Source organism: Phaseolus vulgaris, chromosome 2, assembly GCF_051622355.1.
Source record: "Phaseolus vulgaris cultivar YP4 chromosome 2, ASM5162235v1, whole genome shotgun sequence".
NCBI classification, from domain to species: Eukaryota; Viridiplantae; Streptophyta; class Magnoliopsida; order Fabales; family Fabaceae; genus Phaseolus; species Phaseolus vulgaris.
The window spans coordinates 324,279-392,837 of NC_143499.1; the positions used below are offsets into that span (position 1 = coordinate 324,279).

General features: G+C 33.3%; 9 protein-coding genes and 1 non-coding gene across 24 annotated transcripts; 7 read left to right on the forward strand and 3 right to left on the reverse strand.

Annotated features, from left to right (window-relative positions):
• The first annotated feature begins 11,874 nt into the window (after window positions 1–11,874).
• On the forward strand, window positions 11,875–14,592 carry LOC137809851 (cationic amino acid transporter 6, chloroplastic). Its single transcript, XM_090297997.1, has 5 exons — window positions 11,875–12,347; window positions 12,449–12,671; window positions 12,923–13,253; window positions 13,366–13,594; window positions 13,823–14,592. The coding sequence occupies exons 1-5, from the start codon at window positions 11,963–11,965 to the stop codon at window positions 14,386–14,388; spliced, it is 1,734 nt and encodes a 577-aa protein (XP_090154123.1). The 5' UTR covers window positions 11,875–11,962; the 3' UTR covers window positions 14,389–14,592.
• A 439-nt stretch (window positions 14,593–15,031) lies between these two features.
• On the reverse strand, window positions 15,032–20,932 carry UVH1 (Restriction endonuclease, type II-like superfamily protein). 12 transcript variants are annotated; one of them, XM_090297992.1, is made up of 9 exons: window positions 19,974–20,932; window positions 19,141–19,364; window positions 18,858–18,951; window positions 18,486–18,650; window positions 17,167–17,973; window positions 16,923–17,033; window positions 16,586–16,846; window positions 16,016–16,239; window positions 15,032–15,556 (listed from the first exon to the last, which is right to left on the reverse strand). In XM_090297992.1, the coding sequence occupies exons 4-9, from the start codon at window positions 18,606–18,608 to the stop codon at window positions 15,346–15,348; spliced, it is 1,737 nt and encodes a 578-aa protein (XP_090154118.1). In that variant the 5' UTR covers window positions 18,609–18,650; window positions 18,858–18,951; window positions 19,141–19,364; window positions 19,974–20,932; the 3' UTR covers window positions 15,032–15,345. The 12 variants fall into 12 exon arrangements, with proteins under 12 accessions (XP_090154118.1, XP_090154116.1, XP_068467118.1 ...); XM_090297990.1 differs by having other exon boundaries at window positions 18,804–18,954; XM_068611017.2 differs by having other exon boundaries at window positions 18,866–18,951; window positions 19,974–20,904.
• Window positions 20,933–22,774: 1,842 nt separating this feature from the next.
• Window positions 22,775–24,214, forward strand: LOC137809953 (protein TIFY 10b). Its single transcript, XM_068611020.1, has 4 exons — window positions 22,775–23,031; window positions 23,118–23,398; window positions 23,498–23,555; window positions 23,797–24,214. The coding sequence occupies exons 1-4, from the start codon at window positions 22,931–22,933 to the stop codon at window positions 23,942–23,944; spliced, it is 588 nt and encodes a 195-aa protein (XP_068467121.1). The 5' UTR covers window positions 22,775–22,930; the 3' UTR covers window positions 23,945–24,214.
• A 198-nt stretch (window positions 24,215–24,412) lies between these two features.
• On the reverse strand, window positions 24,413–29,119 carry LOC137809952 (peptidyl-prolyl cis-trans isomerase). Its single transcript, XM_068611019.2, has 5 exons — window positions 28,380–29,119; window positions 27,670–27,777; window positions 26,583–26,627; window positions 25,677–25,814; window positions 24,413–25,027 (listed from the first exon to the last, which is right to left on the reverse strand). The coding sequence occupies exons 1-5, from the start codon at window positions 28,755–28,757 to the stop codon at window positions 24,683–24,685; spliced, it is 1,014 nt and encodes a 337-aa protein (XP_068467120.2). The 5' UTR covers window positions 28,758–29,119; the 3' UTR covers window positions 24,413–24,682.
• Window positions 29,120–32,944: 3,825 nt separating this feature from the next.
• On the reverse strand, window positions 32,945–36,350 carry LOC137809951 (serine/threonine-protein kinase SRK2A). Of its 2 annotated transcripts, XM_068611018.2 has the most exons (11): window positions 36,235–36,350; window positions 36,060–36,130; window positions 35,667–35,827; window positions 35,119–35,193; window positions 34,624–34,725; window positions 34,485–34,538; window positions 34,310–34,402; window positions 34,086–34,178; window positions 33,869–33,973; window positions 33,679–33,777; window positions 32,945–33,362 (listed from the first exon to the last, which is right to left on the reverse strand). In XM_068611018.2, the coding sequence occupies exons 3-11, from the start codon at window positions 35,790–35,792 to the stop codon at window positions 33,093–33,095; spliced, it is 1,017 nt and encodes a 338-aa protein (XP_068467119.1). In that variant the 5' UTR covers window positions 35,793–35,827; window positions 36,060–36,130; window positions 36,235–36,350; the 3' UTR covers window positions 32,945–33,092. The 2 variants fall into 2 exon arrangements, with proteins under 2 accessions (XP_068467119.1, XP_090154124.1); XM_090297998.1 differs by lacking the exons at window positions 34,485–34,538; window positions 36,235–36,350 and having other exon boundaries at window positions 34,539–34,725; window positions 36,060–36,161.
• Window positions 36,351–38,406: 2,056 nt separating this feature from the next.
• LOC137809574 (calcineurin B-like protein 1) lies at window positions 38,407–42,853 on the forward strand. Its single transcript, XM_068610686.2, has 9 exons — window positions 38,407–38,609; window positions 39,296–39,446; window positions 39,790–39,872; window positions 40,555–40,614; window positions 40,938–41,046; window positions 41,136–41,188; window positions 41,676–41,756; window positions 41,885–41,997; window positions 42,103–42,853. Exons 2-9 carry the CDS (start codon window positions 39,374–39,376, stop codon window positions 42,167–42,169), a joined length of 639 nt encoding a protein of 212 aa, XP_068466787.1. The 5' UTR covers window positions 38,407–38,609; window positions 39,296–39,373; the 3' UTR covers window positions 42,170–42,853.
• Window positions 42,854–44,538: 1,685 nt separating this feature from the next.
• On the forward strand, window positions 44,539–49,047 carry LOC137809954 (glycine-rich protein). 2 transcript variants are annotated; one of them, XM_068611021.1, is made up of 13 exons: window positions 44,539–44,982; window positions 45,570–45,817; window positions 46,089–46,154; window positions 46,266–46,344; window positions 46,501–46,580; window positions 46,677–46,700; window positions 46,960–47,084; window positions 47,476–47,692; window positions 47,812–47,865; window positions 47,951–47,997; window positions 48,214–48,298; window positions 48,603–48,666; window positions 48,746–49,047. In XM_068611021.1, the coding sequence occupies exons 1-13, from the start codon at window positions 44,646–44,648 to the stop codon at window positions 48,847–48,849; spliced, it is 1,530 nt and encodes a 509-aa protein (XP_068467122.1). In that variant the 5' UTR covers window positions 44,539–44,645; the 3' UTR covers window positions 48,850–49,047. The 2 variants fall into 2 exon arrangements, with proteins under 2 accessions (XP_068467122.1, XP_090154125.1); XM_090297999.1 differs by having other exon boundaries at window positions 44,602–44,982; window positions 45,551–45,817; window positions 46,266–46,343; window positions 46,499–46,580.
• A 3,145-nt stretch (window positions 49,048–52,192) lies between these two features.
• Window positions 52,193–55,569, forward strand: LOC137809955 (casein kinase II subunit beta-1). Of its 2 annotated transcripts, XR_016518309.1 has the most exons (7): window positions 52,292–52,791; window positions 53,121–53,339; window positions 53,471–53,553; window positions 53,794–53,903; window positions 53,988–54,153; window positions 55,073–55,229; window positions 55,337–55,569. XR_016518309.1 is itself a non-coding variant. In XM_068611022.2 (6 exons), the coding sequence occupies exons 1-5, from the start codon at window positions 52,560–52,562 to the stop codon at window positions 55,201–55,203; spliced, it is 858 nt and encodes a 285-aa protein (XP_068467123.1). In that variant the 5' UTR covers window positions 52,193–52,559; the 3' UTR covers window positions 55,204–55,229; window positions 55,337–55,569. The 2 variants fall into 2 exon arrangements, 1 of the variants encoding a protein (XP_068467123.1); XM_068611022.2 differs by lacking the exon at window positions 53,471–53,553 and having other exon boundaries at window positions 52,193–52,791.
• Window positions 55,570–60,361: 4,792 nt separating this feature from the next.
• TRNAE-CUC (transfer RNA glutamic acid (anticodon CUC)) lies at window positions 60,362–60,434 on the forward strand. The gene has a single exon. It is a non-coding gene; the product is annotated as a tRNA-Glu (tRNA).
• A 1,984-nt stretch (window positions 60,435–62,418) lies between these two features.
• On the forward strand, window positions 62,419–65,894 carry LOC137809956 (Protein kinase superfamily protein). The gene is made up of 4 exons (XM_068611023.1): window positions 62,419–63,078; window positions 64,152–64,412; window positions 64,906–65,028; window positions 65,220–65,894. The coding sequence occupies exons 1-4, from the start codon at window positions 62,752–62,754 to the stop codon at window positions 65,634–65,636; spliced, it is 1,128 nt and encodes a 375-aa protein (XP_068467124.1). The 5' UTR covers window positions 62,419–62,751; the 3' UTR covers window positions 65,637–65,894.
• Window positions 65,895–68,559: the final 2,665 nt, after the last annotated feature.

Genomic DNA, 68,559 nt, shown 5'->3' on the forward strand with positions numbered 1-68,559 from the left:
ACCGAAACTTGTGAAATTCCGGCTTAATTTCTGCAATTTCATTCTGGGTCCGTATTGCGCTGAAAAAAAAAACACACAAGCACTTTCGTATGTTGTTTGCACCCAGGCAAGGAGGCACGTCCATAAACGAATCCCAAAAAGAAAAAAACGGGGAAGAAAAGTCAAGACTTTTGTTTTCAGAAAACCGATTTTGTTCACTCTCGGTCTGGGACTTACTACGCCTTACTCCTTGGGTATTTTGGTCTGAAATTTTTACCAGGCATTCTTTACTGTATCTATTGAGTTTTGGCTGAGGTTTAAGCCCCGGATTCGTCCCCCATGATTGGCAATAAATTTTTTATTCGTCACTGCCAGGGCTGAGAGGGAGGTTCGTTTGTGTGTGAAACTATTTCATTTTTTTTCGTGGGTGAATACTCATCCGTTTGACCTGAAATTTGTCGCTTTTTTTCCCAAATGAAGTAGAGATTCTTGGGTGGAATTTCAGGAAAAACCTATTCCGGGAGAATTTTTCAGAAATTTTGTGCAAAACCAAAGCTATCCTCTACCGAAACTTGTGAAATTCCGGCCTAATTTCTGCAATTTCATTCTGGGTCCGTATTGTGCTGAAAAAATAATTCACACGAGCACTTTCGTATGATGTTTTCACCCAGGCAAGGAGGCACGTCCATAAACGAATCCCAAAAGGAAGATACGGGGATGACAAGCCAGGACTTTTGTTTTCGGAAAACCGGTTTTGTTCACTCTCGGTGTGGGACTTACTACGCCTTACTCCTTGGGTATTTTGGTCTGAAATTTTTACCAGGCATTCGTCACTGTGTCTATTGAGTTTTTGCTAAGGTTTGAGCCCAATATTCGTCACACAGGATTGGCAATAAATTTTTTATTCGTCACTGCCAGGACTGAGAGGAAGGTTCGTTTGTGTGTGAAACTGTTTGATTTCTTTCGGGGGTGAATACTCATCCTTTTGACCTGAAATTTGTCGCGTTTTGTCCCAAATTCAGTGGAGATTCTTGGGTGGAATTTCAGGAAAAAACTATTTCGGGAGAATTTTTCAGAAATTTTGTGCAAAACAAAGGCTATCCTCTACCGAAACTTGTGAAATTCCTGCCTAATTTCTGCAATTTCATTCTTGGGGGGTCCGTATTGCGCTGTAAAAAAAATTTACACGAGCAGTTTCGTATGTTGTTTGCACCCAGGCAAGGAGGCACGTCCATAAACGAATCACAAAAGGAAGATACGGGGAAGAAAAGCTAGGACGTTTTGTTTTCGAAAAACCGGTTTTGTTCACTCTCGGTCTGGGACTTACTACGCCTTACTCCTTGGGTATTTTGGTCTGAAATTTTTACCAGGCATTCGTCACTGTGTCTATTGAGTTTTGGCTGAGGTTTGATCCCTAGATTTGTCCCACAGGATTGGCAATGAATTTTTTATTTGTCACTGCTAGGGCTGAGAGGAAGGTTCGTTTGTGTGTGAAACTGATTGATGTTTTTCGTGGATGAATACTCATCCGTTTGACCTGAAATTTTTCGCGTTTTGTCCCAAATTCAGTGAAGATTCTTGGGTTGAATTTCAGGAAAAAACTATTCCTGGAGAATTTTTCAAAAATTTTGTGCAAAACCAAAGCTATCCTCTACCGAAACTTTTTAAATTCCTGCTTAATTTCTGCAATTTCATTCTAGGTCCGTATTGCGCTGTAAAAAAAATTTACACGAGCACTTTCGTATGTTGTTTGCACCCAGGCAAGGAGGCACGTCCATAAACGAATCACAAAAGGAAGATACGGGGAAGAAAAGCCAGGACGTTTTGTTTTCGGAAAACCGATTGTGTTCACTCTCGGTCTGGGACTTACTACGCCTTACTCCTTGGGTATTTTGGTCTGAAATTTTTACCAGGCATTCGTCACTGTGTCTATTGAGTTTTGGCTAAGGTTTGAGCCCCAGATTCATTCCACAGGATTGGCAATAAATTTTTTATTCGTCACTGCCAGGGCTGAGAGGAAGGTTCGTTTGTGTGTGAAATTGTTTGATGTTTTTCGTGGGTGAATACTCATCCGTTTGACCTGAAATTTTTCGCGTTTTGTCCCAAATTCAGTGAAGATTCTTGGGTGGAATTTCAGGAAAAAACTATTCCGGGAAAATTTTTCAGAAATTTTATGCAAAACCAAGGCTATCCTCTACTAAACGAATCCCAAAAGGAAGATACGGGGAAGAAAAGCCAGGACTTTTGTTTTCGGAAAACCAGTTTTGTTCACTCTCGGTCTGGGACTTACTACGCCTTACTCCTTGGGTATTTTGGTCTAAAATTTTTACCAGGCATTCCTCAATGTGTCTATTGACTTTTGGCTGAGGTTTGAGCCCCAGATTCGTCCCACAAGATTGGCAATAAATTTTTTATTCGTCACTGCGAGGGCTGAGAGGAAGGTTCGTTTGTGTGTGAAACTGTTTGATGTTTTTCGTGGGTGAATACTCATCCGTTTGACCTGAAATTTTTCGCGTTTTGTCCCAAATTCAGTGAAGATTCTTGGGTGGAATTTCAGGAAAAAACTATTCCGGGAGAATTTTTCAGAAATTTTGTGCAAAACCAAGGCTCCTCTACCGAAACTTGTGAAATTCCGGCCTAATTTCTGCAATTTCATTCTGGCTCTGTATTGCGCTGAAAAAAAATTCACACGAGCACTTTCGTATGTTGTTTGCACCCAGGCAAGGAGGCACGTCCATAAACGAATCACAAAAGGAAGATACGGGGAAGAAAAGCCAGGACGTTTTGTTTTCGGAAAACCAGTTTTGTTCACTCTCGGTCTGGGACTTACTACGCCTTACTCCTTGGGTATTTTGGTCTGAAATTTTTACCAGGCATTCGTCACTGTGTCTATTGAGTTTTGGCTTAGGTTTGAGCCCCAGATTCGTCCCACAGAATTGGCAATAAATCTTTTATTCGTCACTGCCAGGGCTGAGAGGAACGTTCGTTTGTGTATGAAACTGTTTGATTTTTTCGTGGGTGAATACTCATCTCTTTGACCTGAAATTTGTCGCGTTTTGTCCTAAATTCAGTGGAGATTCTTGGGTGGAATTTCAGGAAAAAACTATTCCGGGAGAATTTTTCAGAAATTTTGTGCAAAACCAAAGCTATCCTCTACCGAAACTTGTGAAATTCCGGCCTAATTTCTGCAATTTCATTCTGGGTCCGTATTGCGCTGAAAAAAAATTCACACGAGCACTTTCGTATGTTGTTTGCACCCAGGCAAGGAGGCACGTCCATAAACGAATCACAAAAGGAAGATACGGGGAAGAAAAGCCAGGATGTTTTGTTTTCGGAAAACCGGTTTTGTTCACTCTCGGTCTGGGACTTACTACGCCTTACTCCTTGGGTATTTTGGTCTGAAATTTTTACCAGGCATTCGTCACTGTGTCTATTGAGTTTTGGCTTAGGTTTGAGCCCCAGATTCGTCCCACAGAATTGGCAATAAATCTTTTATTCGTCACTGCCAGGGCTGAGAGGAACGTTCGTTTGTGTATGAAACTGTTTGATTTTTTCGTGGGTGAATACTCATCTGTTTGACCTGAAATTTGTCGCGTTTTGTCCTAAATTCAGTGGAGATTCTTGGGTGGAATTTCAGGAAAAAACTATTCCGGGAGAATTTTTCAGAAATTTTGTGCAAAACCTCTACCGAAACTTGTGAAATTTCGGCCTAATTTATGCAATTTCATTCTGGGTCCGTATTGCGCTGAAAAAAAATTCACACGAGCACTTTCGTATGTTGTTTGCACCCAGGCAAGGAGGCACGTCCATAAACGAATCCCATAAGGAAGATACGAGGAAGAAAAGCCAGGACGTTTTGTTTTCGGAAAATCGGTTTTGTTCACTCTCGGTCAGGGACTCACTACGCCTTACTCGTTTGGTATTTTGGTAAGAAATTTTTACCAGACATTCGTCACTGTGTCTATTGAGTTTTGGCTGTGGTTTGAGCCCCAGATTCGTCCCACAAGATTGGCAATAAATCTATTATTCGTCACTGCAGGGGCTGAAAGGAAGGTTCGTTTGTGTGTGAAACTGTTTGATTTTTTTCGTGGGTTAATACTCATCTGTTTGACCTGAAATTTGTCACGTTTTGTCTCAAATTCAGTGGGTATTCTTGTGTGGTATTTCAGGAAAAAACTATTCTGGGAGAATTTTTCAGAAATTTTGTGCAAACCAAGGCTATCCTCTACCGCAACTTGTGAAATTTCGGCCTAGTTTCTGCAATTTCATTATGGGTCCGTATTACGCTAAAAAAAATTCACACAGGCACTTTCTTATGTTGTTTGCACCCAGGCAAGGAGGCACATCCATAAACGAATCACAAAAAGAAGATACGGGGAAGAAAAGCCAGGACGTTTTGTTTTCGGAAAACCGGTTTTGTTCAATCTCGGTGTGGGACTTACTACGCCTTACTCCTTGGGTATTTTCGTCTAAAAATTTTACCAGACATTCGTCACTGTGTCTATTGGGTTTTGGATGAGGTTTGAGCCTAAGATTCGTCCCACAAGATTGGCAATAAATCTTTTATTCGTCACTGCCATGGCTGAAAGGAAGGTTCGTTTGTGTGTGAAACTGTTTGATTTTTTTCGTGGGTGAATACTCATCCATTTAACCTGAAATTTGTCGCATTTTGTCCCATATTCAGTGGAGATTCTTGGTTGGAATTTCAGAAAAAAAAAAACTATTTGGGGAGAATTTTTCAGAAATTTTGTGCAAACCAAGGCTATCCTCTACAGAAACTTGTGAAATTCCGACCTAATTACTGCAATTTCATTCTGAGTGCATATTGCGCTGAAAAAAAATTCACAGAGGCACTTTCGTGTGCAATACGGACCCATAATGAAATTGCAGAAATTAGGCCAGAATTTCACAAGTTTCTGTAGAGGATAGCCTTGGTTTGCACAAAATTTCATAAAAATTCTCCAAAAATAGTTTTTTCCTGAAATTCCACCCAAGAGTCTCCACTGAATTTGGGACAAAAACGCGACAAATTTCAGGTCAAACGGATGAGTATTCACCCACGAAAAAAATCAAACAGTTTCACACACAAACGAACCTTCCTTTCAGCCCTGGCAGTGACGAATAAAAGATTTATTGCCAATTTTGTGGGACGAATCTGGGACTCAAACCTCAGCCAAAACTCAATAGACACAGTGACGAATGTCTAGTAAAAATTTCACACCAAAATACCCAAGGAGTAAGGCCCAGTAAGTCCCAGACCTAGAGTGAACAAAACCGGTTTTCCGAAAACAAAACTTCCTGGCTGTTGTGCCCCGTATCTTCTTTTTGTGATTCGTTTATGGACGTGCCTCCTTGCCTGGGTGCAAATGTCAGGTCAAACGGATGAGTATTCACCCACGAAAAAAATCAAACAGTTTCTCACACAAACGAACCTTCATTTCAACCCTGGCAGTGACAAATAAAAGATTTATCGCCGATCTTGTGGGATGAATCTGGGGCTCAAAGCTCAGCCAAAACTCAATAGACACATTGACGAATGTCTGGTAAAAATTTCAGACCAAAATACCCAAGGAGTAAGGCGTAGTAAGTCCCAGAACGAGTGTGAACAAAACTGTTTTTTCGAAAACCAAACGTCCTGGCTTTTCTTCCCCGTATCTTCTTTTTGTGATTCATTTATGGACGTGCCTCCTTGCCTGGTTGCAAACAACATACGAAAGTGCCTGTGTGAACTTTTTTCAGCGCAATACGGACCTAGGATGATATTGCAGAAACTAGGCCGGAATTTCACAAGTTGCGGTAGAGGATAACCTTGGTTTGCACAAAATTTCTGAAAAATTCTCCCGGAATAGTTTTTTCCTGAAATACCACCCAAGAATCCCCACTGAATTTGAGACAAAACGCGACAAATTTCAGGTCAAACGGATGAGTTTTCACCCACGAAAAAAATCAAACAGTTTCACACACAAACAAACCTTCCTTTCAGCCTTGGCAGTGACTAATAAAAGATTTATTGCCAATCTTGTGGGACGAATCTGGGGCTCAAACCACAGCCAAAACTCAATAGACACAATGACGAATGTCTGGTAAAAATTTCATACCAAAATACCCAACGAGTAAGGCGTAGTGAGTCTCAAACCGAGAGTGAACAAAACCGATTTTCCGAAAACAAAACGTCCTGGCTTTTCTTCCCCTATCTTCTTTAAAATGCTTAACTTCATCTGCTTTGAACTCTTTCTGCTCATGGTTAAAATTCAAAATCAGTTTTAACTGCTGCAGAAAAACAACTGATGGTTTCTTCGAAACAACCGATTGTTTTGAACTTGACAGCATTGTAAAGAAATCAATTTAATTTCTATTTTGAATTTTTATCCGTTGCAGATCAATTTAGAGAGAGAATCCTTGGTCAATGAACCTGTGTTGAAAGCTGATCACGTTCAGAGAGAAGTTACAACAGTCATAAAGGAATATATTCCAAAATCTTGGAAATTCAAGAGCCTTAATGACTAGTCAAAGATCACATGTGAAGACCATGTGATTTTTAGCTTTTTCTGACGTTTTCTGTGCAGGGCAGGGTCAAGTCCTCTCTCTCTGAAAATCTGGTACCCACTCATGTCATTGAATGCTTTTTAATTCTATTACTGCTATAAAATCTGTTGCAGCTGATCTCTTCCACAAGAACAACCAATTGCAACATCTCTTGCAAAATCTGTGACTGAGCTTTTCTCTGTTTTCTTCTCTGTCATCATGGACTCAACTCCTCCCACCTCAAAGAGAGTCAAAACCAGAGTTGTAAGGTCTGGAGGAAGGCTAGAAGGATGGTTTTCTGGAGACAATGATCTAACTGAGAGATATAGGTTTGAAACAAGCACCAAAGTTATAAACAACCCCAAGGTTGTGTGCTTTGATTGGCTGAAAAGCCAAAAGCTGGACAATGTAAGGAGGCTGCTCAAAGATCAATCTCTCTGAAAGTTCCTGGAGATGAAGGGAAACATCTACCCAGATTTAATAAGGGTGTTCTACACAAATCTCAAGTTTGAGGGAAACAACCTAGTTTCTCATGTAAAAGGTGTAGATATGGAGATAACCCATGAGGTATGGGCTGCTGTTGCTGGTCTAAAGTACTCAGGCCTCAGGATTAACAAGGGAAACCTTGGAGTAGTAGAGGATTTCAACAAAATCCAATACTACAAGAGTTGCTTGAAGAACCAACATGCTCAAGTTAGGACTTGCTCGGTTGGAGGCCTAAAGCTTGATGAAAGGTTGCTAGCCCTCATTGTGACTTGGATTCTAACTCCAAGGAGGAGCAATCATTCTGTTCTTACTGAGGAGGATCTGGTGTACATCTTCTGCATTATGAAGAAGATCAAAATCAATTGGATCCACATCATCAAAGAGCACATGCAAAAGGCAATGAGGTTAAGTGACTATCAATATCCATATGCTATTTTAGTATCTAAATTTCTACTCTATTTTGAAGTGAACCTAGAGGATGAAACATCTGAGTTGGTCAAGTCAACTCAAGAGTTGAACAATGGATCACTCAGCAAAATGGGTTTTACCAAAGTAGGTGGCAAATGGATTAACAAAGATGGTGACTTTGGTGCCTCATCTAGTGCTGCTGCTGATCATGAACAAGATGAACTTGCTAATATGGATTTTCAACATGAAGATCTACCTGAAGCACATCAAGATGTTGGACCTAGTGTTGGTGTTGGGAATCAAGAAGAAAGGATGCAAACCATGTCTCCTTTTGAGACACTCATGATGAATAGGCTTCATAGCTTTGAGGAGAATCAAAGGAATCTCCATGATCTCTGTGTCAGCAATTTCCAGAGGATTGATAACAGGTTTGACAGCATGGATGCACGCTTCATGACTCTAGATGAACAGATCGAGGCTGTACATAATCAAATCTTTGATCTTCAATATGCTGATGATGATGAATGAAGAAAAACAACCGGTTGATGTATCAAACAACATATTGTTTTTTTGTGGATGTATCAATTTTTCTTTTTGCTGCTTTTGCTATTTAATTCTGATGTATTCAAAACAATTATCTTGTTTTATCTCTTCTCTTTGTCTATTTGTGAAGACAAATAGGGAGAGATATATGCTGTGTTTGATTTCAGTTTTTATTTTTTTTCTGCAAAACAGTTTGGATGAGTGAAACCTTATAGGTTTTTGCTCCTATATTTTTTTGTTGATTACTCTTATATTATGCTCTGAATTTCTATACTTGTTTTTGTGCTAACCAAATATCAGAAGTTCTATGCTTTGCTTAAAATTGTGCTTTGCAGGAACTGCTTCAGATTCAATCAGGTACAACACAAGCATCAGGGATTTGTCTTCATCAAATAGGGGGAGATTGTTGAACCAAGTGGTGTTCAAGCTTTGAAGAGTCCAAACCCTTTGAAAGATGTTGAAGGCTTGGTTGTGCTTGTTGTTGCTGAGCTGTCTTAGATAGGATATGGGGTAGATTTTTTTGTAATCCACTCTTGATTAAATCCAAAGCATAGGCATTCTCAATCTTTTAAAAGAAAAGTGTTTTTCAAACTAAGTGAAAAACAACCAATTGTTTTGTCGAAACAACCGATTGTTTTATACTTAGATGTTTTTAGAAAAGATTGAAAACTGTTTTTCAAATGGTTGAGCTGTTAAAACCAAAACAATCGATTGATTTGAGGAAACAACCGATTGTTTATTTTGGTACCTGATATGATTCCAATAGCAAGATATAGGTGATTTTTTGACATTTTATGGAATCAACTTGAGCTGGAATATGATTAGGCACTTTTCTAGAATTGGATCAATGTTCTTTCATTCAAGAACTCACCAAAACTTAAGTAACCAAGCCAAAACTCATATGGAAGTCCATTTCTTGTCAATTGAACCGATTAAAATGCATAAGAATTCAAATGAACCGATTAAAATGCTTAGCAATTGAAATGCACCGAACAAAAACAAGAAAGAAGGAAGATGAACCGATTATATTCAGCAAAGAAGAAGATGAACCGAACAAAACATGAAATAAAGCTAAATCACCTAATAGAATTGCAAGAAAGAACCTAAGACATGATTTAAGAGTTCATATGGACATGGAGATGAAAGAAATAGGTGGAAAAGAGAGAAGACTTATGTGGTTGAAGAACTTGGTTGATGAACACGCCACTTGAAGTGTGAAAGCTCCAAGATAAGTGTGAATTGCCGCCACTTGAGGAACCAAGGCACTCAAGATGAGACTAGGAAGAGGAGAAGGCAAAGTCTCACTCACTCAATCACCAATTTGGGAGAGTTTCATTACTTCAAAAATCAATTCTATTATTTGAAGGACCTAAGCCCTCCTTTTATAAGGGCAAGGACCGGTCATGAAGCTTTACAAAGCTTGCACCACAAGCTAACTAAAAGTCCCTTTCATGCTACTCACTTCTAACGCCTGTAGTGAGGCATGAAGAGTCACCTTCTAGAAAATTCTAAACTAATGCCTAAAGATGCTTTACAAAAGAGGTATCTAATGTTTCCCTCTAAGCACCTTCCTAAAAACTATATATTTAAACATTCTACTTTTTATACAAAAGATACTATAAAAAGAGAAAACATTCTACCACTACTTCCTAATTCTTTAAACTTGCTCCTTGTAAGCCTTTGAGGTAAGCTAATGTCTTCTTGAGCCTCTTCAACTTCGGCCTCTACCTCTTCTTGATCTTGATCTTCGGCCTCTACCTCTTCTTGATCTTGATCTCCATCATACTCCCCGAGTTGGAGAGAATTCGACCACGAATTCTGGAGACCTACAGAAAAAGGAGTTAGATCACTGATATTAAATGTATGACTACCAAGGTCTGTATCAGGCATATCTAACTCATAAGCATTATCATTAATCCTCTTTAGGACTTGGAAAGGTCCATCACCACGAGGCATTAGTTTGGACTTCCTTTGAGTAGGAAAAAGATGCCAACCTTCTTCTCAATTCTTAACTTGATGTCTTTATGCAAATTTTTAATAAAAGAAGTTTTGTCATTACCATCTTTGCACAAGACATTATCAAGTATGGGAATAGGAAGAAGATCAAGAGGTGTTAAGGGATTAAACTCATAGACAACCTCAAAAGGAGAATGTGAAGTGGTAGAATTTACTACACGATTATAAGCAAATTCAACATGTGGTAGTAAATTCTCCCAAACTTTAGGATTCCCAAAAATAAAGCATCTCAACATTTGTCCCAAAGTTCTATTTACCACTTCGGTTTGACCATCGGTTTGTGGGTGACAAGTGGTAGAAAATAAAAGTTTAGTACCAAGCTTTCCCCACAAGGTCTTCCAAAAGTGACTCAAGAACTTGAAATCTCTATCGGACACAATAGTTCTAGGAATACCATGCAAACGAACCACTTCTTGAAAGAAGAGGTTTGCAATATGACATGCATCGTCCACTTTGTGGCAAGGAATAAAGTGAGCCATCTTTGAAAAACGATCAACTACCACAAAAATGGAATCCTTCCCCTTAGATGTCTTGGGTAATCCTAAGATGAAATCCATAGAAATGTCAACCCAAGGCATTTAAATAACCTGAGAAGTAATGATTTTACAAAACACGAAATGATAAGAAGAGATTAATTAGAACTAAACAAATTAGTAAGATTCATTACAAGATATAAAATAAAAATATAAAAGATTAATTATGACGTGGCAGAAGTCGTGTCAAGTTGGCACGACTGGCAGAAGTCGTGTCTAATTGGAACAATTTGTGCATATGAAGTCGTGCCGAATTGACACGACTTGCTTAAATTTGTAATTTTTTTAAAACGGACCCATTTTAGTAAAAAAAAAAAAAATAACCTCGTAATGGTCAAAAACTCTCCAAATTGCTAATTGGAGTGTTCATAGGATGTGATAGTTCTGGTTTATCTTGTTCTACAGCATCCAAAACTTGACCTTGTGACACTGATAATGATGCCAATTTGAGCCAATCTTTTCAATGATTAAATAAGCACTAATAAAATGAAGGACAGTGCCAGAATCAAGAATCAAGAACTTCAAGACAACGTCAAAAGCTTTTGGTAAAGTTCCTTAGGTCGTCTTCACTAAACTTTTTAACCAGAATCAAGAATTTCGTATAGTGTAAGTAACTAATAGAAGCACACATAATAGAATTTGAATTTCATAACTTTTTTTTTTGTTTTAGTTCATTTCAGTACTTTTTTCTATAATTAGTTTTCTAATAGATTTAATTATGCTAGTACCAACTTACAAATATGCAGTGGTAACAGCAGAAAGTGATTTTTGTGTGTAGAGAATCAAGTCAAATTATTCTCGAGTTCTTTAAGAAACAATTTTTTGTTTTGTGGATAGTAAAAATTTCAGGAGACTGGGTCAAAGATTAATTCTCGTAGTGATATTCCTCTTCGAAGTCATCTTTTTTATGCTACTTGTGCCATTTTCATATCATTGGTCATTTTAGTTATTCTGTTATTTCCCAATGCATATTTTCATCTATATAAAAGTTCAATCCAGGTTTTGGGTTCTTCAATGTGCCTAGGCATGATGAGGATGAGATCTAAGAGTAAAGGGATTTGATTGTCAATATTCAAAATACTAAATTTAATTTGGGTTGCTTAAGATTGGAGATCATAAATTAAAGGTTGTATAATGTTATTATGTATTTGATCAAATTCACTCCATTTATTAAGTACTCGAAATTTATCACAAAATTATATTTTATTTTGTACAATAGCATAAGGAAGCCTTTATCCTATTTCATTTTCATTATAAAATATAAAGTATCTAATCTTATTTCATCCATTTGATTTATCATTAAATTTCCAAAAAGTCAAGAGGATAAGTATGTACTTTCAAGAAATGCTAAGTACATATAGGAGATTGGATAGGCCTCTTATCAACTAAAGAAAGAAATCAAGTCCCAAATGCATAGTTAAAACCTTCAACCCACCTGCTGAAGCATAGAAACTAGGGGCTAATACATAACAATGGCTAACACTGCAACCAACAACAAGACAACTTTGTCAGGTTATTTCCATTCCCTTTCTCAAACTCCTCAAAGACTGAAAAAGAGAATGCTAGCCACTGGGACCCCTGACCAGGAACTCAACCAAGTGAGGCAAAGGTCTGGAGCAGACATGAAAAGGAGTCTCAAGTGGTATGATCTGGTAGCCCTTGGACTAGGTGGAATGCTAGGTGTTGGTGTGTTTGTTACAACTGGTTCTGTAGCCCATCATCAATCTGGTCCTTCAGTTTTCATATCCTATATTATAGCTGGACTATCAGCTCTTCTCTCCTCTTTATGTTACACTGAATTTGCTGTTCAAGTTCCAGTAGCAGGAGGAGCTTTCAGCTATTTAAGACTAACCTTTGGTACAAACAACCTTTCTACTGTTTTTTTTTTCACTTTGACTCTCTTCTCAGTCATCGCTTGTTTCTTATATCTAACTAAGTCTTTTATGTGGATGGTGCAGGAGAATTTGTGGGGTATTTTGCTGGGGCAAATATACTAATGGAGTATGTGTTTTCTAATGCTGCTGTATCAAGGAGTTTCACAGAGTATTTGAGCTTTACATTTGGCGAAAATGATCCAAACGTGTGGAGAGTGAAACTGCATGGATTGCCAAAGAACTATAACATGTTGGATCTCCCTGCTGTTTCTCTTATTCTTATTCTCACTCTCTGCTTGTGCTATAGGTGATTTTTCTCACTTTTTTCCTCCCCGAGATGTGCCATTCTTTTGTCCCTTTTGTTAGCTTGGTGATCAAGTTTTCCTTGGATAAACTATTTAATATTTTAACATGTTATCCTGTCATGTGAAACAGATTAATCAAAATTAACTTATACTGTTTATTTTTATCTTGTTATTAGAAATTTGTCCAAAGAATATGATTATAAAAGGAGGTAGGTATTTTTAGTCATGTATATAATATTTTGGTTGATTGCAGTACCAAGGAAAGTTCGATATTGAACCTCACCATGACAGTCTTCCATGTGATATTCTTCGGATTTATCATTGTGAGTGGTTATAGCACTGGAAGTGTAAAAAACTTGGTGAGTCCAAAAGGGCTAGCACCTTTTGGTATGAGAGGTGTTGTTAATGGAGCAGCTAAAGTCTACTTCAGCTACATAGGGTATGACTCGGCTTCAACATTGGCAGAGGAAATCAAAGATCCTTCTAAGAGTCTACCTATTGGAATTGTTGGTTCAGTTCTGATAACCACAGTGCTCTATTGCCTTATGTCTCTATCTTTGTGCATGATGGCTCCTTATAACAAGGTCAGTATATGAATGTTACATTACATACATATACAAATACATATACAAATACAAGTATAAATGTTGGTTTTTGATAAGTGATAAGGCGATTATTGGTGTTACACTTTAACAGATATCAGATAAATCATCATTTGCATTTGCTTTTGCTAAGATTGGAGGGATGTGGGAGAGCAACCTTGTTGGGGCAGGTGCAAGTTTGGGAATAGTGGCTTCTCTCTTGGTTGCCATGTTAGGCCAAGCTAGATACCTTTGTGTTATAGGAAGGGCCCGACTGGTGCCATCTTGGTTGGCTAAAGTTCATCCTTCTACAGCCACCCCACTGAATGCCACACTCTTTTTGGGTAAGCTTGCTTTTAATATAAGGAATTAGTGGTTCAGTTTACACGTCCTGATTTTTCAAGCAAATGAAGATAAAAAGTGATGAGAACTGGTTTGATATGGGAATTAAAAACTTGAGATAACGGTAGAAGAAAATGTAGTTTATATAAAAAGCAGAGGAATGGTTAAAAAAGAAATATGAAGGAAGGCATGATCTTGATTTATTTAGTTATATATTTTGGTTGATGTAGGAGTTTGCACAGCATGTGTTGCTCTTTTCACTGATCTTGACATTATAATCGAGTTGATCAACATGGGGACACTGGTGGTGTTCTACTTGGTGGCCAATGCTCTCATATACCGCCGATACGTAATCACTAGCCATACCCCTCCTTTCTACACTCTCCTTTTCCTCCTTCTCTTTTCACTTAGTGCTCTGGGCTTCTCCCTTTCGTGGAAATTCAATCTGCTACGCTGGGGTCTTCCACTCTTTGGTGGGCTCATGATCACTATCACAGCTTTTTACCACCACCAGGTGCCTCACACCCATTCCCAACTTCCTCATACTCATTGGTGTGTGCCATTCATGCCCTGGCCACCTGTCCTTTCCATCTTTCTCAATCTTTTCCTCATCACCACTCTAAATCTCCTTGCTTTCCAAAGGTTTGCTATGTGGGCATGCTTCATTACCCTCTTCTATCTACTCTATGGTGTTCACTCCACTTACCAAGCAGAAGAGATTGAGATTGGTGCTAATCAAGTCAATTCAACCTCAACCAACGCACAAACCAATAAGGTAGAACTTCAAGTGCTCTAGTTACGAAAGCTTAGTTCGTGTGCCATTTAATTTTAATTTAACTCTTCTTCCTTTCCTGTCCTCCAAACAACACTCATATCAGTTCAATTTGTTCAAAAATTGTAGTTAAAAAAAGCATGGGATTAATGTTCTGTATATATGTAGCTTGTGTGACAAACAATTTTCTAAAGAAATGTTGCATATGCCTCTTCCTGATTTTGATGATATTTATGATATAAGACAAGCTCTTGGAAAAATTAACAATAGATTTCTTAAGTGGGAATCAAATCCGAAAAGGATGGGAATGACCAATGGTGGGGGCAATATTGTGAGGAGTGCTGAAACAGTTCTTTCATTGTATCTTTTCGGCGGCACCAATGTATCTGGGTAAGACAATTTGGATATGCCAATGCTCAATGTACACATCAGCTCCTATGATGCCAAATTGGTCATGCACCGTGGCTAATGAACACTCAACTGTCGCTCTCCCATTTAATATTTTATCCTTTAAATCTAACATATTGTTCTTAAATAACTTAAAAAATAAAAATTGAAAGATTGGAGATTAGACTGGTTTAGTGCGACTAAATATTAATCTAGGCCAGGTTAGGCTGAAATTTCTACCGGAATTCTTTTAAAATGTGTCGCACTTTAACAAATGATATCAGAAAGAATTGAAATAGAATGCTTAAAAAGGTAATGTAAAATTAGTGTCATGTACATACTTCCGAGTAAAATATGAGTGGACGATCTCACCCGGTGTGAAGTAATACAGTATTGAAATATTACAACAGAAAGAGCCAGCCACGAGAAAAGGGATATTTTTTTTTATCATAAAAATGACAACAGACTTAACCACGGGAGGGAAATATTAAATAACTGAATGGCCTACTATGGGTTGCCCTCGTAGAATAATGGAGGACTACTTTGAATAAATTGTGAGTAACTTTTGGTACAAATGAATGATTCTAATTAGCCTCACAACAAAGTTGGGTATTTGGCATCTAGAAAGTCTCTAAGAGTCCGAGCAGCTTTATGACCACCCATTAATTCCGCAAGCCTCTCCTCAGGAAGAAGTGCAAGTTCTGCCATGCTCTTACACCCATCCATTATGGCCCTGTAGTTTGAGTCTGTAACACCTGGAAGTCGTCTTAGAAACTCCACAGCCGATGTATTGTAATTTTCAGCTCTGTGACGGCAATAAAACATATATTGTGAGGAACAAGTTAATAACTGCATAAAATCTCATTAATAATGACACAAAATTTGATACCAAAGACTCTGAATATGAGCTCTTTCGCTCTCAAATTAATAATACAGAGTCCGCGCATATTTATAGGCAAATAAAGGAACAATTTGATTGAGCCCTGACAGTGCTTAGTAGTTAAGAGAAATTCTAATTGAAGTCAAAATGTGTTAACATGCCCACGAATCTGCCATTAACAATGTCATAGATCCATATCATTTTAAATTTTAGACTTGAAGACTGGAGGTGCGCCTGCAAGCCTTTAAAACCATAGAAGAAAACAACTCTTTAAAGTTTTGTACAGTTACAGCCCCGAGGGATCCACTACCTAAGAACACTTGTTTTCACTTCATCGTTGGAAGCACAAATTATTCAAGTTTAAACTATGAAAAAACAACCTACCTCACATCATTTTCCACAATGCCTTCTTCTGAAGGAACACCCACTCTGATTGCTTTTGTTTCATCTGGCTCGTCTTGATTTGCCTTCAGTGAAGCAAATATTTCAGCAGTAGCATGCAAACTTCGAGACCAGATTATCCGTAGCCTGGGGAAATGTAAAGCAAGCAGAGACAACTTTGATATAATGCTATTCGGTGTCACATCATCACCAATATCACTAGCAGACTGCAAAAGACATCCATCAGAGGTTTAATGCCATTCACAATTTCACAAAAATATTTTATATTTGAATAATCACTTCAATCAAATCCGAAAAAAATACTTTTTAACAGCACGGCCACGCGGTATTAAATGTGAAGCCCAGGAATTAATATACATGTTTAGACAGAAATATTAATGGCAATCCTTCTCAGAAATGCGATGCCAGTCAAAACAAACTCCCATCCTCATCTAGACATGCCAGTGCGATTAAATAATACTAACAGTACGGGTAGTTTCTCAGACATGCCACTGCAGGGAGGAGGAGAGGGAGAAGATAAGAGAGGTAGTACAAGTATTGCGGTAAACAAACCTGAAATGAAAAGCTCTTATCCTGTGAAAACTCAATCAAGAGTACAGGTATTCTGTAATACCGTACCATTGTCTCGACCTGGTGGTATAGACGACCTGATGTGAAGCTCATAAAGAGATCTTGAATACTTTTTCTTTCCACGCAAATAAACGGTGATAGGATATAGTCACCAACTTCTAGGGTCACCGGAATGATGCGCATTCCCTTCTGATGAAGAACATTTGGAAGGCTGCTCATGAACTCCCGCATGTCCACAATAACCTGAAATGTTGAAATTCCCATATTATAAATTCCGTCTCAGGTATATGATTAGCATGCATAAAAAATTATCACAAACCTGCATTTCCTTATCAGCCTCCTTTCTCCCACCTGCTTTTCTGGTTACTGAGTTTTGAAGAGTATTTAAATCTGATTCATAAGCATAATTCGATCCTAAACAGTGCTCACTCTGATTAACAGCAGAATAAATGCACCAGAATAAGAATAAAACGGAAAATGGAATCAGCAAAATAATGGACACAATAAGCAACCAACAGCATAAAAGAGAAACAAGAGGTAAGGATGAAAATGATCAAACAAACCTGGTCAACTGGAATCATCATCATAGATTTTTGCCTGATCAAAGATTCAAATGCTCCATTCTCTCTACGTATACTTGCCTCAAACTTCTGAGCCTCGGTTGAATCTTCATAGAAAAGAAAATACACTTTCAACCTTTTTGAGGAATTCTCAGCTTTGTAGACTTCGATTTCCCTAACAAAGGCCATGTCTGGATGGTAAACAATTACTATTGAGGGCTTTAATATATCCAGTATAGGCTGATCACTTTCTAGGGCATAAAAGTGCACTGGTGGTAGTGGCTTTCCAGTTTTTTCTGCAACATCAGGATTAGTATGCTTCCGAAGAACAATGTTTTCCACAGATGTCCCTTCCTCCATGATTTCAGAAAATCTACCGGCACTGACATGATTAATCTCATCTTCATTGACTTCATTTTTTGAATCAGACATTCCAATTTTATTACCCACTGATTCCTCTTTATCATTGTTCTGAACTCCCAGGCCATCAAGAACAATTGGGACCTTTCTAATCCCCACTTTTCTCTTTCTTTTACCGCTTCCCTGTCCACCAATATCAGGCTGTGGGGTATCCTTAACATGGTCATTTTCAGAAACATTTCTTAGTTTTGAGGCAGCTGCCAAAAGCGCATCATGTTCCTGCTTACTAATGCTGGTGGTTTCTGCACTCTGAGCGGGTGCTATGGGAGTAACTCCATCAAGAATTCCAAAACCTTTGGGTTTGAAATCCTTAGGCTTCTTTTTCTTATTCACTATGTCACGCAGCTGTACTTTGTTTAGTAAGTACTTCTTCCATTCTTCACGCATGACCTTCAAAATAACAAACAATAAAGAGGATACAAAAAGTCAGTTTCTTCAAATCTTGTTCACTTTCAACCAACTGAAGCAATAAAAAAGAAAATCTAAGCCAGCAAACCCCTATCATAATTACAAAAATAATGTTTAAAGCTACATACAACATAGACGTAGCATGCATGATAAGTAACTTCTAATTGCAATCTATTACAAGAATAACTAAAATCATCAAAACCAACACGAAATCACACCAATGATAAATATACAAGGGTGGCTGCTTCATTGGTCTTAGCTATATATTAAAGTCAATACAAGAAGCACAAAGTTGAGTATCATCACAGTGGAAAATCGTGTAGTAACTTAGTTCTGGTTCTGGCTATGTTTGGTAGTGTGCAGTGAATCTAATGAGCAAGCAACCATATAAATTGTATTACTACTAACACCATGTGAAGAACAAAGTCCACATAGTGACATTCAGATTATACTTTATAAGATAACCTATCACAGGACAAGTGGGGAGCAAAGACCTCTTTTGGACTGCTGGTGATGCATTCTTCAAGTTGCAAGCATGACCTTTCATCTTTACATGCCACTAGTACAATGCCATTGTTGGTGTCTTCACCTTCAGGGAATAATTCTTCCCTCAACATACCTTCCTTTTGTCTTTCCTCTTCTACTTCCTCCAGAACCTCCTATAAAGGTATAAGCAAATCACGCCTCAGTCTATAATATCCAACATTCATGATCAAATTCAACTCTCTTCAGGGCACTATATGTTGAAGCAACAGATAGGCTTTAAACATATGAATTGAAACAAATGCCAAATTAATGGTTTTCAGTCTCACATCAAATCTCATAAATTGAACATGGCCCAAAGACTTTCTAGAATTGGAACTCACTAACTCACACGTAAGACCTTCCACTTTGGTGATTCTTCCAAGACTTCCTCCAAAACTAAGCCAGCATTCAAAGTAGAGGATGAAGTACCATCAACTGCTACACAAGCATATTCGAAATAAAATTAACCTGACAAAACTGGCATGCCTACACGTAGCATGGCATATCTCATTTACTCTCTCCCTCTATTGTTTACATTAATAATATATAGAATTAATCAACACAATAGATCAAGATATATGCCAGAATAAGAACGCCAAACAAATCATGGTGATAATATCTTACCTTCTTCAATGACTTTGTCATCAACCTTACTTTTTCTCTTCTTTTTTTTTACACCCTTACTCAACTCATTAAATTTCGTACCATCTGACCTCGCAAGATGGAAAACACGCTTCTTTGCATAATCAAATATCTTATAGCTTGCCTCTGCAAATATCCAAACGGACCGAAAACTCTCTGAGACTCTCAATGTATCCAAATATTTCAAGTAAGTTACAGCGTCATACCTGTCAAGAGGAAGTCACACAATCAGTTCCTATTACAATAAAAACACTACATTTTTAGATGAACATTTTAAAGCTAAATCCAACAAACTACCTAGGCTACCCAATCTAGAAAATCAATAAAGATATTAAAATTTGCAATTAAAATCTCACATGTATATACCGAAATATCAAGACATTTTATCCTCACAACTCACCATTTGAAAAGCAAACTTAATATGAAAAACTATAAACATACACCTACTTTTTCTTGCATCTCCTTTCAACCATATTTTCTTCCTATCACTCTCTTCTTTCTCGTCACATCACTTGTTGCATCTGCCACCCTCCCCTTTTCTTTTCTTTTTAATTCTTTCCATTTCTCACTTCCTTTTACATTTAAGCAACCCCAAAATGAGATGCAAATACTAGTCTATGCACTGATTTATAATCTGTCATCCAGTTATAATTTGTCATGTATAAGAAGTTTCGTGAATTTTAGAAAAACTAGTTTATAAATCATATCATCCATTATTTCTGATTAACTGAACGTGTAAATTATACTGACGATGCATAGAAATTAAACTCTTATCATAACACTCTTATTATAGCTTATTAAAGTTAACGTAAGACCTGACTAGATAATCCAACAGTTTCCTCAAAGTCTTAAGGTCTGAGACAAGCTGCTTGGTCTTCTTCCCTAAAGTGTGCCAAATTGGATCCAACTGTCGCCTCACAATCTCATCAAAAGATTTAAACAACCCATTCTCGACCGTCAAATCCTCCACGTCGACCTTGTTCGTCTTCCTCATCTCTTTCAAACAAGCATCCATGACCTCAATAATGGCCTTCTGAATCCCCACCATGTACTTGCTCATCGGCACCCTTATATCCACCACCTCTGGCGGGTCCCTCTCCAGCTCCTGCGACACGTAAACCTGAAACCGCGGCCACAGGTGAAGCTTCCGCACGTGCAGACACTTCATCGTCCGCTCCGCCTTCGCGAACCCCGACACCATCGCGTGCGGCTTGTCGGAGAACGCGCGCACATACGCGCTGCGGTTAAGCGAACGGAAAATCCGAACAATGAACGCTTCGGTGGACGTCTCGGAGAGCGAGTGCGCGTTGAGGACGAGGATACCGGCAATTTTGGAGGTCGGTAACTTGTTGGTCAAGAGGTCGACGATTAGGATGCGCGGCGTGATGAAGAATGCATTGCCGGAGGTGTAGAGCGCGTGACGGTGGTGCGCGGGGAGGTCGGCTGTGATTTCGGCAGGGATTTGGTTGAATTGGGGGTTTAGGGTTTTGAGGTGGAAGATGATGTTGGATTTGAGTGAAGTGGAGGAAGGAGAGAGAAGAAGGAGCGTTCCCTCAGATGAGGAGCGTAGAAGAAGGAGAGACGATACGAGTTTAGAGAGAGAGAGACCTGATGAGAGAACCACGAGACCGCCATTGGAATTTTCTAGAAGCTCCGTGATTATGTGTTCGTGAAATTGAACCATCGATTGCAGGGAAAGGCTTTGCGCGCGAGGAAACTTCAACTCTCAACTGTCTCTTCTCTCACCAATCAACTGCCTACAAGTAACGACACTGAGAATGTTAATTTGGGCTGACCTGGCCCATTAATTAAGCTAAATTGATTCCTGCACCCCTCAAATAAATTAATCGGGGTGCAGGAAGTAATTTATTTTAGGCCTGTCATCATTCTATTTCGGCTTCTTCTTCCTGCACCCCTATGTTTTTCTTCCTGTACCCCCAGAATTTTCTAAATCCCGAAACTAGCCTTGATCTTTTATTTGAAAAAGGACACCGTGTTTACTGGAAATAGGGATCTGAGAGTGAGCTACGGATTCATCAATCTGGAACTGAATCATTTTTTTTCTGGATGAGGGGGTGTTTTGGAAGCAAATTTTGCATAAATTATTGATTTTCGGATTGTTGAATCTGAAATCCTAATTCTATTATGGATTGGTGGATCTGGAATTTTTTTTTTTAATTATGAATTTCTTAATCCAGAATGCATATTTCTGTTACGGATTGTTAAATTTTTTAATGTGAAATGCATATTTTGAATTACAGATTAGTGGATCCAAAATTTTACTGGAAGTGTCAATCCAAAAAATTTCCGGATTCCATAATCCATAATGCAAAAAAGAAATACAGTTCAAGTGCATTTTAGGGTTTTTAAAAAATAATAGGGACAGTTTGGTCTTTACATAACATTATGGAGATGCAGGAAGAAAAATGTGGGGGTGCAGGAAGAAACTGCCTTCTATTTCGGTTGATTCTCCCTGCACCAGATCATTTATGATCTGCACCCAACAAACTCACATAAAATGTCCATTTTGTCCTTAATGATTTTAAATTTTTGTCTTCCGGATATTCATATCCGTAAGTCAAATTACAAAGTTTCTGATATACAAATCCATAACTAATATGTCATTTCCGAATTTCACCATCCGAAAGCTTATTTGTACAGCATAAATGACCTTCTAGATGTCAAGATCCGTAAGCAAGCATAAATGAGTTCTGAATCTCAATCCTCAGCACCATCTATAACACATAATTCCAAATATGAAAATCTGGAACTCGTTATTCACTTCCGAATATAACCATCCAGAATCTTAAATGAAATATGAAAATGACCTTCCAAATTTCGAAATTCAGAATGTATAAAAATGACTTCCGGATATTGAAATCCGTAAATAAATATGTGAAAAAAATGGAGTTTTTAATTTTTTGTTGGATGCGAGTCAAAATTGATTGGGTGCAGAAAGAGAAAAAATTTCTGAGGTTGCATTCTGGGAGAAGAAATTTAAAGAGTATATGTGGAGTGAAAAGAAATGTGTTTAATTTTGGGATTAGAAAGAGAGAAAAAGATTAATTGATCATAAGATCCAAAATATGAATAAGTATTAGCCGCAAATTATGATTTTTAAGATAAAAGCTGAAAATTTCATAACTATTTATTATATGAGCAAAGAAAGTCTCTTCCTTCACTAAATTGCTGCTGGATCACGAATGGATGAGCATGTAGTATATTATATATTTGCAATAACTAGAAAGGATTATATAGGTGTATGTAATTAAACATTTGGTGTGGTTTTTAAAACTAATTTGTGTATAAAAAAAATTTCTTTGCAAAGTTTTTAATGTTGACGTTTGACCTAATTTATAAGATATTATTTGGTTAGGTTAAGTGGTTAAGCAACGTGGGAGGAGATAAAAAGCACGTGAAAAACAGCAGCATTACGATTTGGTGTTTCCAAGGGAAGCAAAAAACACGTTGTGGAATTTTCAAAGGAAACATACATCAAATAATGAAGAACCAACTACGTACGACGCAAGTTGACCTGACAACAACAAATGACCTGTCCCTCTTGGCTCAGATGCATGCAGCTGTCCTTCAAAAGTTAAACCACAAAAATAAACCTAAAATTACACACATGTATTCCTCGTGCCTAAATTCCACCAACCCTTTATAAATAATAGAATGAAGATAAGGTTCAATCTCATCACATCCACTACTCCAGCTTCACCCTCTCAGACCCATCCTTTGGTCAGAGAAGATTTAATACCAGCATCTCAACATGGATCCATGGAACCTTTGCACTTCCAAGTTTCTCTCTGAACAGGTTGCTTACCCTTCTCATCTCCACGCAGAAAAGGTTCCCAACATGGGAAATTCCAGGTACCATTCTTTTGCCTCTTCAATTCATGACTCTATGGCTGCTTTTAATTAAGTGATTAATGTATGATTTTCCATCATGTGTGCAGTGGTGTGACCAAGGAGCTCAGAGGTTCGCAGATGACAATCTTTTATGATGGCCAAGTTGTTGTCTTTGACGATATGCAAGCTGAGAAAGCCAAGGATATCATCATGTCTTTTGCCAACACAGGAATGTCTCAAAACCAGAACGGCTATGCTTACTCATACCCTGCTGCAATTTCTGCTACTTCCAGTAGACCGTTTCCTTTTCTTATGAATATCATCCCTACCACTACAAACAATTCGGTTCAGGAGCACCCTCAAGCACCATCTAAATCTGTTATATGTGGTAACTTTTTTTTTTAATCTCTATTTTTTTCAGAGATGGGTGATTTTTGTGTCGGTTCATGTGTTTCTGATCCTTTGCTTTGTGCTTCTTTTTATTCAGATCTACCTTTGGCTAGAAAAGCTTCACTTCATCGGTTCTTGGAGAAAAGAAAAGATAGGTAAGTGGGGCTGAGTCACAGAAATTAATGCATCAACAAAATATAGCCTTCAATTTTGTTTGAAATTGGTTATACTTTTTACATTTTAAAACAGGGATATCGATCTTTTTAATGGTGATTTATAACTACTGCAAATTTTGATCAAATCTTGGGGCGAAAAATAGATTTTACCTCTTTTTTTAAATGAACAAAACTACGAAGTTTTCGATCAGTTGATTTATATATCATTAATGTTTTGCAGAATTGCTGCCAGAGCACCATATCAAACAAGCAATCACAAGGCAACCCTTAATAAGGCAGGTGAATCCATGCCATGGCTCACCTTGGCACCTAAATCGCCACAAGACGAATCTGATTCTGATAGCAGCTCCAGCTTTGTGTTACTTTAGCTACTTTTCTTGAACAAGGTGAAGAAGATTGTACTATCATAGGACATGGATACGGGCTTCGTGAAAAAGAGGACTTCGTGGATTCTTTATAAGCTTAATCAACAATTTACGGGCTTCTCTCTAGCTCTATGCTGATTTTTGGGGGGCATATGATCAGTGTGGTTGCTCGTGGCTACTATGATCATTATTAAGAGTATCATTTTGGACAAGTACTCTAAATGTAATTGGGTTAGCATAGTTTTGGTATAATATTAAAATCAATTCTTCTCAGTTCTCACTACCACATATATTTTATCTAAAATTTATGGTTAAGGATTATCTCTTTATGAGCATGGTCACTTTGTTATAGTTCAATTGGTTTCCTACTAGTATGTAAGATACATGTAATCACATCTCAAATTATCTTAGTAAATTATCTTAGTCCCTGCCATGCAGCTGCAATATGAATAACAGTCGAAAAAATTAAAATGTGAAAAAGTATGTGTGCAATTATCATTTAACATAGTTACAAAAATGTATTGTTCTTCCTAAGATTTCTTCCAGCAACATAAAAGCTTTGTATTCCCTCTTTAATAGCCTTTCTCAAGTAAAATTTCATCAGCTGAAATTACAGCGAACAATGATCCAAAACAGTAGTAACAATGATAAGATAACGTGAAGAAAAAGTTTAGACAAAACAAAAGTAAAGAAGTTTTGGAACAAAAAAGAATTGCCATCTACATGGATGCACAGCTTGTTTCAAATTTCATCTACGTGACTTTTGCGGATTCTGCGGACCAACAGGGGAACAGGTTTTTCCAAAACCGTCACGTTGACATTGTTCCACACATCAGGTATTGTGGGGAGTTTAGAGATTTTCTCAGCAATATGCATGTCTTCTGGAAGAACAGAACCATATACAGTGTATTCATGTTTCCACTCTGAATGGTCTCCAAGGCTAATGAAGAATTCAGGACCAGAACCAATCCAAGCAACAGAACCCCTTCTAAGGGTTGGACAATCTTCCACGGGAGGTTTATTGAAAGCTGTGCCTTGTGCTTCTAGTGTCCCTTGAATTAATGCATAAGGGGGTCCAAAACCAGCCTGCAAATGAGGACCATAACCATTTATTGTTACTGCAATCCAACCTTAAACATTATTACTTGAACTTAGAACGCTGCTCAGAATATGCAAAAGAAATTATTTTTTTTCCTTTGGGAATAATAAGTGAATGGCCTCATCTTGGCACGACAATCTTTCCTAACCTCATATTTTTGTTTGGAAAAAAAAATAAAAAACAAGTCTTTCAATATGAATTGAAAAGGTTACATATAGTTTTGGCCTTTGAAAATGTCATGTATTTTAATTTAGTCCTTAAAAATTGTAAATGAAACATGAGCAATAGGAACTCGCATATGATGGGATATCAAAGCTTCACTTCAAGAAGTATGAGTTTCTCTGTGGCTGCCAAGTTGCTTATTCTCCATTATGGGTAGTCTAGCTTTTAATGGAGGGTTTCTCACGTAATGAATGTGGTTTTAAGATTCTAGAAAGTGGCGAGGGGATCAAAAGACACAATTTGTTATTTGTAGAAACTAAAAAAAACAAATTTAAGAAACTAAAAATTGTGAATGCTTGAGAATGAGATTTTAATGCAGAAATTCATAACATAATTTGCAGATAACTGCATAGTGAAATAGAAGTATAAGCGTGTGTTCATCCAATCATCCATCAGATAGAAAATCAGTCTTACATTTTCTATATGGTTTCCTTCTGAATCCCATGATTGACCTCGACCCTCTGCACGGTAAAATTGGCAGCCAGCACAATGGTTCAAAGACAACAACTCCAGAATGTAGGCAACAGAGTGTGGTGCGCAGTCAGGTAAAAGCTGCAGTGAATAGAGAATCTCCAGAGTTAAACATATTCCTCACTCGTGACTAGGCAATTTCGAAATACAATGCAACAGTTCTTAGAGTAAGCAGAAACAAGATCCAGTCCAGATACATGAGGCATTAACAGAAGAATAAGTTGCAGTAAGCAGAATTAACATCAAGAATTGACAGAATGTTGAGAAACACGAGCATCCTTTTTCATAGTCAATGAACTCTGTATTTATATCAGCAAAGACAGACAATGTTCCTACTTTACTAGGAATACTCCATCTTGTTTATCATCAATTAAAATTGTGAGCTTCTCCATAATTAACCAGCAAAGGTTCAACTGATCTATCATATTTGTTAAAACAACACAGGAAATTGGAGTCCAGGCACAGGCCCGCAAAAGCCACATAAAGAATTACAATAACCAACAAAATTACAACATCGATATATACCCTTAGAGCATATTTCTCATGAAGATTTTGTATTCAAATAATATTTTAATGATCTGCTATTTAAATTACAGACATACAATTATTTAGTGGTTCCCAAGGACATCAAACAAATAAACATAGAAAGTACACAGACGCAGTTAGCACCATGACCAAGCACAAGATACAGGTGCTTCCATTTGCCACTAGAACTCTTTTTTCTTCAAGTGTACCCATGTGTTTCTATATATAATATACAAATACCTAACTTTACACAAACATGTCAATAGTGCAACTGCAACATCAAAGCATTTGTATTTTAGAGGTCTTGAGAGAAGGAGCACTTACTTTAATATGAAGAGTTCCATGTTCAGTTTCCAGTCCAATAATACCCTGAAAATAGATGAATTAGAAAGAACACGGGTAAATAAGATAACCCCTCAGAAGTAGATAAAGTTCCAACTACAAGACACATCATGAAAGAGGTGGGAGAGATATAACTACCAACGCCATGAGAAGACATAATTTTACTGCATAGATAATTAACCAATGATCCAACTAATCACATAACAGTTGCAAAAGTTAGTTCTCTCCACTTATATACTCTTCTGTCTTGGTGCTCTACTTATATACTATCTCTATCTCATTTTATTTATAATTTAAGTCAGTGTTCTACTTATATACTCCCTCCATCTCGTATTACTTGTCATTTAAGTTGATGCTTTACTTATATACTCTCTCTGTCAAACTTGGGTTTCAGGTTATGTATCTCATGATTTGTCTCCCTCATGTGATTGTGCAAAATAACTTATTTCCTAATCATAGAATTTTATATTTAAAACCATATTATGTTTTCATTGGGTGCTATCATGAATTCACAATAAAATTAAATCACAACCCCCCCAGCTTGATGCTTAGACATTTCTACAAAAGGTGAGTGTGTGCCAAGTCAAAGTACACTAACATAAATAGTAATAGCTCATGAGAGCCACATGCAGGTGGCTACTACTGTATCTCCTCATTCCTAGTGAAACCCCCCATTCCTAGTTTCCAATGTACTACCATATCTATGCCCATTTCCTGAACCTGTCTCTGAGTCATCCTTCCCTAACTGCTTCAATCAGATCCATATAGTACACATCACAGTACAGAATCGACTAAATTGTTGAAGTAGAAAAGAATGGGGAAAAAAACTTACTACAAACAACAGAAAAACAAGCATTTTGGAGAAAATTAGCACATTGAAAAAAAGCACTAGACAATTTTGTTTCAGGTTCAGGATGAATTTCTAAGCCATCAGAACAAGAATATTATCACACACTAGTTCAAGGCAAACACTTCTCCAACACAATGTTCATCAAATTAAATTTTCAGCTAAACTGACGAGCAACATTTTAATGAAGATCAAAATGGAAAAACCAAACTTCTCTCTTACCTCTCCTTTCCCAAAGATAAGACCAGAAGTCCATCCAACCACTTCCCCTGGAGGCACTCCGTCTTGCCGTTCAGGTGCCAAGCTGTCCTTCTGTTTCTTCAACCAACACTGAACCAACAAAATCGAATGCTATTACGCTATAACTTCCAAGTTCCATGTCAAAATTTTGATTAAGAGAATAATAATTTTATTAGAAGTCCTCCTTTTTTTATGCTTATGAAAGCTATGCACTCCTAACTCTTATGAAAGCTATGCACTCCTAACTCTTATGAAAGCTATGCACTCTAGGTGACAAGGACATTTAAACTTATAGAAAAGTTCAATGCATTTTACTTATTATTTTCTTCTCCTGCGAATGCTTAATAAAGAAGTTTGCCCAAATAGAACCCAAAGTTCCAAGTCAACTCTGAATAGAAAGAATGAATCCGAAAAGATCAACCCAAATGGGAGATCTTCATTTAAGGCAGTTTCAAAAATTAGCAAACGTAATCTATCTAACTAAGATTCTCCATAAGTAATTTTAGGATAAGTAAATAGTAAATAAATTTCTTCATAACTAAAAATTAACTTATATCTAAGATAAAAAAAAAAACATTTTCTAGAAAAGTTAATACACAATAACTTCTGCAAACGAATTTGTACATCATATTACCAGAAAAAACACATTCTTTACTGTTTTTTTTTATCTAATCTCACACTAATTAACTTACCTCGCCGAACTTGGATCCACAGGCCTTACGATTCCCACAAAAGACCCAAGTATCACAGAGACAAGGCCCATCTTTCCCCGAACACATTGATTTGCACGCGTTGCAGCATCCTTCAGAATTGTTGAACTTAAACTCAGAACCCCACTTCACGGCTGCACCCCAAAGCTCCAAATTTTCAATCCCCCTACAGCACCCTCCCTCATTCTCCACCGCCATGCCCTCTCCAACAAACCTCCCATAGTCTGAAACTCTGCTTCTGCCGATTGCGAGCACCGCAGAGAGAAGCCCGTAGACCAAACCGCCCGAGGCGAGACACACAAGGAGGAGTATCAAACGGTGAGAGAGAACAGAGTTTAGTTCATCGTTCCTCCGACCCATTGGAGAGTTTAGCAGGAAAAGGATAAACTTGTAAAAAATTGAGTCAGGAAAATATAAAGACAAAGACCGTTGACCTTGAAATGAAAGTGGGAAACAACAGTGACAGTGCAAATGAAATGGAAGAGAGAACGATCATGTCATGTCGTGGCGATTCAAAAGCATAGAATGGAAGAATTGGTGAAAAAGAGTTCTGAATTGGGTGCTCTGTGTTCAGAGTTCAGAGTTCAGATCGTTTGCATTTTGTCCATTTTTTGGTCCCAAATGAGTCTTTCACAATGTTACAAGAACGTGTTCTTTTGTTTCTGTTTTCGATTAGATACTGACACCAAACGTTAAAGAAAAATAGAAAGTGGTGAAATAATTGAGCTCCATTATTAGAAATTTAAGTTATATTATAATATAATTAAATTGCAAAAAAATGAATAATATAATTCAAATAATAATGAACCATTAATATTTTGTGATTATTTCAACAGTAGCCTAACATGTTTGGTAAATAATTATTTTTTGTTTTTCTTTTAAAGCTCTCAATTCTTTATACAACACATCCTTTTATTAATTAGTAGCTGATCTGTTAAGAAGAGTAAATTCAACCATTGAACATTTTTTTTATTAAAGAGATAATATTATATTGTTCATATGTTCAATTTAATAAATAATGAAAAATAAAAAATACAGAAAAATGAATCAAGTCATTTGGTTCATTGCAAATATTAGTTGAAAGTAAAAAGTCAATCCATTGTATAATGTTGGGTTAAAATTGTTTCGTGCATATTTGATTTTACTTATTTTTGGAAAAAGACTCATTTAAAGTGTCTATTTTATTATTATTTAAGATAAATCAAACCAATTTTAATATATTTTAACTTCGTTTTCAAGATTGCCACTTAACAAAGTTAAGATTTATCTCGTATTAACAGTATATCCAATATTATAAAAAAGTTTATTAAAACATTATAAATATAATTGAATTTTCAATTGTCCTCTCCAATAATGAAGATGTTAAAGAGATAATATTGTGTGATCAATTTAGTAGATTGTATTTTTATCCACTTTTTTTAAATGTGATAATGTTAATAGAGATATATGTTAAAAAAATTATAAAATTTGTTATTAAGAAAGTATTTATTGTATTAAATATTATAAAATATCTAAAATCTATCATTTTAAGAGATTAATAAAAAGTCGTTGCTTGCATATAATGTAACTTTTTTCCTCTTCTAACATTCCTCTTCAATAAAATTATATATTTTATATATTTGCATGTTATTAAATAAATAACCCACGTGTCAAGATATTTCTTATCGTATTAGGTCATATCAAATTGTTATAATGAAGTAATAAATTGGAGATTAGAGTCTGTGTATTAAATTTTATTAAAATATCTCGAATGCAAATAGGTATACAAGTTCCTAAAATGCAAAGTCTTAATATAATATAAATCAAGAAGATGGATTGTGATAACTATTTAAATTGATATTTAAGTAGAATAAAAGAGTTTTGAACAACTTCACTATTTTTTATATTTTTTCAGCTTAGTGTATGTTCAAGCTTAGTAAAACAAATGTTTATGTTTATAGTAGAGTTTTGTATTACAATTCTTGAAATAATGTCATATATGACTAACCATTTATTCCAAAATGATAAGATCCTTTAAATGATTGTGTTTTGTTTCTTAAAAGTTATCTTAAATGATTGTGTTTTGTTTCTTAAAAGTTGTCTTAAATTATGTCACTTAGTGAGTAAGTCTCTTTAATAAAAATAAATAAATCTAAATAGAATAAAGTATGATGAAAAACTTACAAATCTCAATCATCAAAATCAATTCAAAATAAAATTTGATGATAAAACTTAAGATTTGAACTTTGTATGAATAGTTGAATTCAATATCCAAATTGTTTATAAGGTATAAAATAGACATAAAAGTTAAGTTTTGGAATCAAAATTTTGTGAATAGCTCAGTATGAATGTGAAACATCTGACTTTGATAATGTGTTGATAAACTAAGTTTGAATATTATTAAAAAATAAAGTTTGATATTACAAACATAAAATTACATGTAAATCATGAAATAAAAATCAATTTTAGAGATTAAAAATAATTAGTTGTTATAGTGACTAAATTAGAGATCATTTTAGGAACTAAATAAATTTTTGATTTCTAAATTAGTTTCTATTATGCTTAAATGGTTTCTAAATTGGTATCTAATTAGCAACTAAGGTTTTTGCTACCAAATTTAGAATCTAAATAATTGGTAGTTAAAACCTTAGTTGCTAATTAGATACCAATTTAAAAACTATCTAACAATAATAGAAACTAATTTAGAAACCAATTTTTTTTTTTAGTTTCTAAAATGGTCTCTGATTTAGTTACTATTGCAACTAATTATTTTAGTATCTAAATATTGATTTCTTTTTTATGATTTTCTTGTAATGTTAGTAAGTTGATTTGTTAATCGAGCTCGTTGTAATTAATAAGAATATAAGGTAATCCTTGAATTATGTTATGTTAAGTATGTTTACATTAGACATTCTATGAAATTGAATGTTTATGCTCGGGATAACTTGATGTCCAAATTAAAATGAAGTTGAATACTATTATATAATTTTTTGAGTTTTATCTTTTAGTTAATTTATGTAATATATTTTATCATATAAAATTGTTGCTATTAAGCAATATATTAGAAATAAGAAATTATATTTTAGGATGATTATCTAACTATAAGGATATATTAAAGATAATAGGTTAGGTTGTTTATAAGGATTTAGAAAATAATTATTAAGTATAAGTGGTATATTTTAAATGACATTAATATTTTATTATTAAAATAAAAAATGTAGTTATTCAGGCTTCATTTTAAAACGATCATTATCACTATATAAGTTTCCTTTATTGCTTTCTTTACCTTTTCTCTAACTTTTTGAATTCATTGTCATTAGATTAACAATTAGAGTCTACCATTGGACTTCTAACAATGATTACTACAAGACTGTTTGATCAAAAATTCAGTTTGAATAAGTTCAATTTTTCTTATATTTCCTTTGAGTCAGATTTTAATCTTTAGGTTGTCTGGTTGGTATGTTGCATGTGACGTTTAAAGCTTCAAGATTAGTCAATGTTAATTTAGAGTCATAGTAATATAGTTAGATTTTTTTATAAAAGTTTTCATGTTATGCATCAATATGCAACTTGACATCTCAGCTAGGCTGACACCTCAAGCAACAACAATCATTTGTCATCACATGAAAAAATATTATTAAAAAAATAAAAAAGAAAGAAAACACAAAAATATGGGGGACTAGACCAAAACTCATATTCTAACAAAAATGATACATAGACTATACCTATTCATAAAAATTTTAAGAACATACTAGATGGAAGGCTATTATACCAATGAAATGATTTTTTATGAATATATGATCCTTACTTTACTGATATCTTGGAATCATATAGATAAAGAGTATTAGGTAATGACAGTTGAAAGAGGTTCATATGACGGAGTATGACATTTGAAAGAACTGATCAATGCATATCTCATAGATTTACCCTATCATATGAGGTGATTTGATATTGAGATGATTATGCGTGTGGATTCACAGTGGGTAATATGACATATGTTGGTCTCTGAGTGTTAATTTCAATACACGAGTCTTCCAAAAGTAAAGTCAAGTGCTATGTATTGGTGTGAATGAATTTCTAGTATGAATGGTGTGGAATATGAAATAAATTTATAAACACTTAACTATTTGTGAATCATATAATGATTGATACGTTTGTGAATAAAATTTGTTTTATTTAAAACTTTACTAAAAAAATTAAAATTTCTATTGTGTTGTATGTTTTCTTTATATATGATGATTTTATATTTACACGAGAACCGATGATGTTTCAGGTGATAGAACTTCACTCCTTAGTGAGGAGATGATGTTTTATTTTGAATGTTGTTTTAATTTTATGCAAATAGGGATATATTTTGAAATAATGTGAGAAAGAAATGCATATATGTAAATATTTAATTTGATACATATTATAGTTTTTATATGTGGTAAAACTAGGGATATTACACGGTTAAATTTTATTTAATTTAATAAAATCACTAATTATTTAAATATATAAAGTAATAATTAATTTATAAGATAATTAAATAAACATTTAATCATATTAGTGAAAAAAATAACAATGGTAAATACACAAAACTTGTTTTTCATATTGGTGTTTTATAAAAAAAACTTCCATTGGAAGTGGTGCAAATTGTTACAAACCCAACCTCATGAAGAAGGCATAGTAAATTTGGTAAACAAAAATATATAGAATCTGCTGAACCATAAATTTAAATTACTGAAGGGCTACATATTTGGTAAAGTGGTCATTGAGTTCCTCATTAGCCTCATCACCATGCACAACATTTGAGGATCCTGTGGAAGTTTGCTCACTAGTGTGGATTTTTGTCCTTGCTTCATCTATGATTTTCATTACTTCTTCCACACTTTGGCTTGGTTGTTCCTTTTGTGTTTCCTCGTAACCCCTTCTTTCACCCTCAATTATCTCCCTTGCCAAGTTCTTCCTAAACCAAAGGTGTTGTTTTATCTCCGACATCGTGATCCTCTTTTAACAAGGATCAAAACAAATACACATGAATAGATTAGTCATAAACAAAATGTTTAAATGTTTTATATCAACAACATATTCATAACATTTAATCATGACAACTACAAAGTAAAGTATCAATTTAGTTAGGTGCACAGTAAAGTGTTAGAAACTTAAGACAAACTCTTCCCTACCAAGTTAAAATTTAAGGTGAATCTCATTACATACAAATTGAAACCAATAAAATTATTTGGTTTTCAATAAATTTCAATGCAAATTGCATCTAAATGAATGTGTTAAACACCAGAAAGGAATGGTTTTCACTAATACTTACCTTTGCAGGATTGGCAACAAAAATACAAGAGATAAGATGTCTGCACTCCTTGGAAACACGTACATAGTCGGGTATGGCGTATTGAACACTCATAATTCTCTGCCAACGAGAGAATCAGAGTTTAAACTTGCTGCTATAGATCAAAGGTATTAATCATAAAGGATCTCTTTTAAGTTAAGTAAGAGTTCACCCCAATACTCTTTCTGAAATTCTTAGGATCTTCTGGATCTTCAAATGGGTATGCTCCAACTAACATCACATAAAGAGTCACACCACACGACCAAACATCTGCAATCTACATAATTGCCAATTTGTAAGCGAAATTGAGCATGTTTTTGACAATGTCATGAACTGTTTACTTTATGTGATACTGTGAGTTTCACTCTGCAAAACTATGTACACAATACCTTTCCATCATATTCCTTTCGTGACAAAACTTCTGGAGCAATGTATGCAGGAGTTCCAACTGTTGACTTAGGCTGAGAGTGCAGCAAAGCAGACTACATTCCAATATTAAATTCATTAGGGAAGTCAACAAACAGATATATGAAAGAACTGATCCATAAAGGTTCACTTTGGTGAGACGTTACTACTAAAAACAAAATCACAAATTTTAAGTCTAGGAGCTAACCTTGGAGAAACCAAAGTCACATATTTTAAGTCTAGGAGCTGGATTTTCATCAAGTAGAGTGTTTTCCAATTTCAGATCTCTATGACATATTTGCTGCAGTAGGATAGGATACATAAGATGATATTGCACGGGTCTTAAAATGAACAACAACAAAATTTTGTGAATGCCTAGATACCATGGAATGACAATAGCTAACTCCAGATACTAGTTGCTGGAAGAAAAATCTTGCCTGCGATAAAGGGAATTCATCAAAACCATCACTTGATAATTTATACTCATAGAGGATATTACACACACACAACCAAGTGATCAACCTCATCTTCACTCAATCGACCAGCATTGCATATCCTCTCGAAGAGTTCACCTCCAGCAGCATACTCCAGGACAATTGCTAAATGAGTATGGGTCAGAAATACCTGTTGAAAATAATTTGAATTCCAGAATGAGCTCTTAATAGAACACATCGTATCTGTTTAATCTTAGCTCACACAAAAGAACTGACACACTCATCACAACATGAAAATGCATGGAACCCAAATGGTGTGTACTTTTCCCACTAACAAAAAATGTCACAAGCAAGATAGCAGGATGCAGCTACACACCCTATTATGAGTTACACCTACATTTCTTTATGAGCCAATAACATCAATGAACTGCACAGTTTTGTTTTGTCTATATTCTTAAATCAAGTCTGAAGCAGAAGCAGTGTTTGTATGATAGCTGTAAGAGAAAAAAACGCATACAACTATCACATAACTTCAAAAAAATCCTACTCAAGGAACAGCTTGAGTACAGAAACAAACTTTTACCTCTTTGAACCTAATAATATTCGGATGCCTTAGAGATCGGTGGTTTACTATCTCCCTTTGGACATTTGCATCAATCTGAAACGGCAAACATAAGTTACTCAGAGGAATGTAAGATGAGAACGAATTTGGGAAAAAATAATTAGAAAACAAAAATGTGAGGTTGATCTAAGGATAAGGAGGATCAGGTGACATGAGCTAATTATGTTTAATATATTCCAAACGATAGAGCTGCATCTGGGGATCTAAGCTAATTAAGCTTGATAATAAAGAACACAGTTTGATTTTTATCATCACAAACATGAAATCCATCACGTATCAGCTTTAGGTAATGAACAAAATTGATAGATATCTTTCCAACACAATGAGATCAGCAAAGGGTCAAGGCACTAGATTGTATCTGGAAATTGAGGTGAATAGAGTTTTCACTAATGACACACAAATCAAATTCAGAATGCAAAGCAGAAGAGAAATCTGGATGAGTTAAACTCAGATTTCTCAAGGAAAAACTGAATCATCAAATGCTTCATAAAATTTCATGCATACTGAACCTTTTTTCCCCTTTCTATGTATTTGATAGCAACAAGTTCCCCTGTCTTCTTGTCTTTGGCCAACCTCGCCACTCCAAAGTTCCCCGAACCAAGCTCCTTCAGAGTCTCGTACCGTTCTTCCTCCATATCCACTCTCACCAAAGCCTCAAATCAGACCAAGCCTTTTCACAATAGAAGACCCAAATAAGGAAATGAATATGGCTTTATCTACTCACTATCACCTTACATTAAAAGTCCAATGAGGCCAAATATAACAAACAGTTACGCAAGTGAAACAAAGAAGACTTCAAATTAAATTAAAATAAAAACGAAAGCCAAGAGGGAAGGAAGCATGTGCAGTTGTCATCAATGGGGGAAGCGGAAAAGAGTTAAAACTCAATAAACTGAACTCACCCTCTACCTTAGTTGTTCTTCAACTGTAAAAGCAATTTATGTTCATTATTTTTGTGGTATAAATCCTTGGTCTGAGTACAAAGTACGATGATGAGGTTCGATAAAAAAAAAAAAAAAAAAAAAACAGTGTAAAAGACAAGGACATTATTCAAGAGGAAAAAGTAAAGTTTACTACAAAGAAATTAGTCGCTACTAGCTAGCTAACTGTCCATTACAACATCCTTGTTCACACCAAACATAAAGGAGTGGCATTTATGTGTGCTTGTTGCATAAATTGATGTATCATTACATGCCAAAAATTTTTTAATGATTGGTAACTCATAATCATGATTACTCCAATCCAACCAACACATGTCTTCAGAAATAAACAAAAAAAATAATATATTTAACTGCATCATGGTAATATGAGCCATACCCAAAAGAAAAATGAGAATGGCCAATACTGTTGTCTTATGAAAATATACCCACAAGAGAATTCTAGATTAGATGTGAAATATAAAATAAAGAAAAAGAAAAAGAAAACATTTTAAGCGTGCGTAGTCTGAAACTGAAGGCGTGATAAGGTTGCTTCCGCTTTGAGCTTTGGAGAATAACGTACGCGCAGCACTGGGTCCCACCGATTAAGCTTTCCTATTATTATTTTTTATAACATTAATTATATCCAGTGATTTGAAACTAATATAAATCCTTAGCTTTATACCATTCAATGTATTTAAAATATATAAATAATATATATTTTGTAATATAATATAAGCATATGTCATTATAGAGTCCTCGTATATTCCTAAAGTAAATATTGTTCTTTTATCCTAAAATAAATATTAAACAATAAAAATAATGTTAAAAAATTGGAAGAATAAAAAATTTACAAAAACTAAACCAAGAGTAATTAATTTTAAGAAGCTAAAAATATATCTAAATTACTTTTTATTTTATTATTATAAACAATTGTCTATTAACATTATTTTATAAATCAACAAGTTACTTCAAACTTCATCTCCGCCGTTAACTTCCTTCCAACCGTGTTATCTGAACGGCCCACAAAACAGCTCCAGTTAAAACCATTGTTCTTTTTCATATTCCTTAGGAATAAAAAGAGTAAAAATATTAAACGAAAATATATCTATATATTTGCATTATAGTATCATGTAAGAAAAGTCATATTTTGAATAATTATTTAACTTTCATTTAAAACGCCAAAAAAATATCTCTGGAATCATTTAAGTTTTATTATTTTACAACATTTAAAATGAAAATTCTTTTTTAATCCATGTTGTGTAAGAAAACATATTAAATTAATTATTATTATTATTATTATAATACTTCAAAAGATATTAATATATAAAAAACGACTAGGCTTCACCTCACCGGTGGGTGGGTGAGCCATCAAATTAGAATTTTGAAAAAAAATAAAGAAACAGTCTTTATCTAACTCAACGCATAGCTAACGGTGTTACGTTTTCATCTTTTTTTTTTAATCTGTTAACTAGGTCAGAATTTTGTTCTCTTACCATTATTTAAGGTTTTAGTAATTTTTTAGTTATTTATAATTTTGGATACTTATATTTTTAAATTATTGTTCTATTTCTATTTTTTTTTAAATATGAATGTGCTGAAAAGAAAAAAAAAACGTTACTTCCGTTTTTTTTTCACATATAAATAAAACTATATCTTATAGTAAATCAATCTTTTATATTTAAATAAAAATACTCTTAAAAGTTAAAAGAAAGATCGCACGCATACTTTACATATTCGGAAATTGAAAACACCATTTTGTCAAACAATTATTACTTTCATAAATTATTTCAAGAAATTAATGAAAAAGTAATAATATATATTTATCAACACTTTACCATACCATAATACAGAAATAGATTATATATATATATATATATATATATATATATATATATATATCAACGTTAACATGTGTGTTATCAATTTTAGAATGTAGATAAGAGTTATTAGAGTTTTTTTTTTCAAAAATAACTGATTTTTTTAAGTGCATCAAAACATGAAAATAAATTATAGAAGTGTGAATTTTTTTTGCATAAAATTACAACGTGAAAGCTATAAATATAAAATAGTTTTATCTATGTAGGATATGGGATGTAGTTAAAAAAATAGAGTTATGATTTAAAAATTTGTAATTTGAGAAGTGAGTCTAACATTTTCAATAATGAAAATATGAATTCTAATTATAAATTATGTGGAAGAATTTTTTTAATTATTTACTAAAATACTTTTGTTGTTGAAGTTTATAATATGTGGAGTTATTGTATAGCTGTCTAGTTTCTTTTAAGAGTACGTAATTGGTTAAATGACTTGTCGAAAGCGGTTTTTTGTTGGCCATTTCCAACCTTACTTCGGTTGAGGATCCCATGGTTTAGGGCACCAACACCCCTTCAATTTCAAACCCCACTCTTAGATTTCACTTTCATCTCTCAACAATTTTTTAACCCTTTTCCTTATATTTACATACATCTTATTCAACCAATGGACAAATATATAGTTAAAACATCAAAATCCAAACACCAAATTTTCAAATTGGTGAGTCTTCTTCCCCACGTCATTCATGCACGACACTGTGTTCCCGCATTCATGTTTTTTCATGATACATGAAATGTTTTATCTTTTGTTTCATTTAGGGTTTCTCGTTGATTGCCATAAGGTTTGAGTGCATGCATGCATGCATGCACGAAGAGGGGAACGTAGTTTCAATGTCTCAAAATTTAACGGATTTCGTTTTACAATTGTATCGTTTGTTTACCAGATTCTACATAATTAGCACGCGTTGTCTTGTTTGATGTGTGCGTTAACGATACAACGTTGGTGATGGAATCCTTAATTTATACAACAATTGATCAAATAATGTTCGAAATTGTGGCTTTGGTAGGTTTGATTCTGTGAGTTTGTTGCATACGAACCCTTTTTCCCAGAAAGAGAAATCTAACATCTATTTTTAATCAATTAATCGATCATACTTTTCTCGTCAATATCCATGTTGTCTTGATGATCAAAATTATCTCTTTTTCTGCAATATTTTTTTTAAACAAACGATGAATTTAAGAGTTGGTCTTCCAGAAAGTCTCGTTTTGCGATCACGATCAAATATATATCATGTGATGGTTAATTTAGTTTCATTTGCTCCTTTTACAATGCTAATTAATGTAATTTGCAGTGATGATAATGATTTATTATTGACTATTTCTTCCTTTTCAATTGGCAATTTTAAGATGTTTTAGCGATATATTTGACTGAAGCTCGAACACTACTACTCCAGTACGTGTTGCGTTGCTTATATTTCCTTCATAATGGGTTGTTTCCACTCCAAAGTACGTGAATTTCCCATGGAAGATCCCTTTGCTCTTGCATCTGAGACAGCTTGTAAGTATTTTTTTTTCTGATGAATAATGCAAAATTATGATTCTTGCAGAGTTGTTACCTTGTTATTTGAGATGCTTGTTGTTTACACATTGTACAACCTTTGTAACATTTTGAAAAATGGTGTTTCCTTGAGGAAAAAAGCTTTTTGTGATGTTTTTATCAAGACAAAACCAACCTTATTTTTGGAAGAAAAATTTATAGTAATATATTCACTTGAGTCATGTTGCTTGTTATATAATATTGTTTTAAGAAAAATAACCTTTGTTGTACAGTTTTCTGAACCTTTCTTTCACGTAATAGACTCTTGTAGTTTTAACTTATTTGTTAATTTTTGGTTTGCCAGTTAGCGTCAGTGATGTTGAAGCACTATATGAGCTTTTTAAGAATATTAGCAGGTCCGTCATCGATGATGGTCTCATAAGTAAGGTAACAAACAGAACCTCCATTAATGATTTCTACCCTCTCTCTTTCTTCTGCATTATCATGCATTATCAGAAGGAAAAAAAATTTCTTTTTTACACCAGTACACAGTAAAAATATATACTTTACACCACGTTATAATAATATAATAATATTAAAAATAAAAAATAAATTAAATATAATCAAGATATTATTTTATTGCTGTGTAAAGTGAATGTTTTTTTATTGTTCTAAGAGATTGTTCATATGATATATCTTGTTTGAATATTAGGTTAGTAATCACTATAATTTTCAAACTAATTATTTCTAATTATTAAAGTGAATAATGAGGATATTTGATTCTATCTTTCTTAAATGACACTTTAATCTAAGTGAATTATGTGATGTATTGAATTTTTAAGTTAGAGTTTTATTTAAGTCATCTCATTCAGACTGATTAGTATGTATATAGATTCTTTAGATGGTACTTGTTTGGTTCTAATGAGTTCTGGTATAGAGATATCTATTTTATTTTTTTTATGTATAGGGTCAGAACATTTTTTAATTATTCCATTTTATTTAATGTGTTAGTTTAGATAAAAAATAAGTTGTTTTATTTTTGCTTATTTAATCATATTTATGTTTTTAATATTTTGTGTTCTTTTATATTACCTAAATGTGAAGACTGATAACAAGTGTTGTTTTGCAGGAAGAATTTCAACTGGCAATTTTTAATAATAAGAAGAAGGAAAATCTCTTTACGAGTCGGGTACTTACAATTTTTTTTTCTTTTTTAAATAGTTGTTGCAGAAATGCATTTTTTAGCACTTTAAATAATGCATTGTAATGCAAGTAATATACAAAAATTTCCAGAAAATCTTGTGTGCTATAATTGAGAACTTATAACTAATCATTCTAATTAATTGGATTCATTTAAAAATGGCTAACTTTTCTTAAGAAAGGCCCTTTTATACTCACTGTTCTTGATATCAGATCCTAATTATATATGGCATATGATTAAATAATATAGTATATATCATTTTCTATTGTTTGAAAGTACTCAGTTAAAATTAGATTTCTTTTTACATGCAGATCTTTGATCTATTTGATGTGAAGAAGAAAGGAGTGATTGACTTTGGTGATTTCGTTAGAGCACTCAATGTTTTTCACCCATCTGCACCAATAGAAGTCAAAATAGATTGTGAGTTAAAACATAATTCATCTTAATCTTTTGGTTTATCCTTATTAATCCATAATTGAACTGATATAATTGCTTCAATTTTCCTACAGTTTCGTTTAAGCTGTACGATTTAGATAATACAGGATTCATAGAGCGTCACGAGGTAATTAAGATACTAACTATTTTTTTATAAAAAAATTTTATGTTAGACATCAATATGCTACTTGACATCTCAGTTAGGCTGACACCTCAAATAACAAGAATTATTTGTCGTCATTGAAAAAAGTATTATTAAAAAAAAATATGGAGGGACTAGACCAAAACTCGTATGTTAACAAAAACGATATATAGGTAAACTATACCTATTGATAAAGAATTTTAAGAACAGACTAGATGGAAGTCTATTATACCAATGAAAGTATTATCTATGAATAAATCATAAATTAGTCAACTTATCAACACACATTCTCTTAACGAAAAATATGAATAACCTTAAACCTGATTTTTCTACGGTAATTAAGACAAGTATTTCATACGAAGCAAATGCTAACCATTTTCTTGCATGTATTTTTTTTATATATAAATGAAATTTCAATCTAAATGTTCATATATTCGTAATTTATCTATGAATATGTTATGATTTTTTACAGGTGAAGCAAATGATAAATGCCCTTCTATGTGAAGCAGAAATTAAGTTATCAGATGACATGATAGAAACAATTATTAATAAGGTGAGTTATGTTTGTTAAAAACGATTAAAGCTTTCATTTTACTTTTATTAATTAATTTCCTCTTTATCTTTCATTAGTTATCTAAAAAAAGGATTATTATTGTGTTGACATTTTATTTTTACGAGTAGACTTTCATGGATGCTGACCCTAATCAAGATGGGAAAATAGACAAATATGAGTGGAAAAACTTTGTTTTCGAAAACCCTTCATTGTTAAAAGTCATGACGTTGCCCTACTTGAGGTATGTTAGAATAAGTTTTTGGTTAAATTTAAAATCACTTTTTTTGGTTCATAAATTCTAATTATTATTGTGTAATTTAACTCGTGAATTGTGGATATAATGCAGGGACGTAACAACTGCGTTTCCAAGTTTTGTATTTCATTCGAAGGTGGAAGATGAAATTACAGAATAAGGGGTTATTGTGGCTCAATCATTACTAATAGGAGAAATATTAGGTTGATTCTCCTGTACCATGTCATTTATGATCTCTACTTAACATGTCTATTTTATTTTTAATTATTTTAAATTTTGTTTTATGGATATTCATATCCGTAAGTCAAATTATAAAGTTCTAAATATATAAATCCAGAACTAATATGTTACTTCTGGATTTCACCATCTGAAAGCTTATTTGGACAGCATAAATGACCTTCCGGATGCTTAAGATCTGAAAGCAAACATAAATGACTTCTGGATTTCAATCTTCAACACCATTTACAACACATCATTTCGGATATGAAAATCCATAACTCATTACTCACTTCTGGATATGACCATCCAGAAGCTTAAATGAAATATGAAAATAACCTTTTAGATTTTGAAATCCAGAATGTATAAAAATGACTTCTGGATATTGAAATCCATAAGCAAATGTGTGAAAAGGGTATAATAGGATTTTAAAATTTTCGTTGGGTGCTAGTCAAAATTGATTGAGTTGGGTGCAGGAAGCAATTGTCAAATATTAGTAGTTTAACTTACTCTTTTTGGTTGGTTTTTTTTTTTTTTTCTTTAACAAAATAGTGAATTTTTTAGATGACTCTTACTCCTTTTATTATTTTCAATCAATTTCAATCAATAATATTAAAAAATATATTATATTAGAAAATATGTTGCCAACACTTTTCTTAGTTAATCAAATCTGGATTGTATTTTTTTTTAATATATATAGAAGACCAATTTTATTTTATTTAAACTGGTTGCGTGCAAAAAAAATAGAAAAATGAAGTCAAGATAGGTAAATATTAAAAAAGATGCTGACAAAAAAACATGATTATTAAGAGATTAAATTCACTTGCTGTCGCAAACTAGCAAAATTTCACTGTGATATAATTAATTATTAATCTTTGCGCACTCATTTTTTTTCCTTAATGAACTCAATTGACAAATCTAGAAAAAACGTAAATCATTTTTAAAGAAAAACTATATTAAGTACAATAAACTTATTATTTTTTACAATCAACACTTTAAAAACTACATCAATGAATTTTACTGTATTAATAATGTACAACTATTATGTAGAATATATTAAACTACATTTTGAAAAACGCTGTTAAAAGTAAAGCTAAGAATATTCTCCTTTAACTTTTAAAAATAACATTAGAGAAATATAATATTATAATTTAATAATATTAACAGTAAAAATTACATATTTCATAAGTTTTTAACATTCAACATATACTTAAAAATCAAATTATATTATAACATATAGTTTAATGCTTCAACAATGCATGATAATATTTTTTTTTAAATTAAAAAATTAAAAATGTGGCAAATACTTTATACTTTTAAAAGAAAAATAAAATAAAATATTTTTCAAGAAAATCACTTACCTGGCTCTGAACCAAATTTTAGCTAGATTTATCTAAGTTTCCAGATTTCAATTATGTTATTTTAATGAATAACACCAATTCACCAATTATCCCATTGAATGGGTTTATCTAGTCTTATTCTCAAAACTAGTCTGTTTTCTGTAACCTTTGTTTTTATGTTTCTTAGGCCAAAAATCTAAAAAAATCACTTAAAAAAATAGTGATATTAGAGTTCAAAGAGTGACTCATAGTGTAAAAGAGAAATGTTATATGAGGTTTGCACTTACTTATAAAATAAATTTATAATTTAAAAAAAATCAAAATAGATTTTAAACTCGTAATAAAGTAATTTCGAAATGATATTTTATTTTAAAGTGTTTTGAAATGTAAAATGCATAATAGTAAAATTAATTAATTATAGAATATATTCTAGAGACTTTTATATAATTTTTCTAGAGGTAATCCTTTCTGATAATACTTTTTCTTAAAAAAATGTTCAGATTTTAAAAGATCATTTTAGTTATTTAAGGAGTATAAAAACAATTAAGGAGTTGTTAAAAGTAATTCCATACTCTGAAATATGTACCCATTACTCTTTTATTGGGCTGAAAGGGGATGAGTGTGGGGGAGAGTAATACTTCCATAATTTTTCTGCTTAAGTGTTAAAAGAAAAACTTCAAATTGTCCATAAATAAAAAATATTTCAGTTTGTATAAATAAAAAAATTATTTAAATTTTTAAATTAAAAAATATTATAAATCTTGAAAACATAATTTAGATTGGATAATCTATAGTACTTTTTTAAAATAGATTATATAATTTAAAATACACTTTTAGATTTTTTATGTTAAAAATAATTCTAGATTATGTAATATAGAATGTATTGTGGATATTTCAAATTTTATAATAAAAAAACTAAGATTCGATCATTTTAATATTTCTAGAGGTGCACAAAGAATAGACAAGTGTAAAAAGCAATTGGTGAGAGTTGTAAGTAGTGGCCCAAATAAAAGAGAAAAAACAAGAAACGAAGAATGCTTTGATGAGCATTGCATCCCACTGAAACGAAAAGCGTGTCGAATGGATTTCACGGAGAAGGACCTATTCGGCGAAGATTCCGACAACGACAATGGGTCCCACTCCTCAGCTTCCTCTTCCTCCTCCTCCGCCGCTTCCTCTTCCTCCTCCTCGTCATCTTCCACCTCTTCCTCTAAATCCAGCGAGGGCGCCGCTGACTCCTCCTCCGCCAGCGGCAGCGCCAGCAGCGGCGCCGAGGAAGACGATGGTAATGGTGACGTCGTAGACAGCAATAAGGCCGGCGCCTATCACCCTCACGACTACGAAGACAAAGATCTGTTTGACTCCGATAACGAAGATTACTGTAAAACCCTCGCCAGAAGTCCTTATCCTATTCCTGGTAAATTCTCTTTCTCTCTTTGGTTTGAAGTATGTGCTGAACAATTGTTTTGCTACTTTTTCGTGATTTATGGATTGGAAAATTAAATAGTGAGTGTTAGTCTTGTTGCTCACGTGTGAACGAATCCTGTTATGCGATGGTGAATTACTATGTCTGATGGAAAATAATATAGCATGTATGTATTACTTGGAAAGAAATCTGTTATAGTGAAAATCGGGGTAGCTTATGTAGTTGAAAAATTTGTAGAATGTCGCATGAGGTGGTTCGGGCATGTATAGAGAAAAGGAGTAGAAGAATAGAGAGTGAATCAGGTGGAGGGCATTAGGAATGATTTAGAGGTTAATGTTTGTATATAAATGTGATATTATTGACTATAAATCATTGTGGGTCGTATGACTTTTCTAGTCATCCCTACTTAATAGAAAAAAAAGTTTTGATTGCTTGTTGCCAGGCATTTTAGGTATTCATCTCATAATGGTGCTTCTGTTTTTCTGCAGAAGTTAAACATGTTGATGAATTAAAAAAAATATGATTGTTGATTTTATTTCTTAATTCGTTTTATGGCAAGATGTGATTTTCTCTGGCAGTATTGCCTGCCACCCGCAATGCGAATAATCAGGGTAGAGGGGGCTTTGGCCGCGGTCGTTGGCAGCAAGGGTATCAAAATGATAGAGGAGCCGGCCTTCTTCCTCGTCCTGGACCCTATCCTCAGAGGCAGAATTTTGGATACGGAAATAGGTTTCAGAACGGTCGCCATGATGAGCGCTTTGTCTCTGAGTTGAAGCTTTCAAAAAGTGAAGAAACTCTGTCAAGAAAGTGCATTGCTTTTCAGGAGGTAGGGGAATGCTATTTTCCTATATTTAACTTCTGCTGCATCAAGCAATTTATTGTTCATTTAAGAATTTGAGAAATTATCACAAAGACAGAGTTTTATATGTCAATATTAAACTTTACTCATTATGTTGAAGCTGGTGAGCCAAGGAAAATGAATTATTCTTTTTTCCTGTGGTGGTTTCTTGATGCGATGGTTTAGTCTAATGTTATAAATTTCCTTTCTGGATTTATGTGTTGATTATGTCATTATCTTTTCTTGATTATTCTGGCAGCCTTGTGAAATTGCCTGCTATAGTCGTGTAGAAGGCGGTGAAGTATTCTTTGATGATCGAAGCTTGGTAAGCTGTTTGATATCCTCAATTATTTTATTGCTTTTGTTTCGTTCTCTTTGCAATATATTGTCATGGTATTATGCTCATTTAAGTGCTTTCTTTTTCCTGTTTATTTAGAGACTTTTTAAGCGCCATATTACTGAGGACGTTGGAGCTGATTTGAATGAAGGTTATGATACATTCATTCCCAAAAAAGGTACATGATTTGTCTATTAATCCAATCTTCTGGTTCGTGAATTTAGTTGGAATATGGAATGCTACTTGGATGATTTGTGTATGAGAAACAATGTCCAGTTGTACACCACTATTTATGTTACCAATACTCTTGTTCTGTTGTTAATTTGTAACGCAGACTTAGGCTCAGAGGGCTTTGGTGATCTTCTTGCTTGCATTAGAGACAAAAATGTCCCCCTTCAAAACATTCATTTTGTGGTATGATATGTATTATGATCTATATTTTGAAAATATTTAATATGTTACTGAATTAATTTCTGATCGTTGTGCATCAATCTTGTTTCATCTTTGCAGACATTCCGTAACAATCTTAACAAGGTAATTTATACATTTTGAATTGGTTTGCTTTTGGTCAGAGCCTTATCAGATCTTTATTTTTTAGAAAACACTATCCCAATTTGTGATAACCTTTGTTGTTAACTTTAATTGCAACTAACTGCATGTGAACATATTTTTGGTATTGCCACGGGTTTTCCCAAACCTCACTAGGCCAGGCACAAATTCCAGTTGTGGTACTGTGATTGCCGCTGGTCCTACAAAGCATATGAGTATTAACTAAGTACTTTTGTCTTAGCAGATACTGGCAACAGCTTATATCCGCCACGAGCCTTGGGAAATGGGGGTGCACAAAAGGAATGGTGTTGTCTATCTTGATGTGCATAAGTTACCAGAAAGACCACAAAGTGATTTAGACCGTAGGAGGTAGGCTTACCTACCTTTGAATTTCTTGATGCGTGGATTTGTAAGTATTTAATATAATCAACAGAGCAGCAGTCAAGGCAGATTATTTGGGTATGTTGACTGTGCTAAAGAGAAGTAGTCAATATAACAAAACAGAGTAGATTTTAGGTAAAATGAAAAAGAATTTTGCTAAGATGAAGTGTGTGGTATCGAGCTGATAGAAATGGTTTTGCATCCACGTCACACTACCTTCTTCCCTCTGCATGGTTGGAAATAATGCCTTATATTGTAAAAAAAATGTTTTATTTTCTACTGCTCAAGCTCAGCTGGTACACAAAATAAATTTTTTCTTCCCCCTTTTTGCTTTGATTTTATTGGGATAAACCTTAAACTTAATGAGTTTTGCAATTAGATGTTATGTAGGATATTGTTTTGAGAGCCTTGCCACTGAAGATCCTAGAAGAGCAGATGGAGAAGGGATACATCATGTTGATGCCAATGTTGAATTCTGTTCTGTGATTAAGACAAAATTAGGAGCTCACCGCATCTTAATGGGTGCTGAGATGGATTGCTGTGATTCAACTAATGAGGGAAAGAGATTTTATGTGGAGTTAAAGACAAGTTGTGAGGTTCACATAGTTCTGGCTGTCTTCTGTTATACTTCAATTTTGGCTCTTATTTTTCTTTTCTAATTAATAATACCTTAATGTTGTCTTAATAATACGCAACTGTTATTTTTATGATCCAGTTAAATTATCATTCTGAGGAAAGATTCGAGAGAGAAAAACTGTTGAAGTTTTGGGTAACATTTCCTATATTTTGAAACCAATCCATTTGTTTTTCATCTCCATGTGATATATTCAACAAGGCTCTGTTTGTGCTTGCAGATTCAGTCATTTCTGGCAGGTGTTCCATATATTGTCATAGGATTTAGGTAACTGTTGTTTCTGCTTCATATCATTACAAAATCTTTGGTTTTCCTCAACATTGTGTGGGAAAGTTACCCAATTCAACTAGGTTTGGAGAAATTGATTTATGCTCATTTTAACATAATCATCTTCTTACATCTGGCATGTATGAAAACTGAAAATTCATACTGCTAGTGCTTTCTACTTGTTTGTTTATATTGTTTATTTTCACTGTGGTACAGGGACGATGCAGGTCGTCTTGTACGGACAGAAAGACTTAGAACCAAAGATATAACTCAGAGAGTAAAAATGAAGAACTACTGGCAGGTATAACTGCTGTAGGCATGGGGCTAATCTTTTATCTGGCTGGATACTGCATCATTAGTCAATTTAAATCGCAGTAAACCCACCTGTGGGTCATGGACGACGTTTCAGATGTTATTTCCTTCTCTCACATCAATGAGTATAAAAACATACGTACTTATACATGCAATTAATCGTCGCATAGCTAATTAAGGGTCGTTCAAAATCATCTTAGGAGAATAAAATATTGGAAAACCACATTCATATCTGTAAGTTCTGAAGTGTGATAATTTTCCTTCTCATCATGATTAACAAAATCTGTTGGCAGGGAGGAGTCTGCTTGGCTTTTGCGGATGAGGTATTATGCTGGCTTTATGGAACAGTAAAAGAAGGTGAGTATACTAGGCGTACACCCTCTCTGTTTTTCGTTTTGTTGAAGTAGTGACCAATTGCTTGTATTTTTGGTTTCAGATGAAGATTACATTTTGCAGTTTGCTCCACCTTTCAACCGTTTGGAGCTTCTGCAAGGCCAGTCCTGCCCAGATGTAATTATTAGTCATTTGGAGCTGTTGTGAAAATTTGGAGACCTTAACAGTTAAGGGGAATCAACTCTGGTGTTTTCCCCGCTGCTTTGATAATTTCACGAACCTTTTTAGTATAGGGTTACCCTCTGTGAGTGCTGAGAATTGCATTCACAACTTAATAGAATTTTGCCCAAATATTATCTATGGCCTTGTTTAGTTGGAATATAGTTTTTCATTTTACTGTTCTCAGCTTTATGCCCTTCCCCATTTTCTAAACCTCACTAACTGCATAGACAACACATTTATGTTAAATACATTTATAGGACTTGTCACTTGGTATTCACCTCCGAAACAATTGTTTCCTGTGTGTTGTTATCCGCTGGAAAAAGCACTCACAGACTAATTATTCCAACTCAATTGAAACTAATTGTCTTCCAAATCTCCAATTACGGAATGATGAAGACAGTTTTATGGACCATTTAGAGTTTGGTTGAGGAATATTTATACAAAATTAAAAATGTTTTATGTTAAAAAGGATATATAACGTTTAGGTAAGTAAAAACAAACATAGCCTAAAAGAAATTTAAATTTAAAAAATTTATAAACAGTATAATCACTTAAAATTATACAATTTTAAATTTTATAATAAAAATAAATTTTGATTTTTTTTTATATTTAATGTCCATTTATGTATCTTATGGATTTTTTTTTTCTGTTCTCAGGTTTTACTTATTGTTAATGTTAACTAGGATACTAAGATTTTTTTTTCTTCTAAAATGTCGATTAAATTTATTTTTCTAATCAATGTAGATTCGTTATATTTTTCCACAACATTTAGTTGTTTGTTTTGATAGATTCCAGTGTAGATTAGGGTTATTTAGTGGTCAATGTTGGTAAAGGTTTTTTTTAACCAATATTAACTTTTGGCAAATGTTTTCCAAATTTTTTTAATTAACGTTTAATATTTTGGTTGATGTTTCGGATGTTTTAATCAAGATTGGTAGGGTTAAGTTTTTTCGAAGTTAGTTATAATTTTTTATATTATTAATTTGCGCAACGTTTAGTCAATCTCGAGTATATATACATATATATATATATATATATATATATATATTGGTTAAATTTCATCCGATTTTGATTAAACAAATTAATTAAAAGAAAACCTCATCAACCACGTAGAAAAAAACTATATTAATTAATATTATTCAAAATAATTTCGATCTACATAAATTAAAAAATATATAATTACTGTCAATTAAGAAAAACTCTTATCAACCTAGGTTGAAGTTGAGAAATCTAGTCCAAACATTTAACTCTATCTACACAAACTACTCATATTTTTACATTATCAAATATGATTTAATATTAAATTCAGTTTTATATTTAGTGGTAATTAAAATATTTCATCCAAATAAAAAAATTAAATTCAATAAATATTTTTTCTCCAAACAAAACATCTAAAGATGAAAAAATACAAAAAATAATTTGATTTTGATTTCAATTTCTTAAAGGTTGTCATGCTATAAAAGTTTTGAAATGTCAGGTTTACAGAATTTCATGAGAGTTTCTTTCTCAATGTGGTATGCTGTTCTTCCTTATTCTGTTCGGACCATTGGTTAATAATAAGGCTTACTAATTTCTTTTAAAATATTAAAATTATCAAAACTAATAAAAAAATTATTGATATTCATTTAAAATAAAACAAAAAAAATATTATTTTGTATTTTTGTTATGTTGAGAAGGGAAGCAAAATTTGTTTTATAAGCCAAATTGTGAAATTACAAAAATTCATCATAACTCTTAAAAGAGGTGTTTTGTTCTTTCATATATTTTGGCTTTTCTTTATGTTTAGAAAAGAACAAAATATACTAAACAAGAGAGAAAAGATAATAAAAAATATAAAGACAGCTGGTGAGAATTGAAAGATAGAGTGGTGTTGTGTTAAGATATTAGGAGACATAAAATGAAAGTGTGATGAAACCAACAAGAATTGTAGTTTGGATAAAATAACAATGAAACAGCTCAATTAGTGTTCATCAAACTTACAATTTTTCCTTTTGCTAAAGCTGGCACTAGGTCATTCATATGGTATAACCTTAGCTGGATTATTACAATTTTTTTTAAAAATAATGTAATTTAATATTTCTTAAAGTGAAAAAAAAAATTATTTCAGAATTGGACATACATATAAAATACAATTTAATGAAATTTGACATAACTAAAGTTATATTTAGTTTAATATAAAAATTGAAATATCATTGTTGGAGATCCGAAATCGACTAGAGATGAGAATCTTTCATTGTATATAAGTGAGTGTAAATCTCACCCCATAAGCCGGTTTTATGAGGTTAAGTTAGGCTTAAAGTTCACTTTATAATATGGTACTATAGTCATTTAAAGTCTATCTTAACGAGTGTTTGTTGGGCCTATTGTGTTATCGGACCACTTATAATATGTTGTCTCACGACGGTTGAGTTATGTTAAACTCCACTTTATAATAATCATAGATGACAAATACGATTATTCAAATTTAAAAATATTTTTTTATCTATTTCATAAAATATCAAATAAAATTATACTGTTTATAGAAAAAAGTAATTTACTTTCGTTAATTTCTGATATAACCCATCGTTGGTAAAACACAAATTTTGTTTTATAACCTTGTGTACATGGATGATTTAACTCTTATGAGAATAAATTTTTTTATTCATATAAAATATTAACAAACTAAATTACACCTTTGAAAATAAAACATTCTTATCTTTAAGTACTCACATATATATCCCATTTGCAAGTTTATTATCGTCAAAATACACGCATATGTTTGTATTTCATGACATTATTTTATATTAATTCAAATGAAATAATTATTTACTTTTTGCCAACTGTATAGTTATGGAGTGTTTAAATAATATCATTTTTTTAATTAAAAGAGAATAATTTGTTTAACCTCGTTATTATAATGTAAAACTAAAGATTTATTACCTTTTTAGAATATAAGATATTATCTTTGATGAATTTGTTTGACTTGAATTAACTGAACGCAACTATGCAACAGTGCAAAGCACTAGTTTAATTAAAATTAATTTGTCATGGAAAATACATAGAGAGAAAAAAATACAGAAAATGGAAAAAAATGTATTTATATAAAATACTAACACAGTCTTAATTTACGAGTTGAAGAAATTAACAATAATATTCTATAGTACCACTCAATTTGAAATTACTTAAATATTTTTATTTTTAGTGAGATAATTTTATGACTAAACTTTTGTTTTTTTAGTGTAATAGACGGAAAACAATTGTGTTTTTACTTATCTAATTTTATTTGAGAGGAAAAACAAAATTGAGGTACTTGAATTAAGTAGGGGATTGAATTTAAAGTTGGATATATTTTTTAGCATAACTTGTCTGTTATTATTATTACTATTATTTATTATTTATTTATGGTTTGTTTCTATGATAAAAACAAAATAAGTTGAAGAATGAAAATATCTTGGGCGAAAGAAAACCACTAAATGTAGAAAAGGAAAAAGAAAATTAATTGGAAGGAATAGAAACGAACCGAAACGGGGAATCATTGTTTGCGTCTGTGAATTGAAAATTGCATCCCTCTCCCTGAAACTCAAGCTCAAAACCCTAGCTTCCTGCAACACGGGCCACAACGGCGTCGTTTCAGTAAAGTTGTTATGATTGGGTGACAATCGAACCGAACCGAATCAAATCGAATCGCGGAGAGGAAGACAGCACCGGCGTTCGTTATGTACAGAGAGCGAGGAGTGGGATCTAAATCGGAGGTAACTTCCGCTGATCGGAAGCGAATCAACGACGTCCTCGATAAACAGCTCGAACGATCCTCGCCGTCCACATCCAGAGCCGCAGCCATCAACGGCAAGGACCGCTCATCCTCCACTTCCCTCTTAGCCGCCGCCAAGGACTCCCGCTCCGCCTCCGTCACCGCCCCTATCTCCAAGAATTCCAACGCTTCCGACGGTTCGAGATTTCTCCTTTTCTCTTACGATCTGATCTCTTTCCAATGCCAATCTCGCTAGCCGAATCCTAATCCGTTTCGGAGCTGGCCGTATCTTTACACAAACTTAGGGTTATGTTAATCCGCGCTTTCTAGAACTCCTGACTTCGGTTTTTACTGTTTTTTATTGCTAGAATAGCGTATAGATGCTGAATTAGATTCCGATAGGGTTTTTGAGACGTGGAAGGGGGTAAAACACGGTGAAATTGATTGGACGAGAAGTTTAGAGAGGTACAGTTGATATAGAGTGAATATTGAGCTGACTTTGTTTTTCATGTGTTGTTGAATGCAGAAGAGTCTGAAACAGACAGCGAGGAGTCTGATGTTAGCGGTTCCGATGGAGATGACACGTCTTGGATCTCGTGGTTCTGCAATTTGAGAGGAAATGAGTTCTTTTGCGAGGTTGATGACGATTACATCCAGGACGACTTCAACCTATGCGGATTAAGCAGTCAAGTGCCTTACTATGATTATGCTCTGGATTTGATTTTGGATGTTGAATCCTCCCATGGTAAGCTTATGGTTAAGTGCCTCATACTTTTCAAGTGCAAAATACATAGCTATTTCACTGTGTTTGCTTGTGAAACTATGCAATGCATGCTAACTCCTTGTGATTCAAATTGTGCACTTGCATGTCTGCAGTGTGGATTATGTATTTGATCATTTTTGTACTTCGGCCCTGTTTGGATAAATTTCTCAATGAACTCTTGAGAAGAAGTAAGAAGGTAAAATGAATAAGCTTCTTTCATGTGTTAAAATTACCTTATGCATAAGTTAATTTATAAAAGTTTTCTTATTTAGCTTCTCCAGAAGCTGATTTTAATTTATGCACAAGTTAATTTGAACTTATGAGAAAAGCTTGATTCATTTTATGTTTTTATTTCTTCCTATAAATGCTTATTAAGAGGTTTATGCAAACAGGACAGAATGTTTGAAATCTAAATTGGATTGGTGGGATTGTGTAGGTGACATGTTTACCGAGGAACAAAATGAGTTAATTGAATCGGCAGCCGAGATGCTTTATGGTCTGATTCATGCCCGGTACATATTGACAAGCAAAGGAATGGCTGCAATGGTAAGACCTGTCTCGCTAATTGCTATCTTAATATATCTTCTTTAGTCAAGGTTTGTAGTCTTGATGATGTTGGAATTTTCACAGCTGGACAAGTACAAGAACTATGATTTTGGCAGATGCCCAAGAGTTTACTGCTCTGGACAACCTTGTATTCCAGTTGGTCAGTCAGACATCCCTAGATCCAGTACTGTGAAAATATACTGCCCTAGGTGTGAAGACATTTACTATCCTCGGTCCAAGTATCAAGGCAGTATCCTTATATATTATATTATTGAACTTGTGTGGGTTTTAGTTGATTATGCATCTTTTTTATTCCTTGGTTTTGACTGTAAATACATATATTGATCTTTTTAGAGTCTAGTTTTTTGCATGTGGATAATAAACTACATTCTAAACAATGTCAAATGCCTATGAGAGCATGACTGGGGATTCTTGTTGCTTATTCTAAAAAGATTACTCTCAATTGAGTATTGTTAATCGACACAATACTAAGCTGGTCTATAATGGAATTGAGTGTAAGTTTAAATTATGAATGATTTATGTGGTTTGGGGTTCATTAGTCACTTGACAAGTGATATTAGATATCTAGAAAGTGTTTTGTGAACGTTTGAAAACACTGTTTTCTTTTCTTTTTTGAGAATGTGTTTTTATGTAGAGGAGGAATCAGGTTCATCCAAGAGTAACTTTATGAAAATTACTCCTTATTGTTTCCATTCATTTTCTTGAGATCTATTGATTGTAATATTAGATTTCCCAAAAATAAACGGTGAAAATGGGAAGTAACTTTCTCAGAGTTTCTTTAGTAAATTGATCCCTCCTCTCTCTTTCTCTCTCTCTCTCTCTATGTGTGTGTGTGTGTATATATATATTATTCTTCAATTTTACTTCCAGCTGTCTGGTGGCTGTATATCTCAAGGCGTAAGGACAGCAGTTTAGGGACCTTTGGGCCTGTTCAAAAATAAGTTATTTGTCATAATCTTTGAAATCCTAGAAGTTTCTAGGATAAAAACTGCAGAACAAGGAATACTTTAACTGATCATTAAATCCTGAAATGTGAATTTTACGATGATTGCATGTCTATTGTTCCCTATATATTTGGCAACATATAATTGTGGCTTATTTTAATGGTGGTACACTATCCTGTTCTCAAACCCTTAATTCTGTTTTAGACATTGACGGAGCTTATTTTGGAACTACTTTTCCTCATCTGTTCCTCATGACTTATGGACAACTCAAACCACAGAAACCATCACAGAGCTATGTTCCAAGAGTTTTTGGCTTCAAACTTCACAAGCCTTGAAGCTGAAATTTTAAGCTTCAATTAAAGTAAGAGTTTGCCTTCTTCCTTAAATTCTTTCGTAGTAGTTTGTGTCATGCTGCCGATCATAAGCTTTCAGAATCAGTAAAATCTAGAGCTTCTTTTTTTGTTTTAGGAGCATGTTGTAAAGAGAGTTGCAGACGACCTGTCATGCAAGTGCTAGTTTCAATTTCAGCTGGGAATTCAGTGAAGCTTCAAGTTCAATGAACAAGTGCTTAGGTACTTCGTGCACTCTTAAGTGCTTATTGCAAATTGTATTCTTGCGGTTAGTTTCACTTAAAGTTGTTTATGATTGTGTCAGATTACAGATACTCAACTATTTTATATTATTTTATTCCATTTGCTCTCTCCCACGTTTACGATTACGAAGCGTTTAAATTTGTGGATTGGACCTCAATGGGTTCATACGTTTTAGTCTTTATTTAATTCAATTGCTATAATGTTAAGTGGGTCCGCCTAAAACGTGATTATGATCATGGCTATATTTTGGTAAATGTTGCAAAAGTATTTTTTGGAAATTTTAATCAAACTGTTTTATTTCATGCGCAAAAATAAAATACTCTTGAATTCTTCCAACTTTCTTTCAAACATGCCCTCTATCTACATATATTAAATACTATATAAATATAATGTGTGCATGCATCATTATTCAATATATGTATTGGTGAAATAGAAGACTGACATGTCAGTTAGTTGGACCAAACCAAGGATATTATTAGCTGAACAGACATTTAACTTTTTACTTTATTTACTTGAATCCATTCAAAACCACTCACCACCATCTGTCAACGGGTTCAAGGGTTGAATTTTTTTGACTTACAAAATTCACCGAATTTAGTTTTAATTTGTAACATTTTTTAGTGGAAATTGATGAGAAAATGGTCATACTTTAACTTAGTTTTGTTTAAATGGTTAACGGCTATCACTTAGAAATTACCTGTTTGCTACATGGACCGATTTTTTATTTCAAAATTTTAATGGTCATAAGCAAGAATTTCAAAAATGAAAAACTATGATCAAGTCTGACCAAATCTTCAAGTTTGTTATTATTATATTTTTGTTGTCGTGATTAACGACTATCACATGGAATTCACCTGTACCGCTTACACGAACAATTTTTTTATTTACAAAATTTTATTGACCATAACCACGGGTTTTTTTAAATGCAGGAATCCCCACCCGTGCGCTAGATGGACCAAAATTCAAAGTTTATTTTAACCATAACCATGGATTTGGATAATGTAACAACTACTTTACCAAATCTTCAAGTTTGTTTATTTTTATGATTAATTTATATTTTAAATAGCTATTAAAAAATAGTTTATTTAAATATAAGGGGATGAAAAAAAAAGAGTTAGCAAAAAAAGAAAATAGCAAACTGATGTCAAAATAAACATGAGAAAAGGAGATTAAAGAGAAGAAAATAAAACGAAGCTAAATAAATGAAGGAGACTCAAGAAAAGATTGTCAGAAAGCACACTGTTTTGTAATTTTGAAAATTTGCATCAGTTCTTTTAAGTCTTGGATCTATTTTGTCAAATATTTACGTTAAATTAGGTAGATTTTTGTTTTTCTTTTCTTTTAACGTTAACTTTTGAAGCATTATTGTTTATTCCTCACACTCAAATATGTTAAGAATTATTGTTTAGGTCATAATCATAAAAATACTTTCCAATTATATTTAAGATTCCAGATCATAGATTCCACTCAATGGTGTTTTCTTCTTAATCTAACACAATAGGATTGAGCTTCAAACCCCCTATTTAACCTAATTTGTTTGGGCTTAAGTGGATTCTCGCTACTCACTTGAGTGAGCAAAGCGTCGAATTTGGTCATTACTGTTGGAGCATTCTCGCTCAAGCGAGAATGAGCTCTGATCCTGAGTTGAACTTTTTGTGCGCTTGTGTGTTTTGGGCCCTCCAACTTTTTTTTAGCTTATTTTATTCTTCTTTAGCCCAATCATCTTCATTCTCCCATAGAAACTTGAAATTAACACCAAATTTGGGAATAAAATGTTCTTATTTAAATAAAGATCATAAAATATGTAAAAAGGTATAAATTCATAAATTAGGGATTATTTTATACTTACTTTATCAATTAATACTCATAAGTGTCTATTTTTTAATATGAATTATTACTAATATTTGGCACTTATCAAGGTATATGAGGGGTAATCCATGGGGAAGGAGAAAATGGAACTTATGTTTTTAATAACATAGAAATACCAGGATAGTTAGAGGAATTGGTTGGAAGTGAGGGTGATGAAAGTGGTTGAAAAATGAGAAGGTGTAGTTAAGCAATGACATCAGTGTGTAAAAGGGGGCAAAGATGGGTAAAAGAGGTCTGATTATGGAGAAGGTGAGTAGTGCCATGTAGGGTAATGGGTGAACCACTGTGTAAAAGAGAGGTGAGGTGTTGAGAAACTAGCCTGTAAAGGACCTAATGAGCGTAACGGATCCATACTAAGGACAACATCAACACCCTCAATAGGGAGAAGGTAAAAAGGAATGGAAAAAAAATATGGGATTGTATAGAAATTTGAACGTCAGGGTGCAATGGAGAACAATGAATTTGTTCTCCATTTCCTACCATGTCAGAGAAAGGTGTGATAGGGAGGGTGCAAAGTCGCAGGTGAGAGGCAAGGCAAGGTTGTAACATGTTATGGGAACTGCCAGAGTCGATTAAAATAGTGACTGGAATGTGGGCAATGTGGCCTTCAAATTTAAAAGTATGGGTTGAGGGAGTGCCTGATAAAGCTTGAAAGAAGAGATGAATGTGTGTAGGGGTATCAGTTTCAGAGGTTGAGGGGGTGTTGCTGTCAATTTGAACATGGTTTACTAACGCATATTCCTCACTTAATAAGAGAAGGAAACAGTGAGTTGAACACTTGTTAATGGGAAAAACCTTTCATCACAATTGTAACACAATCCAACAACCATACGTTCTTGAAGTTGAGTTGATGTCAGCTTCTTTATAGGAATGGAGGGTGATGTAAGAGGAAGTGTGGAAGTGGAAGTCGAAAGGCATGGTGAAGGTAACAAATGAGTGGATGGTTGGAGGTAAAGTGAGGGACATAATGGACATTTAGAATCGGTAATTTTTGACTCCAGAAGCTTGGCTAGGCCCATGGCCTATGTGATGGAGGTGGGTTGTAAGACAACAAGTTTCCATCGAATCTCAGGGACAAGGCCAAAGATGAAACAATTAAGTATCATCTCAGGAGTTAACCCTAAACCCGATTGAAAAAAAATTTAAATGTCTTTTGGTACTCAGTAACTATGTTGTGTTGATGTAGTTTAAATAAATCTGCCTGGTGATTAGCATATGTTGAGGGTCCCAAACGTAGTTCCAAGACTCTACTAAAAGAAATCCAATCACTAAGTTGGTGGTTTGATACATCCATTTAAATCAACTCAGTGCATCACCTCGCATATAAAAAAACAACCATATTTAAACGAGAGTCTCAAGAAATATTGTAAAATTGAAAAAAAACTGATCTTCTTGGAACCACCAGTCTAAAGGGTCTGAACCATTAAAGAAGGAGAGTTGAATTTTGGGTGGTCGTAGTGTGGGAGAAGTGAGGGAAAAGATGAATGGGGAGGTATAGTTATGGTTGTTGAGGTAGTGAAAGTAGCGTGGGAGTTATTGATAATAGGGGGTGGGATGGAGGATGTAGCATCAAGGAAAAAGTTGGTAAAAGGAGAAGTCGAATCAACATTAAGGAGAATAAAGGTGGTTTGAGATTATAAGGTGGTGAAGAGGCCAGTAAAGGTATGAGTGATTGACTCTTGTTTTGATTCCAAAGCGGCTTGGCGTGCTTCTAAAGTTTGCTAGAGAGTTTGATAACGTACCTCATGGTTTTCCTTTGAGGTGTGAAGCTGGGTCCAGAGGTTGACCAATTTGTCAAGGATGGATTGGAGGGTATCCTCCATATCTTTGGTTGGTTTGGGAAACATGGAGGTGTGTCAATAAAAACACCAAAATGTTACATTAATGGGGGAATGGTAGAAAAAGATGCAGGTAAGGGAAACCATTGTGAGAAAGAGCTAACTAAAGATATGAAAATTCTAACAATATTATTTTTTGTCTCCTCTAAATACACAAATACATTTTATAATATTCTTGTCAGCTAATAACTATGAGACAACTGTAACTTCTAACAGAAAACATAACATAATTGTGACAAATCATTTTCTTCTAGATGAAATCTCTGAACCTTATAGACTTTTCTCTATTTCAAATGGGCCTTGGTGTTTTAGGCCTATCACCATCACAAATTACCAAATTAAAACAAAATAAAACAAATATATTGGTTAGAATCCTTCACATTAGATTCCATTTTATTCAAACAATCTAGTAATCGTAGAATGACACTATATAAGGTGCCTAATATAAGAAAACAGTGACTTGAAGTCTAACCCAACAAGACTAGCGTAGTGTCTTCCCAAAACACATATTCAATTATGTACAGAGAAATCCAAATTCTTGTAGTTATGATGAGTGAAATAAGATTATAGAAGATATTTTTATGATAGAACCACCAGAAAAATTATATGACAAGACATTGGACAGAATAAAATTCATTACAATAACAACAAAGTTTTATCTCCCTAGAAGATGGAATAAAATTCATTACAATAACAACAAAGTCTTATCTCCCTAAAAGATGGAATAAAATGCATTGCATTTACATTAAACTCTATTTCATGAAATGATGAAACTTCACATTATTCCACTCCATTATGACCATTAATCAAAACATAAAATACTTAATAGTAAATGCCTAAACTAGTGAAGTGGTTAAAAATATAGTGTCATGAAAATTTACCCAAAATCACTCAACTATAACCCTAGCACTACCTATGCAAAATGCACTTCAAATAGCAATTATTTTAGCAACACTGTCTGAAGTATATACATTTAAATCTTTTAACAAAAAATGCATAATCAATAGCAAACCCTTTATGTAATACCGTATTAGTACTTACCCCAATTTAATCAATCCAACACTGTACCATTATTATTGCGTGATGAAATTACTAGTGTTTAGCTTAACTCGAAGCTAACGCGATAGTTTAATTGGAATTTAGGATATAATGATTATAAATAATTAATGTTGTTTCAATAATATAATCACAAGTCCGTTGTAGTCTAGTTGGTCAGGATACTCGGCTCTCACCCGAGAGACCCGGGTTCAAGTCCCGGCAACGGAATTCATTTTTTCATTCATTTCATTTTTTCATTCATTTTCTATTTTTTTCTTTTCTAAATTTGCCACTTCACTTAACTTGTAATTTATTTATAATTTTTTAAATCACGAAATGTGTATTTTTTTAGTTGATAATTTTTTATGTATATAGAAGAATATTCAATTTAGTTATTTTTTAGATTGGACGTGTCTGTCAATTATTTGTAAATACATTCTCCTTTCTCCTTTATTGTTGTGATTAGTGAATAGTTATAAATAGAAGTTCCAATATTAGTATGATTAAGGAGTAATCTATCATAAAGGAGAAGAAGAAGAAAATGGGAATTGTGTATATCTATTGAGCAACAACTTGCTTTTTAGTTTGAACATGATCTTAGTTTCAAACCTGTCAACTGCAAGACTAAGTCACACTATGCTCATAAAGCAACTTCCTTTATATTGATTAATAATGTGTTCAATACGTATTTCATAAAAACATTTCAATATTTAGAAATTCATTAAATTTATTGCTTTTTTGGTAACGTTAGTTTTATCTAAAATCACTACAAATATTTTAATTACTTTTCTCCTATTTAATTGTTTGAAAATTATTTTATCATTTAAGAACTATAATAAATAACATATAAAAAAAATATTTTGTGGCCAATAAACTATAGAGTACAAAAATTACCGCACATAACACTACAAGAAAATCATCAAATAGAAATCAATTTTTAGAGACTAAAATAATTAGTTGCAATAGTAACTAAATTATAGACCATTTTAGAAACTTAAAAAAAATTGGTTTCTAAATTAGTTTTTATTATTGTTAAATGGTTTCTAAATTAGTATCTAATTAGCAACCAAAGTTTTAACTACCAATTATTTAGATTTTAAATTTGGTAGCAAAAACCTTGGTTGCTAATTAAATACCAATTTAGAAACCATTTAACAATATTAGAAACTAATTTAGAAACAAACATTTATTTAATCTTTAAAATGGTCTCTAATTTAGTCACTATAGCAACTAATTATTTTTTGTTTCTAAAATTGATTTCTATTTGATGATTTTCTTGCAGTGTAATAATCCAAGTCTAAAAGTTATTATTTTAATAAATTGTGTTTACATTTATTTTCTTTCTTTAATGTTATGGGATTATGCATTTTTAATAAAAAGATAGATTTTTCCAACCATACTTCGATAAATAATATTATTTCTCCACAAAATTATACGCGTTATTCTTTATCACGTAACACTTTTAACAAGTCTGAGGTCTTTTAGTTTCTTGTTTTATGGATAAAAGAGAAGAGTGTTGATAACTTTATATTAAATCATAGCTGAAAAATATATTTTATTAAAATAAATTAATTTTGGAATTATATCATGTAATCATAATTATAAATTAGTATATTTTTATTGTATAATTATCATTTTTTTTTAAAAAGTAATATTTTCTTAAAAACTCTCCACTTTTTTTTCTAGTTGTTCATGCTGATGTGATCATTTTTATTGTTCTCTCTGTAAGTTTGGTGGTTGTTGAAGACGCCAAAGTCTCTTTTCCAAGTTTGAAAGTCTTATTCCTCCTAATAAAATAATAATAATATTATAAAAATGTACCCTCTTGAACTTTGAAGTCTCCACTTCCATCTTTATCATTATGATTACTTTTTAGCAGTTCTTTTGAAGTTCACACTAATGAAACTAATCTTCTATTTTCCCATCTTTCACTCAAAAGTTCATATAAAAACATTTTAGTTATATCATTGGTTTTTTATATACATTCATACACTAAACGAACAACTACCTTTTGTCAAATAAAATCTCTAATGCTTCATTCACACAATTTTAGAATCACCAAAGCTAAAACATTCTCTTATTTTATTTTTGTGTGTAATTTTTTTAATTTTATTTGGTTATGGACACACAAGTGGGTAGGGTCTATGTTTTCACTGAGAAATTTAATAATTCATAACACAAGTTTTTTTCTTTTCTTTTCATACAAACAAAGGTGCAATCAGCTTTATTTTATTTTGACCATGAATTGGACTAAGGGTGTTCCATAAGCATGAAAATAAAGATTTTGAAGTGTTAATGTTGTGTTGTTCTCTGTACTAAACGCGGGTTTCCACGCGGTTCTTTCCTTAATTCCCCTGTTTCTTATTCTTCAATTTCCTCTGCTCCAGGGAACAAACCCATTTCCATTTTTTTCTCTTATCTCCATTTCATTCGTTATCTCATTTTTGAAACATAATTTGCTTCATCTGTTTTCATTATCTCTTGAACCCTCTGTTTTTCTATACCCTGTTCTGCTCAGAAACTCTGTAACTTGGATGATTAGAAAATGAACTGTTTCTTCTTCAAGAACAAATCAAAATCCCCCCCAGAACTCCCAAAGGGACGGAAGAAGAAAACTCAGGTGGTGAATGGAGCACCAAAGTCCCCCAGCACGGTACCATCGCTGAGGAGCATAAAAGAATTGTACAAAGAGAAGGAGCAGAGTTACAGAATTTTCAGTTTGAAAGAGCTTGTAGATGCAACAAATGGTTTCAATAGGATGCTCAAGATTGGAGAAGGTGGTTTTGGAAAAGTATATAGAGGAACCATTAGTGAAGATGGAGCTGCTCCAATTGTAGTCGCAATAAAAAAACTTAACAACCATGGCTTGCAGGTGCTATACACACACCCCTTCTTCACTACCTTTCTTTTTCTCATTCTCAATCTCAATAATTTGTGGTTTTCATGACTATGATATGCTCTGTTATTCTCTGTCCCTTCTTTTTGTTTAGATTAGAATTGTTGAAAGATCTTCCAATGGATTATTGCATGCGTGATACAATGTATACAAGATACAGGGATTTTGATTGGTGTAGGTGGTTCTTGTACGAAAGAAAAGGTTAAAATAATATATTTATAAGCTAAAATAATTTATATGAAAGGCAAATTCAGTTTCCGAAAAAACTAAATCAGAAAACTTCTATGAATCATGGATAAGTCACTTCTTTTCATGGCTGTTAGGAACTGCATGTTACCTTTCAGTGGACAACAATTTACAGAGTCTCAGTCAGTTATGCTTGCTGTCCCTGAATTATGTCAACACTTGACTAGTACTTTAAAAATGGAAAATATTACTTTGATAAGTCAAATTCAAAGTTACAGTAATTTGACGACTACTATTTCAAAATTACTCTATTTCTACAAAAATTATGATTGCGAATTGTAATCTGTTCTGTTCTTGAATGGGTTTGGGGTTTGGGATCTAGAGAACGATCCCTCCTGCCTATACCTTCGATCGGTTATTGATGTTCCAAGCTTCCTGTTTCCTCTTCCTTTTCTTGGTCGTCTTGTTCCACAGACGGGAGTGGTACCTGCAGAAGGCAATACAACGCTCATCAGTCAGAGTGTTAGCACTTGGGTGTCAGAGTACTGTAAACAATAACAATAACCTACATTTTTCCTTAAAATGCGTGCTATTTATTTTACCTTAATAAACTTTTATTGGTGAGTCGGATTAGGAGGTTGGTTCATGTTTAGGGTTGCGATAAACAACCCTTAACTATGAATTAATCTTACTGACTTAGTCAACCCTTGACTCGTTGCCAAGGGTCGGTCAGCACGTGACCTCTCATCATAGTTAGGTGGTTGATTGGTATGAGTGCTAATCTAGGTATGATTGTGAATGACTCTTTAAAAATATACTTGGTTTCTCATGTTTGTCTATTTTTTATATTCTATTTTGTGAAGGGGCATAAAGAATGGCTTGCAGAAGTTCAATTTCTGAGCGTTGCTAACCACCCCAATTTGGTTAAGCTTCTGGGATACTGCTCTATAGACAGTCAAAAAGGAATCCAACGGTTGTTGGTATATGAGTTCATGTCTAACAGGAGTCTAGAAGATCATCTTTTTAGTTTTTCTTTACCTCATTTGCCTTGGCCAACAAGATTGCAGATCATGCTCGGTGCTGCTCAAGGATTGTATTATCTACATAACGGATTGGAGATTCAGGTACATTGTAGTTGAGAGATGCTTCACGTTTCTAATTGATTATCCTTTAAGGTAGTAGCAGCAGTAATTAGAAGAACAAATTGAAAACACATTTTAGCTTTTTGGATCTCCCCAACTAAAAGCATTTAGCTTGTCTCATGGTAGAACTGAAGAAACATACATACTATGAGATGCAAATTTTATGTGGTGTGTGGGATCATATCTGATAGAAAGATGGAAAGAAGAAGAAAAAATTGTATTATGCAAAAGAGAGAACACAGATAGAGATTATATAGGATAGATATAACAGAAATGTAAACTGATATATCTATTTATTTACTAACAGTATCTCATTCAGGATTAATACAATGTTAACCTTCTATATAATATAATCCTAACACAAAGCATATAATAATGATTCAGATGATGTTGAATATTCTAAATGCAAGTTAGATAAACCCAGTTATCTGCCCTGGTTTATAATCTTATCTTGTTTTAACTTTTTTATTGGAAGGTGATCTACCGAGATTTCAAATCCTCAAATGTGTTATTGGACAAGCAATTTCATCCCAAACTTTCAGATTTTGGTCTTGCAAGGGAGGGTCCAACAGGTGATAAGACTCATGTATCTACTGCGGTAGGTTGAAGTCCTTTAATTTTCACTACATGAGTCATGACTCAACATATATGCAATTATTAGTAACCATCACAGATTATCTAGTTTTGGCAATTAAGCAGCATTGCTTTGATAATGTATCATTTTCAACCACACTCTTCATTCTTAAAAGAACTAAACTAAGCATTCTAACAATGTGTGGCACTTATCAGGTAGTGGGGACACAGGGATATGCTGCACCAGAGTATGTTCAGACGGGTCATCTCAAAGTTCAGAGTGATATTTGGAGTTTTGGTGTGGTGCTTTATGAGATCCTCACAGGGAGACGTGCATTGAATAGAAACCGTCCAATAGGGGAACAAAAGCTTGTAGAATGGGTTAAAAACTACCCTGCTAACAGTAGCAGGTTCAACATGATCATTGATCCACGTCTCAAGAACCAATACTCTCTTGGTGCAGCTCGGAAAGTGGCCAACTTGGCAGATTGCTGCTTGAAGAAGAATCCTGAAGACAGACCCTCCATGAATCAGATAGTGGAAAGCTTGAAGCAAGCATTGCAGGAGTCAGAAACCAAAAACACTTCGTCTAATATAACTTCTAAATCCACACGATTGAGATTCAACGAGTAAATAAATGCATCACAGGAATACTTCTTTTAGTTAGTTAAATTCAACCCCACAAAGCCAAGTCCTACATTGTCCTTTCTCTGGATCTATTTGGAAAAAATACCCTTGAACAAATTAAACAATTGAGTCTCTATAAAACTGCACAAGGGTATCTATTTGTATCAGCAAATCTGTCCCTAAGATCGTAGGAACCTTGGAGCATGTTGGAAACGCAATCTTAATGAAGTTATAGTCTCTTAATCTATGTTATTTTGACTCAAACTAATGTGTGAAAGTATGAAGGGAGTATCCCAGTTGTATACTACCACCCTCCTGATTTAGGTTGTATTATTCTCAAGCCAAAGTCTTAAAAGTGATTTTTATAGGGGTAACAAAAGTGATTTTTATAGGGCGTAACAACGTGATCTGGCCACCTCGTATAGGTCGGACGCAAGAAATGTGAGTTTATTTTACTGGTTCGTGTCACATAAGAGGTATCTTGTAGACTTACAGATTGCATAAGAAATTTTATTTTTTTCAAAATTTAAAATTTTATTAATTATAAAAAAACTTATTCTTGTTACTAATAAATTAAAATTGTATTTCTGGTTCAATTAATTCAATTAAGATAAAAATATGAATTCAAGTACGAAGGTTGTTAAAAGCTTTCGTTAAACATAATTAAAATTTTGCTTTGAATCTATTTCTTTTATATATGTAAATGTATAAGAATATTTTAATTTTTTAACCATCTTATTGAAATCTCTTCTTTATATTATTTTTTTATTAATAAATTTTAAATATAATACTTTACATAAAATTATATCTACTTCATTCTTAATATTAACTTCTTTAAACGATTAAAATATAATATTCATTTTTTTAGTATATTAAATTCAATTCTTTAAAAAAAAAATAAAAAAAAATCATATTAGAATAATAAATTAGTAAAGTATGATTTTTTTTAGAATAAAATTTTATTTTTTTATTCATACAAACCAGCGAACCAACCTATCTCGTTCCGATGTTGATTTTTGTGGACCGCAAATTATACGTGATGGATTTAAAGAAGTTAAATTAGTGGTCCATCACATTTTTTATTAGCTACTTTGCCATGCTTAATTTTTTAGCTCAAGAAATATTAGGCAGCGTTTGTTTATCTCCACAGAAATTTGAAGAGTTGGAGAAAGATACAAAAATCCAAAAAACGAATAAAACTATTTACGTAAGACTTTCCACAGTAATTTGTCAAGAAAGTCGGCTTTCATAAATATTTTATTAATTTTACTTATAAACAGAAGTCATAATCGGTGAAAGAAAAAAAGTTAATAGATTAAAGTTAAATAAAATGCAATAGATATTTATTATTTTATTCCAACATAATAAATTATTAAAACATCTAAATGTAAATAATAACTAAATATTTATAAATATATTTTCTTATACTATAACAAAATAAAAATAAAAAATTAATAAAATATAATATAATTAATTTAATATTTTGTTAATATATTTTTTATAAAAATATAAACACTAAAATTAAATAATTTTGATTATTTATTTTACCTTTAATTTATATTTTTAAAAACTAATTTTTACATTAAATTATTTTACAAATTTCCTTTTTAAATATACTAATATACAAAAATAAAATATCAATCAAATTACCTACTCCCTTTCTTTCAATTCAAATAATTTTAATTACCACTTTTTTTTCCTTTCCCTTTTCACGTGTTAATCCAAGCAAAACCTTATATTGGTGGGAAAGTTTGAAACAATTTCCAAAATTCTGAAGTGTCTAGTTAGTGAGATATAATCCCAAAATAATGTACAAATAAACTGACGTTTGAACAAAGAAGAAAAAACAAAAATAACTTATTCAATCTAAAAGAAAAATGATCTTTATCTATTTTTTAAGTTTAAAATGATATTAGTTACTAAATTTTTTATTATAATTTTGTTTTCCCTAATTCTTAATAATATACACTTACAATAATTAAAAAATTAATAATTGAGTTCATATTAGGAAGTAAAATATAATTTTCAACATAAGTGATGATATTAACTATACTATTTTTTTAATTTATTTGTTATATTTTAAATTGAATAGATAAAATTAGTGTACACTGCTTAGTTAAAATCACAGTTTCATCTTATTAATTTATAGTTGTATAAATTAAAAAAAAAATTGTAATTAAAGAATAGTAATTGAAATAGAAATTTGGAGGATTTGAGCAGAGTTACAAAGCCTTCATCAATGATGTTTGACTAAATTAGGTTTATGTTGCTGTTGGAACTAATTAAGGTCAGAACTTTAAAGATAAAATTAAAACAGAATAAAAGTATATATCATAACATTCTCGATAATTAAATTTCATAAAGTTTGTATTTATTCATATGACTTTAGTTTACTAAAAAAAATAAAAACTTGTACATATGAATATATTTTCTAAACAACTTCTTTTCCTGAAAGAATAGAAGAGAATATAAGTATTCTTAATAATTAAAAAAAAATCCTTTAAATTTAAAGGCCTGTTATGAAATTTTTCAGCTTTCTTTTTTAATGCTTTTAAGTATAAATTATATATTTTGCATAATTTTTAAAAAATTGACCATTTTAATTACTTAACCCTGTGTTGCTGTGATAAAGTCAAGAGTGTGAGCAGACTAATTTTAATAAATAAGTGCTTTTGTGTAGATTTAGGATTTTCCGGATGAAAATATCTATAATTTGAATATTCTTTTTATACAATAATTCAAATATTATTTTTTATACAATAATTTGAATATTCTATTGGTTCTGATTTTATTTGCACAAAATAATAGCTGAAGGCCCATTATGGGAGAGTAGTGTGAGGCTGAAAGTATTTGTACCATCTCAACAAATTAAGGAGTGAGGCTACATTGAGGTCAACTTAATTATTAAATGAAAATTTTTAGTAGAAAA

Coding starts and splice junctions, on each gene's coding strand:
- LOC137809574 (XM_068610686.2), top strand. CDS start 39,374: ATGGGTTGTTTCCACTCCAAAGTACGTGAATTTCCCATGGAAGATCCC. Junction 40,615..40,937: donor AAAATCTCTTTACGAGTCGG/GTACTTACAATT, acceptor TTTTACATGCAG/ATCTTTGATCTATTTGATGT. Junction 41,757..41,884: donor TAGAAACAATTATTAATAAG/GTGAGTTATGTT, acceptor TTTTACGAGTAG/ACTTTCATGGATGCTGACCC.
- LOC137809851 (XM_090297997.1), top strand. CDS start 11,963: ATGGCTAACACTGCAACCAACAACAAGACAACTTTGTCAGGTTATTTC. Junction 12,672..12,922: donor ACTCTCTGCTTGTGCTATAG/GTGATTTTTCTC, acceptor GGTTGATTGCAG/TACCAAGGAAAGTTCGATAT. Junction 13,254..13,365: donor TGATGGCTCCTTATAACAAG/GTCAGTATATGA, acceptor ACACTTTAACAG/ATATCAGATAAATCATCATT.
- LOC137809951 (XM_068611018.2), bottom strand. CDS start 35,792: ATGGAGGAAGAACGGTACGAGACTCTGAAGGAGCTTGGTTCGGGGAAC. Junction 33,974..34,085: donor GAAAGGAATATGATGGAAAG/GTATTGTGTACA, acceptor GCAATTATGTAG/ATTGCAGATGTTTGGTCGTG. Junction 33,363..33,678: donor TTGTTGCCAATCCTGCAAAG/GTAAGTATTAGT, acceptor CCTTGTTAAAAG/AGGATCACGATGTCGGAGAT.
- LOC137809954 (XM_068611021.1), top strand. CDS start 44,646: ATGGATTTCACGGAGAAGGACCTATTCGGCGAAGATTCCGACAACGAC. Junction 44,983..45,569: donor AAGTCCTTATCCTATTCCTG/GTAAATTCTCTT, acceptor TTTCTCTGGCAG/TATTGCCTGCCACCCGCAAT. Junction 46,701..46,959: donor TCCGTAACAATCTTAACAAG/GTAATTTATACA, acceptor TTGTCTTAGCAG/ATACTGGCAACAGCTTATAT.
- LOC137809956 (XM_068611023.1), top strand. CDS start 62,752: ATGAACTGTTTCTTCTTCAAGAACAAATCAAAATCCCCCCCAGAACTC. Junction 63,079..64,151: donor TTAACAACCATGGCTTGCAG/GTGCTATACACA, acceptor TATTTTGTGAAG/GGGCATAAAGAATGGCTTGC. Junction 65,029..65,219: donor AGACTCATGTATCTACTGCG/GTAGGTTGAAGT, acceptor GGCACTTATCAG/GTAGTGGGGACACAGGGATA.
- UVH1 (XM_068611016.2), bottom strand. CDS start 20,842: ATGGTTCAATTTCACGAACACATAATCACGGAGCTTCTAGAAAATTCC. Junction 16,240..16,585: donor ATAAGAGCTTTTCATTTCAG/GTTTGTTTACCG, acceptor TGTCTTTTGCAG/TCTGCTAGTGATATTGGTGA. Junction 15,557..16,015: donor ATTGTGGAAAATGATGTGAG/GTAGGTTGTTTT, acceptor TTGCCGTCACAG/AGCTGAAAATTACAATACAT.
- LOC137809955 (XM_068611022.2), top strand. CDS start 52,560: ATGTACAGAGAGCGAGGAGTGGGATCTAAATCGGAGGTAACTTCCGCT. Junction 52,792..53,120: donor GAATTCCAACGCTTCCGACG/GTTCGAGATTTC, acceptor TGTTGAATGCAG/AAGAGTCTGAAACAGACAGC. Junction 53,904..53,987: donor GCAAAGGAATGGCTGCAATG/GTAAGACCTGTC, acceptor GAATTTTCACAG/CTGGACAAGTACAAGAACTA.
- LOC137809952 (XM_068611019.2), bottom strand. CDS start 28,757: ATGGGTCGGAGGAACGATGAACTAAACTCTGTTCTCTCTCACCGTTTG. Junction 26,628..27,669: donor TTATCTTTGGGAAAGGAGAG/GTAAGAGAGAAG, acceptor ATCTATTTTCAG/GGTATTATTGGACTGGAAAC. Junction 25,815..26,582: donor ATGGAACTCTTCATATTAAA/GTAAGTGCTCCT, acceptor TATTCACTGCAG/CTTTTACCTGACTGCGCACC.
- LOC137809953 (XM_068611020.1), top strand. CDS start 22,931: ATGGATCCATGGAACCTTTGCACTTCCAAGTTTCTCTCTGAACAGGTT. Junction 23,399..23,497: donor ATCTAAATCTGTTATATGTG/GTAACTTTTTTT, acceptor CTTTTTATTCAG/ATCTACCTTTGGCTAGAAAA. Junction 23,556..23,796: donor TTGGAGAAAAGAAAAGATAG/GTAAGTGGGGCT, acceptor AATGTTTTGCAG/AATTGCTGCCAGAGCACCAT.